This window comes from Colossoma macropomum, unplaced genomic scaffold, assembly GCF_904425465.1.
Source record: "Colossoma macropomum unplaced genomic scaffold, Colossoma_macropomum, whole genome shotgun sequence".
Classification (NCBI taxonomy): Eukaryota; Metazoa; Chordata; class Actinopteri; order Characiformes; family Serrasalmidae; genus Colossoma; species Colossoma macropomum.
In genome coordinates this window covers 450,923-511,870 of record NW_023494802.1, presented here as the reverse complement: position 1 = coordinate 511,870, position 60,948 = coordinate 450,923, and the positions used below count along the sequence as shown (strand labels likewise).

General features: G+C 37.4%; 4 protein-coding genes across 4 annotated transcripts in view; 2 read left to right on the top strand and 2 right to left on the bottom strand.

Annotated features, from left to right (window-relative positions):
* Positions 1 to 9,860: 9,860 nt before the first annotated feature.
* mtg2 (mitochondrial ribosome-associated GTPase 2) lies at positions 9,861 to 18,118 on the top strand. The gene is made up of 7 exons (XM_036592059.1): positions 9,861 to 9,924; positions 10,860 to 11,068; positions 11,445 to 11,592; positions 12,680 to 12,795; positions 13,611 to 13,829; positions 15,792 to 15,930; positions 16,986 to 18,118. Exons 2-7 carry the CDS (start codon positions 10,874 to 10,876, stop codon positions 17,378 to 17,380), a joined length of 1,212 nt encoding a protein of 403 aa, XP_036447952.1. The 5' UTR covers positions 9,861 to 9,924; positions 10,860 to 10,873; the 3' UTR covers positions 17,381 to 18,118.
* A 646-nt stretch (positions 18,119 to 18,764) lies between these two features.
* Positions 18,765 to 25,869, top strand: LOC118822783 (uncharacterized protein SCO4629-like). The gene is made up of 6 exons (XM_036592060.1): positions 18,765 to 18,781; positions 21,469 to 21,557; positions 22,731 to 22,854; positions 24,423 to 24,575; positions 25,358 to 25,540; positions 25,741 to 25,869. Exons 1-6 carry the CDS (start codon positions 18,775 to 18,777, stop codon positions 25,857 to 25,859), a joined length of 675 nt encoding a protein of 224 aa, XP_036447953.1. The 5' UTR covers positions 18,765 to 18,774; the 3' UTR covers positions 25,860 to 25,869.
* A 7,014-nt stretch (positions 25,870 to 32,883) lies between these two features.
* Positions 32,884 to 41,500, bottom strand: LOC118822288 (cadherin-like protein 26). Its single transcript, XM_036591244.1, has 12 exons — positions 41,272 to 41,500; positions 40,499 to 40,633; positions 39,201 to 39,350; positions 38,567 to 38,705; positions 38,218 to 38,390; positions 37,761 to 37,892; positions 37,401 to 37,583; positions 36,448 to 36,755; positions 34,486 to 34,628; positions 33,554 to 33,772; positions 33,057 to 33,272; positions 32,884 to 32,951 (listed from the first exon to the last, which is right to left on the bottom strand). Exons 1-12 carry the CDS (start codon positions 41,377 to 41,379, stop codon positions 32,884 to 32,886), a joined length of 1,974 nt encoding a protein of 657 aa, XP_036447137.1. The 5' UTR covers positions 41,380 to 41,500.
* Positions 41,501 to 59,017: 17,517 nt separating this feature from the next.
* The window catches only part of LOC118822436 (cadherin-like protein 26), a 23,008-nt gene continuing 21,077 nt past the window's right edge, over positions 59,018 to 60,948 (bottom strand). The window contains exons 14-17 of the mRNA XM_036591489.1: positions 60,500 to 60,565; positions 60,364 to 60,405; positions 60,192 to 60,272; positions 59,018 to 59,283 (exon numbers count right to left, since the gene is read on the bottom strand). Coding sequence (XP_036447382.1) covers positions 59,080 to 59,283; positions 60,192 to 60,272; positions 60,364 to 60,405; positions 60,500 to 60,565 — 393 coding nt within the window. The 3' untranslated portion in view covers positions 59,018 to 59,079. The remainder of the gene's footprint in view (positions 59,284 to 60,191; positions 60,273 to 60,363; positions 60,406 to 60,499; positions 60,566 to 60,948) is intronic.

Below are 60,948 nucleotides of genomic sequence, written 5' to 3'. Positions count from 1 at the left end.
AAGTGGAGTTAATAGTCTGTATCAGCTCTGTAGAGTCATGATTAAAGTCTCCTCCAGCAGTGAATGTTTAATGAGTTTAGGATGTGCTGTTTTTAAAGGCTTGTGTTTTTGGTGATGTTTCTCAGGCTGCTCTAAAGATTTTCTTTGCTGGTCAATATGAGGCATCGGTTCTTCTCCCGCTTTTCCACTGTCTGTTTCCATTTCTCCATTTCTTATTCTGGTGTCTCTCTCCAGTCTCTCTTTCTTCAGGTTCTACAGAGCGGTCATCATGCTGCCACCAGGTCCGTGCATTTCTCTCAGTGCGTGCAGGAGTACACTGAGTGGGATATCCTTTCATTCCTCTTTCGCTCACACGTCCTCCGTTGTGTGAAGGAGTTTGTGGAGCGTCCCTCCTCTGGAATTTGGACTCTCTCTGCCAGCACTGGGCAGCTCCTCTCCAGCCATACTCATCCATTCTGCATCCAACTGAATGGGTTCCTCTGTCTCTCTGCTTGTCTGCTGGTCTAGGGTGGTTCTTCTGCCTGATTTCAGCCGTTCTTACTCTGAGACATTCTCCGTTCTTTCTGCAGTCTCTCTGTGGAGCACTCTTTTCCTCAGGAGGGGCCTGTAGAGTCTTCTGAAGATGTTCTACTGTCCAATGGCGTGTCTCTCTCCTATTCTCCTTTCTCTGTGCCATCCTCTGCTGATGAGGATCAGTTTCAGGTGCTCTTTCACAGATTTCTGAGTTTTCTGGCTGTGTTCTCTTTCCATAAGCTTGTTCTCCATTCTTTCTGCAGTCTTTCTGTGGAGCACTCTTTTCCTCAGGAGGGGCCTGTAGAGTCTTCTGAAGATGTTCTACTGTCCAATGGCGTGTCTCTCTCCTATTCTCCTTTCTCTGTGCCCTCCTCTGCTGATGAGGATTGGTTTCAGGTGCTCTTTCACAGGTTCCTAAGTTCTCTGACTGTGTTCTTGTCTTTACATATGCTTGTTGGTGTCTCCACTGACCTACAGCTCCCACTCGGATGCCTCTGACTGCTGATTTTCTGGTGCTGTTCTCCTCTTCATCTATTTTACTCTTCCTCTCTTCTTGGTGTCTTTTGTAAGTTATTCCTCGACTCTTCCCGCATGTTCCTCTCCTGATGTTTCTCTTTTGTTGATCTGGTTTGGCTTCATTCACAGGAAAGTCATTCTTCAATGCTTCTGTTTCAGCTAGTTAAAAAAAAAAGAGAAATCAGCAACAAAACCCATCTCCAATAATCTTACTTGAAACAAAGACGTTGTAAATAATATTGAAATGATTAAAGTTGTTAAAATGTTTGTTTAATTACAAATACAGATACTCAGTATCGGATCAGTGCCATCTCTTCATTTTACTCACCAGCCTGGTTGATGGTTTCCTCAGTCTCCTCCATGAAATCTGCCCAACTTTTAATGGGTTGATAATCAAACATCCAGTCTGGTTCAGCATCAGACTTCTTTTCCACATCTTGTCATGCAGTAGACAGAATCATTCATTAAAATCCTGATGTAAGTTAGATATGTGGTATTATGTATGCAATATTATGTTATATTAGCTGGTGAAGGCTGAAGATGGTGGTTAGAGGAGCAGTGCTGATATTGTTATATTAAATCAACTGTTATTTTCTTCATGATTTCTAGTATTCATTTACACTACTCACCCAGAGGTTGGTCATTAGGTGCGTCCGATTCATCCATTTGAATCTGCATGCTGTGTATAGAGGCTTCAGCCTCAGTATCTGCAGCGCTCCTCATTTCACATCCTGATTCAAAGATACAGGAACACAATTTTCTATAGAATCTTGATTAAACATCACCAGCAGCTAGTATTACATCTCAGTACCAAAATAGTAATTTCCAACAGTATAATCATCATTTTTCATTAAAATGTGCATTAGTTATTTAGATTTTTAATGTTCATTTTGTAACAACAAACAAATGAGGAGACATTTGGCATTACGTATGCACGTTTGTTGATGAAACTTGAAGACGATATTCTGGGGTGCAGTGCTGATACTTGAATGTTATTCATTTTTTGACCTGTTCAGCTCTTCTTTCTTCATGATATCTAGTGATCTTTTCCACTACTCACCCAGAGGTTGCTCAGTGGGAGTGTCTGTCTCGTCTACATGAATCTGCATTTGTTGTTTGATGGCTTCAGCCTCTGTATCTGCAGCGTTCATCACTTTAAAGTCACAGTAAAAGTTCCTTAAACATTTGATTTAACATGATTTATTAGTTTTGTAGTCATGAATATTAATGAAGTAAGTAATGAAGGAATGAATGAATCTACAGGTTGTGAAAAGAGAACAGGCCTCACTTCGCTACTGTGGTTTAAGTGATACTTGAAGTTACTTCTTATTTATAATGTTTTTGATCGGGCTAAACATGTGAGCAGCCTTATTTAAGAAAATTAATTAAGAGAATTAATTATTTTAAAGTGATATCTCTGTGATTGTTAGCTTGTAATGGTAAACATTTCTTACCCAGATTTTCGGTCTCTGTGTCCTGAAGGTCAGTGTGCACTAGATCTTTAATGACCTCTGCTTCACCTTCTGTGGCCACCACCTCAAGCATCTCGTCTCCTGCTTTAACATGATTAAATATCAACAATCATAGAAATCAACAACATTTTTCCCAGTAGTGATTTGTATTTCATTGATTTTTACTCTCCCAGAGCTCAGAATTAGTGGTTCTAAAGTTTGTTACTTGTGTTGGATGTTTAATACAGAGGCTCAACATCCACCTTTATGTCATGTATTTTGTTTTAACTTTACATAGTTTCAGCATTTGCACTTACAAAAACGAACATTGTCGTTTTGACATTTGGTATTTGGTATTATTTATGCAATATTTTGTAGTATTAGTTGGTGAAGGCTGAAGATGGTGGTCAGAGGAGCAGTGCTGATATTGTTATATTAAATCCTGTTTTGATATTTTTAACAGTTTAACTGTTATTTTCTTCATGATACTAGATATCAGATATAATAGATGTTCATTTACACTACTCACCCAGAGGTTGGTCAGTAGGTGTGTCTGTTTCATACAAATGAGTATGCATGTTGAGTCTAGAGGCTTCAGCCTCAGTGTCTGCAGCACTCATCACTTCACATCCTAATTCAAAGATACAGGAACAGAATTTTCTATAAAATCTTGATTACACTTAAACAAAAGTAGTAATGATAAAGTGATGGAATCACTGAATGAGCTGATGCCTTTCTTTGGTACTAGATTACTGTAATATTACCGGTTTCTTGAACATCATGTGCAAAGTTTTATTAAGCATTTATTATTCAGTATACTTGCATGAATCAATATTTTTTTTTAAATCTGTGTTATTTTGGGTTTATTATGTATTATTAATTTCTACTTCTCACCCAGCAATTTAGCCTCCATGTTGTTGATGAAAAGGAGGATTAGCTCTTTAACAGCTTCAACCTCAGCTTTAGCAACACCTCAGCAACCACCTGGAATTCCTCAACAACTACCTATCAACACCCTAGCAACCATATAAAATACCGTAGCAACCGACTGGCAACTCTTTAGCAACTATTCACAAATTGCTTAAGCGGCACAAGCACTCTGCATTTTCTTCAGGAAATGCACTATTCTAGTTAAGTCCTGATTTTACATGATCTGGGTATCAGCAGTTCTTCAGCTGTGTTATCATCATTCCATCTGTTCCGTTCCTGTACTTACCAAGATGTTTCTCCACCGTTTCCTCTGTTTCATCCAGGTAAATGTTCATTAGCTCCTGGATGACCTCGGCCTCGGCTTCAGCAGCCGCCTTATTCAGCTCCTCATTCTCTGTTTTCACATGAATAGATACTGTCAGTTCTCCATGTGTCATTTCCATGATATCAGTTATTCATTTTCTATACTCACTCAGCCCTGCGATGGACTGGCGACCTGTCCAGGGTGTATCCTGCCTTCCGCCCAATGACAGCTGGGATAGGCTCCAGCACCCCACCGCGACCCAGAAGGATAAGCGGTCTAGATGATGTATGTATTTATGTATGTATACTCACTCAGAGCTGCGCTGTGTGCAACAACATCCTGTGGTAAAGCTTCCATCAGTTCTTCAATTACTTCTGCCTCAGTGCTCATCATCTGATTTTCCATTTTTTCTGCAATAAGAATAAAGTTTTCAGTAACACTTGATTAATATTTTACATTTTCAAGAGTTGCTTGATGAAATGTTTTGGTAGAAGTTGTGAAACTTCTTTTATTGATATTGATGATTGAATGTTCATATGGATGTTTGGTGGTCAGTGCTGGACTAATTCATCTTAGCATTATTATCAATAGTAATTTTGGCAGATATTAACTTCCACTGCTTACCTAGAGGTTGGTTGTTATCTACCTTCTCCTTATCCAGGTGAGTGCACTTTAGTGGTTTAATGGCTTCGGCCTCGGCTTCAGCCTCAATCTGATCCAGCAAATTTTCTGTTAGATCTCTGCTGGTTTCAGGAATATCTTCAGAGGATTGAAAGTCCTCATGTATAGGAGTTCCCATCTCCTCTGGTGTCCCAGCAGAAATATTCTCCAAGCTGCCAGACACAAGACCTGCAGGGAGGTGTGGAACATCGTTCTCCTTCTCTCCCGCTGCTGGCTGTTGGACTGCTTGGCTTTCATCTTCTCTTTCTATGTCCACTGTCTTTTCTTTTTTCTGTTGTCCCTTCCTTTTTCTTGCTCTCCACTTTTTCTTCCTCTCGATTTTGCCTCCATCTCTCCTCAGTTGTTCTTCGTTTGCCTTACTTTCTGTGTCAGAGTCGGACTGTCGGCCTCTGCAACACCAAAACAAGAGGCAGCTCATTGTGCCGCTGGTCTTCTCTGGTGCCTCAACACAGAATGATTTGAAATTTCAGTGCGTGTGGAATTTATCTGTATCATAGCCATTATGACATCACATCGTTTTAATATTGGTTCATCAGGTGAGAATCTCTCCTATTATGATGTCACTGACCCCGAAAGACAACATTCTACACTATGGTTGCTGCAGTTAAATGGATGTGAAATCAATGTAAAAATGGCATTTTTGTCACAGAAAAATTGCTTTAAACTGTTTATTTTGGCAGTTAATGTGTTTTGCCTGCACAACACTTTATTACCCTGGAATAAATACAAATAAACATAAAAACAGTAAAAATTAGCAAGAATTGTTTTTAAAACAGTTCCTTAGTCGCTGCATTTCAGCCATCACATGAGCTTGTTCAGTTCCATCAGCATCTGATTTGACATGATAACGCACCACATAATCATGTCACACAACATCATTTCAAATGATTGATTTCACCGTATGTAATGTAGAGGAAAGAACCCTAGATCCCTAAACAAAGATGGATATATAGATATAAAACAGAATCTAACTAGTGGAATAAATGTGTTGCATGTAACTTACATCCTGTAACTGCAGACCCGCCAAGCTGTACACATTTTGCATAGCAGGTGCGCATTTTGACGTCAAAGTTCGCTGGTATGATTTGTCACTTTACACAAAAAGCTGGTGATGGTGTGAGTTCAGTTGTGCGGATAATATCGGTGCTTAAAGAACAGTGAGCAACTGCATTTTTCACTACAAAGAGCATAATTATTATAGCATAAAGACTTAGTTCAGTCTAGTATGTGAAATATTGAATAAAAATCACTGTTTTAATAGTTTTTATTATTTTTTGTGGTACTGATGACACTTTCCTATCCTGATGTTAAGTTTTTCCTATTGTGCCCAGCCCTGCTAGATACTGCAATTAGAAATTATATTTATTGTTGCAATAAACTCATTTGTCAGTCATAGAGCATCTAAAACCCAGGACGGATTAGGTAGACCATATTTATTTTTCTTCTTTTAAGTCCAATAGTAGGGGTACTTCTGTCCTAGGAAATAAAAATATCCCCTTTATTATTGAAAAAGAAGAGTATGACCCAGAAAGCAGATGTTTTTTGGTCTAAGGCTTTATCTTTGGTCAGCACCGTACAATCTTAAACATAAATGCTCCAAATGAAGATTGTCCCAAATGTATGTCTCGAATGGTTCTGCTGTTCAGTCAGTATTATAAAGGTCTCTGGCTTTTGGCAGGTGATTTTAACTGCATACTGAATGCTTGTCTGGATAAATCTTCTTCAGAACCTATGGCCAATCCAAAATCCTCCCACACTCTCAAGTTCTTGTGTCAAGAGTTGGGTTTAGTGGATGGATGTTGGGAATTTCACTCCACAGATAGGAACTACACATTTTACTCTAATCCACATAATTCATATTCCAGATTAGACTGTTTCTTTATACCTTTCAAGCTTATGCATGTGGTGAGAAGTTGTAGGATTGGCTCTTTTGTATTGTCAGTCCATAGCCCAGTCTATCTGGAGATTGACACTGACATGATAACTCCAAGATCAATTTACTGGAGGTTAAACTCCTCATTATTAAATATGGAATCATTCTGTTCATATACCAGAGAGAAAATATCCCAGTACTGGCAGGACAAACAGCATTCCCTACATCATCAGCAACCATATGGGATGCTTTTAAGGCTACTTTACGAGGTCACTTCATTGCTTACACATCCTTGCAGGTGAAATTACAGGCACAAAAAAGGAAAGACCTTGTTTAAGTTATTTGTTTAGAAAAACACCATAAATGTACACCATCGCAAACCAACTGGAACCTACTAACAAGCGCAAAACTAAGGCTTAATATGGAAAATACAGATCAGGCAAAAAAATGTACATTTCTTACTAAACAAAAATATTATGCATTTGGAAACAAACCAAGTCGTCTTCTAGCATATCAGTTGAAAACAATGCAAAATAAAAGATCTATAAAGGTGATAAAAATGTCATCCAGATCTATGACCTATGACCCCCACTTGATCAATAATACGCTTAAGAGACTTTTCTAAATTGCTTTATACATCCGATTGCTCAAGTTCAATTGAGGAGACTATATCTTACCTAGATGGGATCCCTCTGCCCACTATTTCGGAAGCAGGCCGAGCTATTTTGAATGCTGGATGACCTTTAGAGTTCTATAAGGTGCTCTGGCCTGAGATAAGTCCTATATGAATGCTTGTTATTAATGAGATGTTGGAATATAACACAATCCTGGAGTCATGGAAATTGGCATCAGTTCAAAGAGATTAGGACATTCATCCTACCGTCCAATTAGGTTACTTAATGTTGATTTTGGAATCTGTGCTTCTTCATAGAATTAAGCCACACTGGACTGGATTTGTGAAAAGAAGATGTGGATCTGACAATTTAGGGCATATTTTAAATTATAATATAAATATACATGCACTCAATAATTGGATTTCTGCAGTTATCCGATTATTCAAATGGACATGTAAACACCATACTCTGATCTAGAAATCTGATTAAGAAATTCGATGAAGAGAGCTGGATTTTAGCTCATTCATCAGATTTCTCAGTGCATGTGAACTCTTACTCTGATTTCTATCGGATTTCTCAGTCTGCGCATGCGCAAGAACAGACGGTGGATGTCGCCAGATGGCAGCAAAACACTGTGGGAGCGGTGCTGAAACCAAACATGAAATAAAGGATTTGAATATTCTTCTAGATGATGTAAGTTCATAACTTCCATGACGAAGTTTGAGTTTTACATTATGTTTATGTCACGTCTTCTTCTGTGAGTCTATTGGCTGGTTGCAAAGCAGAAATCCGATTATTATTTCTGCAGTTATCGGATTATTGAGTTCATGAAAAAACACGCTCATTGATCATTTAAATAGGATTAAAGTCCTGGCAGTGGACGTTTCATTTAATTTAGGCCCCAGTTTTATCTAATTAATTAAGCTTTTATATTCTAACCATGGCCTCTATTATTACAAATGGTCTTTCGTCTGTTTTTCAGTTCTCTGGTCAATCTCTGGTTTTCAGTGGGCAGAGATTGTTGTCTAGGCTGCCCACTTTCACCCTTATTGTATACGTTAGTAATGGAACCTTTGGCTGAATCTATTAGAACAAATACTGATATATCAGGTGTGACTGTTGGGATGCAAGATTGTCGCATATCTTTATTTGCTGATGATGTGTTGCTGTACTTGACAGATCCATAGACCTCAATGTCTGCTGTCTTAAATGTGATTTTTCAGTGTAGTAAATTTTCAGGTTACAAAATTAATCTAAATAAATCTGTGGCAATGCGCTTAAAAATTCCTTCCAATATTATATTGAATTATCCTTTTTATCCAGCTGACTCAACCAGTTGTTTACTGAAAACTATCCACCAATAATAAATAAAATAAAACAAGATCTGGCTTAATGTGGCTAAAACGAGTGATCTCCCACACCTGAATTATTTATTTATGTTCCCTGCCATTAATCCAGGGAATATATATTTTTCAAAAGGCTCAATACCCATATTTCTAGACACTTATGGAACCATAAAAACACATGTATCACATTACTCAAACTTTTCAAGCCCAAAAATATTGGTTCAGCATTGCTACCTGACATGTAGCTCTATTATTGTTCTACCCAAATGAAACATATGACAAGTTGGTTTCAGAATAGACGTGACCTAACAGACCTAATTAAAAATTACTGATTTTCTGGTGGAATTGCTTGCTATTGAATAGACATAGTCAAAATCACAGAATGTCTGCATCCAAACGTACATTTGCTTTACGCCTTTGGAGACACAAATACAACAACAGCATATCATAACAACATCATGGGCCACTATAACTATTTGACCAACTTAAGTCATCTAACTCTTGCCATTGTCTGTCCAAACCAGCCTTGTTTTGCTGTATTATAATTCTGTGACTTGTATCATAGATATGGTCTCTTTTTGCTTCTTTTATAGAGATGTTTCATTTTTTTGGGAATTGCTATCACCTACTAAAGAAAACCCACACAATGGTTTAGGATGTTCCCCCTAAAAATGGTGATGTCTGGTTACACACTGGTACCCAGATGTACCACACTGCATATGTGCTAACATTCACTGAATCATTGTGTAGCAGAGTGCATGTATCTTGAGAAAGTGCTTGTCCTCGCCATGCTCTTTCAGCAGACACGAATTGGATGAGGGATCCAAACACTTTGTTTTGAAAACAAAAATCTACCACGTAGATCAAATAGTATCTAGAACATGACATTGTGGTTAACTTTGGGGACAGGAGAACTTAAACCATGAGTCCATCTCCACACATAGAATAAGTGACAATTCTATTTCGCCATCGTAACTGCTTTTTATAACATTTTTGTCCTTTATATCTTGGTGACTACAGGAAGGAATGCTCCAACGAAGGACATCCAGATGTTCCTCACTTCAACTGTGCTTCTTGATCACGCCATGCCTGGTTAAATGGATCTCTGACGAAATCAGCAGCATCCCTTGTTCAATCCATTTTAACAACATGAGTTCCTCACACACTGCCTTGGGTTTCCTGGAAGCACACAAACAAACGAATAGCAGCAGCAGTATCTGATGGCGATCATACACACACACACACACACACACACACCCACACACACGTTTGTCTTGCTATACATATGAGGACATCCAAAGGTTTCTATTGATTCTTGTGTTACTGTAGTTAAATAATACTTCACCTAAACCTAACCCTAACCTTAACCTCAATATCCAAAAGGCAAATTTTCTGCTCTTTTAGTTTTCAAATAAAAAAAGTAATTGCGGTGAAAACAACACGTTTTGCTGGTCCTCACTTGAGCAAAAATGTCATGTACTTCTATCATAGTGAGGACATATGCTTATAAAGAGCCACGTCCTCACAAGTATAGCAATACAAGAACAACACACCACAGAGAGAGAGAGAGAGAGAGAGAGAGAGAGAGAGAGAGAGAGTGTACAGTGGGCCTCATAGAGATACAAAGAATGACCCTCTGCGGCTGCCGTAGATGCTAAGTTCCTCCACACCTACTTTCTCTGCTGCTGTTTGGAAGGTGATTATTCTGATTTTATTTAATAGTAATTTATCAAAAATGTGTTTAATTGGGTCGAGGTGCTAAATAAGCACTTTTACTCTCTGCATCTGCTGTGATGTAAGGAAATCACGGATAAACTGGCTGTTATTTCGATAATTAGCAGTAGCATTAGCCTTCTGGTTGAGCTGCGAGTCTCACGAAGCTTGAACTTTCCGTTCCACCTTAAATGGTGCCGCAGTTACATTAGTCATAGCCTGCAGCCTCAATATAGCAAGAATGCAACCGTTTCAACATTTAAGGTGGAACGCACATTTGGAAAAAGAAGTTGGGGAACAAGAAGCCAACTTTAGCCTTGTGACTCTAATATAGAGGTGTGATCACGAAAATCGACAAATTTAGGTTTCTGCTGTGTAGTAAAACAAAGTAAAATATTTTCGTGAGTATTTTTAAGCTTCCACTGCTGAAAGGAAAGCAACAGAAGCCATTACAAGTTTCTGTTGGTTGCTGGTGGTGTCCAATAGTCACAAATGGTATTTTACGTTTTCCTGATGGGTTGATATCACAGTGTAAAGGATTCTAATGGTTTAACAGGTGTTCTGGGACTGATTCAAGATGCCTTTGATGGTTTCCAAATGGGATATCCTACAGGAAACTAGTGGTCTCTAATTGTAACCATTGTGGAGCACGGGACATTTTATTCTTATCGTTAATTGGGTAAAATGACATCATAAGTGGGTATAATGAAAAGATTAATTGCTGCCAACTTGTACTGTAGGTGTGTCAAGTGCTGTGTGTCTGCTTTCTCTCTTTCTGGAACACAGGAACCAAACCCGTGTCCTCCAGTAAAAGGAACTCATACAGTTCTCTGAAGGGAACTATGTAGGACCTATATTTTAGACAGAAATGAGGCACTACGTGCCACAGTGAAACTTAAGATGTCTGTCTACCCTCAGATCCCTTTCGGAGGATGACGGCTGCAGTGAAAGCGCTGACACTCACCCGGGCTCTCACTTTTTGGCCAGCTAGAGCACTTATAGATGTGAGACAGCTGGACAGGTATGGAAGAGGCAGAGACATCCTTAGAAACTTCTCTGTAAGCTGCCAGCTGTGTGGGAAACCGCGCGGAAGTCCAAAGAAGAAAGAGCTCTCAGAGAAGAAGCTGGTAAGTGGCCCACAGACTACCTGAGCCTTTAGTTGTGCAGACAAGAAGCCATAGCAGTTAAATTTTTGTTTACCACTCGGTGTGACGGGCAATTTTTGAAAAACACAATTAATTTTTGTCATATAAAAACCAGCTTAGATGTTAACTACGCAATGACAGACAACTATTCTAACAGATTTTAATACACTACAGGAAGTGTAGGATTTAATACAGCTTCTATTGTTTCATTTAAAAAGTGCTCTATAATGTTCATATGATCCACACAGTCATTCTGACAGACTGTAATACACTCCTGAAACAGCCATGTTTATCAATAAATAACATCTTTTGAAATGATTCCTCTTCTGTAACTTTTTCTTGTTTCTTCTCCCCTCAGACGCGCTACTTCGTCGACCATCGCAGGGTGAAGTTAGAGGCGGGTTCAGGCGGTGATGGAGCGTGCAGCTTCCACAGTGAGCCGCGGAAAGAGTGGGGTGGTCCGGATGGGGGGAACGGCGGAAATGGAGGTGACATCATCATTAAAGGTAACGCTCGTACCACTTTAATGTAAACACTGCGCATAGTACTCATTAGAACAGTGCAAAGCAGTTCTTATTTATGCATTACATTAGAAAAGATAAGGCAATATTAAAGGTACAGTTGTATGAAAATGTTTGCACAAACCCTCCTGTTGTGTGTTTTTTTTTATGTTCTGAGTGCCATAATGTTTACACAGCCTGCATTTTATGTTATTAAATGATTAAGTTCAGCAAATGAACAGTAATTGCGCATTAAATTGTGCAGAAGTATGTTATCTGTAGATCAGTAGACACCAACCTTTCTCTTGAAAAGCTTAGTTCCAGCCTGCGTCTAACATGACGTGTAAATTTCTCTAGAATTAACCATTTCATGTCAAACCACTCTGAATGACTCTGTTTGTATCTCACGGACTGAATTATTCAGAAATTTTGGAATATTGGTGGAATTCCCCTTTAGTGCATCTGATTTAGCCAGTCAACAACTTCTGAAGAAGTTAATTAGCTGGAGCAGGTGTGGCAGGTTGTGGTTGGAACCAGACTCTGCAGGACCAGGGTTGGTGACCACTGCTCTAGAGGATATGTTAACTTAACTTAACTTTCCGTTTTCACTTACAAAGTCAACAAAACATGGAAATTGACCAGGGGTGCCCAAACTTTTGCATGAAAGTGTATTATGTGCATTATATTTTGTAAAAACATGAATACATTTTGAATGAAATGATATTAGTAAACATGCAAAGTTGCATGCTTATCATGGTGCATAAAACTGGAAATCAGTATTGGCTATGAATATGCAAATCGACACATTTACAGTGTTACAGCATAGTTAGTGACATTGATAATCGCAGCAGCCCTAAGTTGAGTGTCTGACCAGCGTGCTACAGACTTGTCTTTCTGAAAACGTTGAGTAAAAAGGTATCATTGAGTTGCGGAGTTGCAGTGAGTCATGTGACCGTCGCTGAGCTGATAACATGCGGCTTACCAGTAAATCAAAAACAAGCTCCTTAATGCACCTTTAATAAAACAGCAGAAGAATTGTGCATGAATTGCACTGATTCAGAGTCGAGCTGTAAATGAACGTTTCCATCTGCAGTGGACCGGCAGGTGAAATCACTCTCGCACATCTCAGCCTCGTATCGTGGACAGAATGGCGAGTCGGGGAGGAGTAAGAACTGCTACGGACGCAACGCCAGCACCACATACGTATCAGTGAGTTGATTTTAGAATACAGACTTCATCATAGAGCTTTATCACATTAGAGAATACAGAGCTTTATCACAGTAAAGTATACAGAGTTTTATCACATTAGAGAATACAGAGCTTTATCACAGTAATGGATACAGAGTTTTATCACATTAGAGAATACAGAGCTTTATCACATTAGAGAATACAGAACTTTATCACAGTAAAGTGTACAGAGTTTTATCACATTAGAGAATACAGAGCTTTATCACAGTGGAGAATACAGAGCTTTATCACATTAGAGAATACAGAACTTTATCACAGTAATGGATACCGAGTTTTATTACATTAGAGAATACAGAGCTTTATCACATTCATATTGTTAGATAAGCAGTACAGCCTATACAGGACGTCTGCATCTAATAATTTCACTCATCTGTGTACCATTACACTCATGTAATCTATCTGTCTGTCTGTCTGTCTATCTGTTTATCTGTCTGTCTGTTTATCTGTCTATCTATTATGTGGAGATAATCTTAACGTCTATCTATTATCCATAATTGGTTAAACATATTTAATATACTTAACTAGATCACTGTCTAATATAAACTATTCAGTAACTGCTGTGAATTATTGATTATCCCTGTGAAGTATTCAGTATAAAACTAAGGCGTAAATGTGTAAGTTTTCTAGTTATGGAAGTGAGGAACTACAGACCCTCATAGTTTAAGAGGCTAAATGATTAGGACTGGAGGGTCATTTCAGCTCTAAAACTGTTTATTTTATTATATTTTTAAACATTTATGTCTCAGTGTGTTTAATGGGCCTGTATGTGTGTGTAGGTGCCTGTGGGCACTGTGGTGAAGGAGCAGGGCCGGACGCTGGCTGACCTGGCGCTGCATGGTCAGGAGTACGTGGCTGTGCACGGTGGCGGAGGAGGAAAAGGAAACCGATTTTTTCTGTCCAATGAAAACAGAGCCCCAATGACGGCCACTCCAGGAGAGAAAGGAGAGGAGAGAGTTCTGCAGCTGGAGCTGAGGACCATGGCACACGCTGGACTGGTGAGAGAGTGAAAGAGAGGACGGAGAGATGGACAGATTCATGTGTTTTAATTCAGAATTATCCATTAAAACAAGTGGAAATCAGAAATCACAATTCAGAATTTCAATTTCTGGGTTCTGTGACTTACAGAAAATATGCAAATACACAAATTGTCTGCTTTTTGTACTGGCCTTTGATTTGGTGGTACCTGCCTGTTGCAGTGGTTGCTGTTTGAGGCTAATACATTCTTAATGGAACAGTAATTTTCCCAGATCAATTTATCATTGATGTTTACCCTACATATCACTGATAAGCCAAAACATGTTTAGATTGGCTCATACATTTTGCACTGGAGCAATAAACCTGGACTGGGTTCCACCAAGTTTATACGTAAGTTTGGGCATAAAGTCTTTACTGAGTTCTCAGTTACACTAGTTAGTTTGAAACTATCTCAGATTTGGTTGCACCACAAATCAGTAAGTCATGTCTTAACTAGTAACAACTAATGCATATGTTGCTTTAACATGATGATAACATGTTCACAACCGATCAGTAAACTCACTGTCATGGAAACGCGACTTAATGAAAAAAAATAAAAAATCCAGCATAGAAGAGAACGATGTGTACAAATTAAACTGAATAAAACAAATGATCTACAGCCGCTGTCTGTTTATTCTTTAATATTTCCCTGAGAAACCAAATATGCAGCTTTGTAAACGCTGGTTTCTGGCTGACCGACACAACAGCAGCCTCAGTTTAGCTGTTTGTGCAGCTGCTGAGTTTCACTGAGCTGGAACTGTGGGTGTTTAGTTTCATGCTCGGAGAATAAACCAGGCTGATCATAAGAGCTGTGAGGAAAATCACAGCATACAGTGTTCAGAGTTTTTAGCTTAGTTGACCAAAAAGTCACTTTTTTGATCTTTTTTTGTGTTTTCTGTGTGGTTTCTGATGGTTTCCCCAACACTTACACCTGCTGAGGGGGGGTCTAGATATTTAGTAACTTCTAAGCGTAACGTTAAAACTAGATTTTGTTGCAGGTCATTCTGATTTGGTAATGCATAAACCTGACTTTAGTAAACACTTACATTACAACTAGCCTACGTTTGAACGTTTGCCTTCACTTTGGGGCATAAATGTCAAAACTTGAATGTGAGAAATCGAGGAAAAATGAATGCTAATTTCTTCTAGCTTTTTTATGGAATTTCTAGTAGTATGTTAATGCTACTGCACATAGACGTTTGTTTGCTGTTCTAGATTAAACAGGCGTTTAAAGACATTCCATATGTTTTATCTGATGCTTTAACAGACGTTACCGTATATCTGAGCTTGTATGTATCAGTTTTAAAGTCACTCTTTTAGTAAAGAATCCTGGCATAGAGCTTCTGCCACTGTTTTCCATTCCAAACAACTAACCCAAACCTGCTTAGGCTATGGATCATATGTACAGTCACTGATGTATCTAGAACCTCCAGAAGGCCTAGAGTGATGTTATTTCTCACCAGATTGGTCCCATTTTAAATCTAAAGCATGACTCATTGATTCCTCAGTCACTTCCTTTTTATATTAGTAGATTATGGCCTTCAGTCCAGCTCCTGAAGTCCTGACCAATGGGAGAAATCGCTTAGCTAAATCTCCCTAGAGACCACAGAGAAAAGAATCCTCATTGGATAATTATCTGGTGGGTGTTTGATGATTTTAACCATTTTGTTTCCAACCAAAGTACAGAAGTACAAAAACAAGCCCGATCATTCTATTAATTGAAAATTAATTGAAAGTTACGAACGTTTCTAGAAATCATTAGGCGTTCTCTGAAGATCTAGAAGATTCCCCACTGTAATCTACCTATTAGCATGGTGCTAACTAGACATACTGTTACCAGTAAACATGGACTAAAATGCAACGCATAGCTTAAAACAGCAGCAGCATTTGAAAGCTTGAATTTTGTCTCTATTTCAAATATATTTCTCACCGTATGTTTCCAGGTTGGTTTTCCCAATGCAGGGAAGTCGTCGTTGCTAAGGGCGATCTCTAACGCCAAGCCTGCTGTGGCAGCGTATCCTTTCACCACCTTGAACCCGCACATTGGCATCATCAAGTACAGAGACCATGAGCAGCTGGCAGGTATGGGTGACTCAGCTGAACTGGGTCAAAGTTAGAGCTGAAACACATTTGGGACTTTTAACTCACTTGGACTTTAGACTAAAATCCTTTTGCTTTGAGTGACCCTCTACTGTAATTATGTTTATCTTATTAAAACCAATGACTAAACATTCCATTATGTCAGTACCGCAGCAGTCATAACACTACTCAAACTTTACCAAATGTTTTAGTAGTGACTGTTTCGGTAGTGACAATTTTAGCCCATTTTGAGCAGAACTCAAAAACACAGCCAGTACATGAGCAGCAAACACAGCTTTGAACAGGTGTGTACACACACAAAATCATCATATTTTTCATGAATACACAAAAAAAGTTTAATTCATTGCAGACAATGTGTTTCAGGAGTGACAATTCTTAATGTTCCACACTGATTTTCAGACTTTCAGACACATTTACTTCAAAACAATGGGACTAACTGCTCGCCATGTGTGGGACGGGGATGGAGTTTCACTTCCTGCTCTAAAATGCAGAGACATTTTTTATTTAAGGATTAAACAAATGAGAAATCAAAATCTGTCAACTTCACTTTAAAATAAATCAAAAAGATCTTTAAAAAATAAAAAAAATACAAAAATGTAAGTATTATTTTCACAAGTGTAAATTTAGGGATTAGGGTTCGGGACAGACTCCTCCCATTAGAAAGAACCCTATAAATGATGATTAAGATTATGGTTTTGTTTATATTTAGTTTATTACTATCTCTATTAATTCTTTGATTTTAAACAGATCATAACATAATCTTTGTAAATATCTAAGCTCTGAATACTTCTTCATATTCAGAAATTAAAAAAAAAAAAAAATAGAATTCCCTGTTTAATAACACCCAAAAATGCAATAAAAAGCAACCGTCATCATTGCAGTCAATGTTATTTATTAATTTAATTTTATTTTTTTTATTGATTCATAGTCCTGCTAACTAACACACTTTTTTGGTTGATTTGATGGAGTTTTGAATCCTGTTGACCATTTTTTTTTTTTAAATTTTATTTATTTATTTTTTAAAATCTCTCCTGCAGTGGCCGATATTCCTGGGTTGATCCGGGGTGCTCACCTGAACCGCGGCCTCGGCATCTCTTTCCTCCGCCACATCGAACGCTGTCGTTTTCTGCTGTTCGTGTTGGACATGTCCTCTCCGTCGCCGTGGGAACAGCTCCAGCACTTGCAGTACGAGCTGGACCAGTACGAACCAGGACTGTCCCAGAGACCCAGAGTTATTGTGGCCAATAAGATGGACTTGGCTGGAACCCAAGAGAACCTGGAGGCCCTCAGAGGTCATGTGAGTCAGCGGGTCATTCCTGTATCTGCCCTTACGGGCGACAACACGGAGGAACTGATACTGCACCTTCGAGAGCTGTACGACGGCTACCTGGAGAGCAACGCCGAGTCTGGAGAGAAGCCTTTGAGGTGGTAGCTGCTTAAGGACATTTGGAGAATTGAATGATACTATTATAACAACACTTGCCTCAAAACATGTTAAGTGAAACGTGTCGAGTTGTTAAGAAGTCTCAAATAGACTTGATCTAAAAGGAGTCTTCAGTCTCTCAAGTGTCAGTCAATCAGAGAAGCCCCTCGCTTGTCCAAAAACGTCCTACTTGGAATAAAACAAACACCCTGTGATCACGTTCTGCTGGTTTATGGACAGAGGAACTGTTTCTCTAATGGACTAATGGCCTCCAAAATTTTGGAGGTGGAAATCTATTGAGCATGACTGTAAATTGTTGACTTGATATTTCTGCAACTATTAATTGTTGTTATTTATTCAGTATATTTATTAAATTTATTTCTGTATAAAAATAGAGCCAAATGACTTGTCTTTTTTATTAGAATATGCAGTGACAAATTGATATTTATGTGCATTCTCTGCAATATTTTTGCAAATATCAGTAACACAGTGGCTTGTCAATATCAGCCGATATTATCATTCAAACTGAAGTGTTCTTGCTCTGCTGGGGAATAATGTGTGAATATACAGTTGTATGCAAAGGTTTAGGCGCCCCTGGTCAAGTGACAAGTAAACACTTTCTTTACAGAGAACACACTTACGCACATTTTAATGCAGTGTTTATTTGCTTAATTTGACATAGTTTATCATTAAAATGGTGAAATATTTGCAAAATATTGAATTTTGGAAATCCATGATTGCCTCACAGAACCCCTTACGATGCCATATTTTGCCTTTATATTCATATCCGTATTGCCAGTGCTTAATTCTAATAAACATTCAATTCATTTGAATGCAGTGCAATTTAATTTGTTAGTTTCATTTTTCAGGCTGTGCATCAGAAAGTGCATCAATGCAACACATTTTTGAAAATATCTGGTAAACCAGTGGCCTCACAGTGCCTGTATGATGTCATAAAAGCATTTTATTTTGCTATTCTTGTTCCCGATTGCCAAATTGCTACTAGTTATCGATGCTTTTGAATGCAGTGCATTTTTGCAATGCTACCAAATAAGCTCATGCAGTCCATTCATGCAAAGTGTAAGCACATTTTTGGAATGATGCAGTAAAATAACTGCTTAACAGTCACCTTATGGTGTTTATTTTGTGTGTATGTTTCTCATTTCTCCCCCTAAATGGCTGCTGGTAATGTATTGAATGCATTTAGGTGCATTTTATTTCATCAGTCCAATGCAATGAAAATGCAAACACTTGCAGTGTCATGCTTGTTTATAATGGTCCAGCAGGGGGCGTTGTGTGGCTTTGCTGTGGCCCAGTCCCTGCTGTAATGCTGAATGAGTGTTTACTGTGTTGTTTGCTGACTGGATTTCCAGATTTGCGCAGGGGAGGGGTCAGCAGGTCAGATGAGCGGTGAGTGGCCATAAACTGATATTTCATATACATAAACACAGAGAGTGAAGCAGAAAAGAAGGGTGTAGAAACAGATTTAATGATCAAGCTGGTGTGTCACTTTAATTCCAGAGCTGAAATGCGACCTCTTTACTATGTGAGGTGCTTGTGGTCTGTAAGAGCTGTTGGCGACTGTTTTCTGAAGGCTGCATCCTGTGATTGTAACAGGATGATAAGAGAGAAAGAAACTGTACTGGGTTTCAGTCTTCGCTCCCCACAGGAAGTTGGGGTCGTTCATTTGTTGTGGTGATTTTCTACACTGAATCGTCCATCGGACTTGTAACTACACTCCTTGGCCAGTATATTGGAAACACTACTATGTACAATTACAGACTGTAGCTCACCTGCAGTTTATCAGACCCCCCACTGCCCAAAAATATCCAGCCAGGAGCAGCTCTGTGGTCAGAAACTGACCAGTGATGAAGGACTAGAGGATGGCTAAGACAAAGTGTGCATCTGCAGAGTATCTACACCAGTGTGGTGGAGCTGCAAGGAAGGGGTTTCTGATAAAGTGGCCAGGGAATGTACACAGTGTTTAGAAACTCCACCACCACAACAACCATGTCAGTTCACTGTGTGCAGAGAACGGTCAACCACACAAATAATAGCTGGACTTGTCTGGGTCTGGGATATGTTAGATGGTAAGCAAACAGTTGGTTCTCACACTTGATGTTTTGGAATAGGCAGGTGTGAAGATCTGAGCCAAATCAGCCACTTAGTCCATCGAGTCCTGTTTCCTTTTCCGTCACGTGGATGGCCGGGTACATGTTCGCCGTTTTCCTGGGGAAGTGATGGAACCAGGATGCACTGTAGGGAGAAGGCAAGCTGGTGGAGGGAGTGTGATGCTCTGGACGATGTTCTGCTGTGGATCCTGGCTCCGGCATTCATGTGGACATCAAATTGACATGTGCCCTCTGCCTAAATGGCATTGTAGACCAGATACACCCCTCCATGGCGATGGTATTCCATGGTGGCCACTTTCAGCAAGATCATGCGCCCTGCCACACTGCAAAATTGTTCAGGAATGGTTTGAGGAACATGATGAAGAGTTCAAGGTGCTCTCCTGGCCTTCAAATTCCCCAGAGCTCAATCTGATCCAGCATCTGTGGGATGTTCTAGTCCAATCCACAGCAGGTCTGTCTTACCATACCTTGGAATATGAGACAGGGGAATGAGTGATATGAATGTGATCCTACTTAGAATATTCCATTGACTAACATAAGTGGTGTGACGTCATAAGCTTTGGGATGTTTGCAAGGGGAACGTTGGTTCATTCTGACAAATCACTTACAGTGCAAACTGCATCCTTATGGAGGAGCTTGGTTTGTTAGAACACTAGCCTGGAGGGAAAGCTACTGTTTGCTGACCAATCTCATGTTTTCTTTGCTGGTAACGTGCACTCAGCCGGAAGCTATAAGTACTCAATGAGGCCATATCAGCACATATGGGAATCGGCCCAAGCTCCTGCCAACTGCCAAGTGTAACCCGCAACTGGCCCGAGCCTACGAATGCACACCTGGGTTGCATCAGTACATATGGGAATCGGCCCGAGGCCCGTTTGCAAGCTCTTTGGTTGCTGAGTGTCACCTATACTGCTATCTAGGTTTATATTAGATTAGAATAGATTAGATTAGATTCAACTTTGTCATTGTGCAGAGTACAGGTACAGAGCCAATGAAATACAGTTAACCAGAAGTGCAAAATACAGTATTATTTACATAAAAATTGCAAGAAAGTAACCGACAATTGACATTTACAATATGTACAAATCAAGACGATAGATTGGCATTCTTGTAATGGGAGTTGATTTTTTTCCAATTAATTGTGGATCATTTCTGTTGGTCAGTTCATCATTTTATTTTAAGAGAATTCAGACAGTAACTAGAGTTTTCAATTTGTGGAAAAAATGACAAAAAGGGAGGTGAGAGCGACATCATATGTGACTTCACTTCTTTTTAACTTTCCACCTTAATTGTTCTTTTCTTTCGCTGTCTGCTCACAGAGGTATGGCGCCATAAGTGAACCGCTGGCCTCTTAAGTCGTTAACTCATGCTAGGTTTGACGTATTTTATTTGTCAATGATTTTTTACTATCAACATTATTAATTATGTATTTTAAGCCTAATTAACCAGTGGTATGTAGTTAGCTAGCAAATAACAGTCCTATGCAAACGTTTTGGTGCCCCAATCTAATTCTACATTGTTGATTTTCTAAGTGTAAATAAGTTTACACATCCTTTACAGGGACACACTTCTGCCTAATCTAATGCACAATTAGTGTTTATTTGCTGAATTTAATGTATTTGAGAAAAATAAAAACAAAATGTAGCCTGTGCAAAGCTTAAAGTACTACATGGAAATATATTGTATTTTTTCCAATGTGTTAAATTTAGCTAATAAATATAATTTGTACACTAAAGAAAAATTACATATTTATGTGTAATCTGTGAAAGAAAGCTATTAGCAATCTACTGCCCTCTTCAGGGCAGTCGTCACTGGACAACACTGAAAATGTAAATAAAAAATTGACAATGGAAATATTTTATTATATTATAGAATACAACTTTTTTATTGTGGACATTATCGATAATGTTGAATAACTGTTTGGGTCTTACAGATCAGCCTTATTTTTTATCTTCTTGTGCACAGGCCATCATGTGAAAGCAATGGACGATGAGACTGAAAAGAGAGCCAGAGTTCTGTGGGATTACCTGTGTCTCCGGCAGTCATTAGAAAAGGTACAGCAGCGTTCTCATATCTCTCCCTACAGCTCCAGATCATCTGTTTTAGGCTGTGGGTTTCAGTTCCGCTTATGAGGAACCCTGTTTTGGACTTATCAGGCAGTTATTGAGCTCTTGAGATGATTCAGCAGGGTGTAGCATCCCCAGCACTGGAACCGAGAATGAATGTAATAAAGTGATATGATGCAAAAAATCTAATTTACCCCAGTTTTCCTTAATTTAACCCTAATTTGCATACCCAAATGCGGCAGATTAGCCAAGACATGTTTAGTGTTTTGGGGTCAGTTTCTTTAGTTTTACACTGGAGTTACAAGGCTAACAAGTGATGGGAGATAATACCCCACCAGAATCAAAAATTGAAATCGATTTTGGAAATCATGGACACTGTGTCCTCTGGGCTAAAGACCAGTCAGCTTGTCATCAGTGCACAGTTCAAAAGCCAGTATTCGTGATGGTATAGGGGTGCATTAGTGCACATGGCATGGGTGACATGCATGTCTGTGAAGGCACCATTAATGCTGAACGATATATACATGTTTTGACAACAAATGCCTGCCATCCAGATGACGTCTTTTTCAGGGAAGGCCTTGATTATTTCAGCAAGGCAATGCCAAACCACATTCTGCAAGTATTACAACAGCATTGCTTTGTATTAAAAGAGTCTGAGCGCTAAACTGGCCTGCCTGCACTCAAGAATGGAAAAAACTGCAAATAAGACCCTGAACTGTTAAACAGCCGAAATCTTATATCAAACAAGAACAGGAAAAGATTTCACCTTTAAAACTACAGCAACTGGACTCCTCAGTTCCCAAACGCTTACAGAGTGTTGTTTAAAGAAGAGGTGATGAAACAGAGTGGTAAACATGCCCCTGTCCCAACCTTTTTGGAATGTGTTGTTGGAATCAAATTTAAAATGGGCATATATTTTTCAAAAACAATAAAATATCTTAGTTTTAACATTTGATATGTTGTCTTTGTAGCATATTCCTGTAAAAATATGTTTTAAATGATTTGCATATCATTGCATCCTGTTTTTATTTACATTCTGCACAGTGTCCCAACTTTACATTAGCCTTGTTGGTAATGTTTTATAATTTTTTTTTTTGTGAAAATCTTTTTGACATGGCTAGATTGTGTTTAGTTTTCTGAGCAGACTCTGATTGTTTGCAGAGTGATGTGATCATCGGTTTGGGCTGCCATGACCTCCGGGTGGCGGAGAGGTCAGCTCAACTTTTCCTGGATGGATGGGCCCCTTACCTGCTCTTCACTGGTTACCTGGGAAAACAAACTACAGGTCAGTCCAAGTGAATGAAAGTAGCTTCAGTAGCTTCATAGTGCAGTAGTTATTAGGAAAGAACAGTAAACAGGCCAAGTTCTAACATTTACTGATTTTCTTTTTCTTTGGCTTTTAAAACAGTTCAAATTAAATAGAAGATCACTGGAGGGAGGAACTTGATCTCTCAAGTGCCATAGAAGCACTTATGAGTTCACTTTCCAAGACATTCATAAAGACAGAAATATGTGTAAAACTTTAAAGGGTCAAAGAACTTTACTTTAAAGGGCCGAGACAAAGTACAACCCAAATTCCCAAAAAGTTGGTACGCTGTGTAAAATGTCTGTGAACACAGTTTGCCGTGCAATCCACAAATGCAAGTTAAAGCTGTATCATGCAAAGAAGAAACCATATGTCAACATGATCCAGAAACGCTGCCTCTGGGCCTCTGCCTCTGGGCCAAAGCTCATTTAAAATGGACTGAGGCAAAATGAAAAACTGTTCTGTGGTCAGATTAATCAAAATTTGAAATTCTTTTTGGAAACCACGGACGCTGCGTCCAGCTTGTTATCAGCGCTCAGTTCAAAAGCCTGCATCTCTGATCGTATGGGGTTGCATTAATGCCTATGGCGTGGGCAGCTTACACATCTGGAAAGGCACTAACAATGCTGAACAGTACATAGAGGTTTTAGAACAACATATGATCCCATCCAGACAACGTCTCTTTAAGGGAAAGCCTTGCATATTTCAGCAAGACAATGCTAAACTACATACTGCATCCATCACAATAGCATGGTTTCGCAGAAGAAGAGTCCGGGTGCTGAACTGGCCGGCCTGCAGTCCAGACCTTTCACCAATAGAAAACATTTGACGCATCATGAAACGAAACATCTGGCAAAGAAGACCCAGGACTGCTGAGCAGATTGAATCCTACATCAAACAAGAATGGGACAACATTCCTCTCCCAAAACTCCAGCAATTGGTCTCCTCACTTCCCATACATTTACAGACTGTTGTTAAAAGAGGAGGGGATGCTACACAATGGTAGTCCAAACTTTTTTGAGATGCGTTGCTGCCATCAAGTTCTAAATGAGTTAATATTTTTCATGAAATGGTAAAATGTCTCACTTTTAACATCTGATGTGTTCTATGTTCTATTGTAAAAATATGGGTCTGTGCAATTTGCAAATCATTGAATTCTGTTTTTATTTACATTTATTTGCATTTTACATGGCGTCCCAACTTTTTTTGAATTGGGGTTGTAGATAACTGCAGCTTCCTTCATCTCAAACAATACCGTACACAATAAACACACAGGATTTATACACAGTAACAACACTTTTAGAAATGCTGTGGTGCTTGCTCACCTTCGAAGAGTAAAATCCAGAAATTATCTATTAAATCTACAATCTATAAAAAATCTACAAAACATTTTCCAGCAATGTTATTGTAGAAAAACATAATATGCACAGTTCAACTGAGAATCCTTCAGGTGGGAATCAAGGATGGGTTCTGTGTAAAACGCTTAAAGAAAACTAACTGAAACACTTAAAGTGTTACTTTAATACTGATTCTCATTTTTTTTTTAGGTGTGTGGACCCGTCCAGAGGCTGAGGTGTTTCGGGATGTAGCTCTGGCCATGGGGATCCCTGAGGACAGGATCCTGCTAGAGACAGCAGCCACGAACACGGGGGAGAACATATGCTTTTCCTATCAAACTCTTAGAGAAAACGGAATACCAGGTATGTCCACAGTGATGAAACCCACCAATACTGATCTCCATTCAGACCAACCCAACCTCCACCAATACTGATCTCCAGACCAACTCAACCCAATACTGATCTCCTTTCATACCAACCTAACCTTCACCAATACTGAACCATCTTACAATCAGACCAACCGTGTGTTCCAGCAGTACTGAATTCCAATAAGACCAAATCAACCTTCCACCAATACTGATCTCAAATCCAACCAACCAAGCTCCACCAAGACTGTCCTCCAATCAGGCCAACTTAATCTTCCACCAATAATGATCTCTAATAAGACCAAATCAATCCAATCTCCACCAATACTGATCTCCAATCAGACCAACCTAAACCTCCACCAATAGTGATTTCCATTCAGGCCAAATCAACCTCCACCAATACTGACCTCCAATCAGACCAACCTTTTCTTCTACCAATAATGATCTCCAATAGGACCAAGTCAACCTCCACCAATACTGATCTCCAATCAGATCAACCTAAAGCTCATACAGCTCTCTCCACAGTTTTAAGATGCTCGTGTATTATTCTTCCACTAGAGGGTGGTGGAGGATCAGAATGTATTTCTGTGCTTTTCAAAAATGTTCTTGGCAAAATGTTTTATGTCCAGAATTGAAAGGTATGCAGAGAACTTCTATTCTATTCTATTCTATTCTATTCTATTCTATTCTAGATGTGTCTATTCCATTCTAGTGTAGTTCATCTAGTTTATTCTATTGTAGTATTTTTATTGTTGATGTTGTTTGTATTATGATCTGCAGTGAGGAGGCTGATCCTGGTGCAGCAACCCTTTATGGAGAGGAGAGTCGAGGCCACTTTCCTCCAGCAGTGGCCCGGACCCTTGGAGGACACACACTGCATCATCACCTCACCACTTATAGACATGAGTTCATACCCCAACCCTGCTGTGGGCACCATGCAGCAGCTAATCAGCAACATGCTAGGTACTGCATGCATTTAATACAGAGATGCTAGATTGTAGGTTTGGTTTCAGAAATAGATGCTATGAAGCAGCCTAAGGATCCATATCCATATGCCAGTTGTGTAATTCTGTGATTAAGCTATTAAATGACACAGAACATTATAATTACGTATTCATAGTAAGTTAAATGGTGTGATTGCACTTTGCTGATGTGTTTTGTAGGCGCCGTTGAGCGGATCCGGGATTATCCTGACAAAGGTTTTCAGGTGAAGCAGGAGATTCCTCCAGAAGCTCTGAAGGCCTACTACTGGCTCCTGCACGCTGGATACAGCCCTCAGTGACTATACACAAACCACTCAAGCTAAAGTGCAGATTCATCAAAAGATGAAGGACATAAAGTTCATAATATAGTAACAGTGTGTGTCTGTTATTGATGTGGGTTTTGTCATCTGTGTTGTCTTTTGCTTATTCAGCTTTGCAGCTATGATTCAAACAAACTGTGCAGGAGCTGAATGAGTTCAGGTGTGTTAAAACAGGATAAAAACTCAAGAACTCTACAAATCTGCCATTTATACCTCTGAGATTTCATACTTTTAAATTGTCAACTACAACCCCAAATCAGAAAAAGTTGGGACGGTATGTTAAATTGAAATTAAAACTGAAAACAATGATGTGTAAATTATTTTTGACCAAAATTACATTGAAAGCAATACAACAGCACATTATTTGATGTTTTACCTCATGAATTTATTTATTTATTTTTTTTAAATAAACACATTTCAAGTTTGATTCTTGCAACATATTGTAAAAAAAACGTTGGGACGGTAAAGCATTTACAACTTTGTAAACCCTTTGATTGATGACAACAAGTGGTAAAGTGTTTTTGTCCCATTGTTTCTGCAAACAAGTGCTCAACAGTACGGGGTCTTCATTGTCGCATTTTGTGTTTTGCAATGCTCCAAACATTCTCTATTGGGGACAGGATCGTTACTACAATGAATTCCCCCTAGATTCCTTGAATCTTTTAACTATGTTATGCAGCATAGTGGCTGAAACATGCAAATCCCTTCCTATCTTTATTTGAGGAACACTTTTTTTTAACATATCAAAACTTGTATCATGCATTTGTTGGCAAACTGATGATCCTCAGTCTGTCTTTGCTCCTAAAGGACTAGGCCATTCCTGGATGCTGTTTTTGTACCAAATTATGATTACAATCAGCTGTTGACATCATCTGATTCAAACTACATCATTATTTAATCATTTTACTTCATTACTAGCCCTAAATTGCCCTAACGTTTTGAACGCATTGCAGGCCTGAATGGCAGGAATGAATGTATATAACAGAAATGAAGTTGACCAGACAAAACATGAAATATCTTGTGGTGTTCATACTGTCTGCAATGAAACACAAGTCAAAGTAAATTTTAGAAATCACTGCTTTCCTTTTTTTAAATTAAGTTTTCCATACTGTCCCAACTTTTTGTAATTTGTGGTTGTATTATGATCTTTAAAAAGATAAGGAATAAAATAACTACAGTATATTATTTTTGACTTACTAATATAGTCATCTTCATTACAGTTACAAAAGTATCAAAAAGCAGGTTCTGAAGGAAATAGTAAATTGATTAAATTGCATTGATATTGTTTTTTATGCAAATTTAAAACAACTGAAAGTTTAGTGCTCAAATTAGTATGTGTAATCTAGATTCAGTAACTACATATCAGCTCTAATTAATTTTTGCACTCACTTAGCTGTCAGCTCTCAAGTTTTGTAAAAAGTTTCTCAACATAAAATTTTGCAAAATTCTGGTGTGCTACACAGAGTCTCCACAGTAACAGCCCAAACTAACCATAACTTTTGAACTATTTAGGCTAGATACATGAAATTTCAGAGTTGATTTAAGGTGTGCTTAACTTCACTTAAACAGAAGATACAGATGTGCATGTTTGCCTTTTTATAGCTTGCTGAAAATCAGGGGGAAAAAATTGTGCTTTGAAAATTTGGCTCTCCAAATTGGATATCCCCAAAATAATCCACATCAGATCTTTCAAATTTTGATATTTATTTCAAACAGATTGTTTTTATGAACAAGATATTTGTCTTATAGTAATAAAGGTTTTTCATTCATGAAAAGTAAAAAAAATAAATAAATAAATAAAAAAAACACATATCTACATTTCACATGCATGTTGCTCTTGTCTGATTAGGGTTAACTTCCTGTTGAAAGTTGTGCATTAGGGTTTGGTTTAGATCAGAAGGCTAGAGTTAAGTTTAGACTAAAATTACTATCTGGTTTAAACTGTGAAAATGAAAAAGGCCTGACGCTGATTTTTAGTATATGTAAAAGTTGAATTGATACATTTTGATTTTGCTTGTCTGAACTATTATTCCTTTGCTTTATTTTAGTCAAAGAATTTATTTGACTTGAATAAAACCAGTTAAAGTACTTGTAACCACAGGCTGTACACCTTTTATGACAAAATATTTTTTATAGCATAGGTGTCAAAGTTTACTAATCAATGTTGAGGCAAGGACCAAGACTTCTGGCAGAATATGCTATGGACAGTCAAAGATAGAGTTGGCCATAGTACCTGGGGCCATGTTTGGTGAAAACCAGAGACTGTGTTTGATCAGAAGAGCCTCATGCCAACTATAAATGGTTATGGTGTGGAGCTGCTTTGCTGGCCAAGTTGCAATTAAAGCATTGATGGTGAATTCTCTTTCATATCAGAGAGTGATGGAGGGGAACGTGAGACCATCTGTAAAAAAAAAAAAGATAGCTGAAGAAGTGGACCTTCCAATAGGATCCCAAACACACAAGAAAATCCACCAAGGAATGGCTCAAAGAGAAGAAATGGAGTCAAAGCCCAGATCTGAATCCCACCCTAATGCTGTAGGGGGATTTGAAAACAGCTGTACATGCAAGAAGCCTCTCAAACAAAGAATTCTGTTAAATTGGGCAAAAACTTCTCTGAGTAGACGTCGGAAACTGGTGGACAGTTAGAGGAAACAGCTACATAAAGCTGTTTCTGCTAAAGAGGGCAGTACCAGTTACTGAAGCCAGGGGTGCAGTTACTTTGATGCAGTTACTTTGATATGATATTTCAAACAATTTATTTTTAAACAAATAATTGCAATGTCAAATTTCTATTACATAATGTTTATCGCTGTTGTCGGAGCAAAACCTCATATCTCCATTTTTATTGTTTTTCAGTTTTTTGACAATTTAAAAAATTTGGAGATACAAGGTTTTGTTCAGACAAAAGCGTGGTCTATACATACTGTTTAACTGCAGATCAAATACTGATATGTCCACATATGTCAAACAACGATACACATTTCATGGGATGTACTTACTTCTTCACATGACTGAATTTAAAGCAAGGAAATGTAATGCATTACTTTTTAAAGCATTGACAAAACAAAGAGTTTTGATCTTTAAAAACCAAAACTATTTTCCAAAGAAATCCAGCCCTCACATGCATACAGACCACAGTGAGGGGACAAAAAGCCTCATGTAGAGTCTTGGATAAGTCAGCATGCATTTTTAAGCAAAAGTAATGACACAGCAAAAGTGACAACACGACTGAACGTTAATTAAACAACAGCTGAACTGAATTTAATTTAGATGACAAATAATGGAAACCAAAATGACTTTGAATAAAGTTTACAGAAAACAAAGCTAAACAATGAGGAATCTTGTGCTTCTTCTATGAAAACAGCCAGAATCCTCTCTAATGCACTTTACCGTTTGAAACGAATTTGTATTCCAGTATCTTCATTTTAAATATCAGCAAATGAACCTGTAACATGACAAAAGCGAGTGTTGTTTGTATTGATACTCTGTTAAAATGCAGTTATGATTTGATATCTTGTTTATATGATATATATTGTGTGTGAGTGTCTTACTGCAGACGTACATGGTTAATGTAAAGTACAATGCAGATCACAGAAGTCAGCACTGTTTAGTTACATTTGTAACCTTTAATACAACAACATACAACTGAACACATTGGAAAAGAAATACAAATAAAAGCATTTTATTGTTCATATGTTGTGAAAATATATTTGATAAATATTGTTGGAATATTTTTTTTTTCCATTTGGGTTTGCTGATCTCTATTCAGGTACTGGTTTCATCATGGGAAGATGGAGAAAATTTAATGCTCACAGTTCAATGAAATGTGACAGTTTTGCTCATATTTGCGAGCGGGTAAGTATATTGTATTATTTTTTGCTGCTACAAAACGAGTGCTTAATTGTGAGCAGATTCCTAAGGATGTGACTGAGATGGCAGATGTCTTGTGGCTTTATTGCAAACTAGGCTAACCACTGTTGCTGAAGTCCAGCAGGATAGTGGAAATGACAGACTAACATGTTGGCATATGGTCCACTAAGGAGAAAACACTTTGTATAGAATATGATGAGTCCTCATCAGCAGCCAGCTCTAGCGTTAACTCCTTAGCTCATCTGAAGAGGCAGCCTCAATTGCGCATTCAATGCAAAAACCTTCCCTCAGCGGTTAATGAAAAATGAAAATTATTTTCAAATGTATTCCTCTCTGTGGTGCTACATTTTTGAGCTGATGTTTTTCTACCTTAAGACCAATGTCATCATCTAAAGCAACCTAGTTTAAGAGTCTTTGGTGTTCAAGTCAAAGTCGAGTTGCAAGTCTTTTTTGATTTTGTCAAGTCATTGAATTTGTGGCTCAAGTCCAATTCATGTGACTCCACAACTCTGGAAAAGTACACTCATTTCAAAAAGAAGCATGTTGAAGCTGCACTTTGCTGCATTTTGGAGACCTCTCTGGTGGAAGTGCATAATTACATGCAGTGTGCGGAAGAACATTTTGTAACGTGGGATGTGTGTTGGCCCTTTTCCTTGGGTGGATGAATCTGATTATTGAAGAGTATTTAAACTTAGTCTAAACTTGATGAGGGAGGCCTCTTCTGAGGTTGTGAGTGAGTCATCTATTGTTGTCATCATATCATCATCAGTAAAACGTTGATGAGATCATTTGAGGCCTATTACAGCTAAGACCCCCAAACATACGATAACCCCAATTCTAAAATATATTTCAGTTTAACTGTGTTTTTTGGTGATCAACTTTGCGGTTGACAATAAAATTGTCAGCCTCTTTTCACTCATCAGTATATTTTGATTCTTATATATTTTGATTCTTATGATATTTATATTCTTTGAGCATGTTTGGTTCAAACAACATAGAATTTGCTGATGCTGGAACAAAACCTTGTGTCTCCAAAATGATAACCTTACAGGAGAAGGAAAAAAAACATACTTTACATTTAATGTAAAATGGAACCAGAATTTTGTTCCATTTCTTTAGTTCCATTCATCATGAAATTCAAACGCATTGTAAAGGACAACAGGCATTTTCAAATTATGTCAAAAACAAGGTTTTGTTCTGACTGCAGTGAGTTCATAGGTGCTGGTCACAAAGTTTATTATTTATTATTATAAGCAAATATGTGTTAGTGGTTTGTATAAAAAATAATCATGCTCAAATAATTTTAAAATTATTTAGCAAAAAATTTAATATGTTAGGTTGTGCCTATAGTCATAAAAACAGACATACAGATATAGATCACTGTACTTTATTAAGCCGTGAGAGATTATTTGCGAAAAAACCACTAGATGTTATGTACATAATAAATATACAGGCAATTACATCCACTATACATATTTACATTACATAATGCAACACATAAGACTTCATTTGCTTCTATTATATATAATATATATATATATATATATATATATATATATATATATATATACATATGTAAACTAATTCACTACATATAAATTCCTCTTCAGTCGAGTGATGAGTGATCTCAGGTCTGCAGCCATGGCTGCTTCCTAATCAGATCATTTCATCACTGTTTTTGTCTTTCACAGTTGCTGTAAGTCTTTATAGTGTTTTGACCTTCACTTACTTTGCAGATTACTTCATTAGATCAGGTCTAGATACTGACTAGTTTTACAGGTGTAGTCCTGGAGATATTTTGGACTTTGAATCCAAATTCTGTATTTGTTTTGAGGATTGAGCACAGACATTGTAGATGTTTTGGAGTTAGAGTTCAGATGTTGGTGCTGTTTTAGGGCTTAAGTCCAGATGCCAGAGCTGTTTTGGAGTTTGAGTCCAGATGCTAGAGCTGTTTTAGAACTTGAGTCCAGATGCTGGAGCTGTTTTGGAGTTTGGGACCTGGTCCTGGAGATGTTTTGGAGTTTGAATCCAGATGCTGGAGCTGTTTTAGGGCTTGAGTCCAGATGCTGAAGCTGTTGTGGGACTTTGAATCCACAGCCTGTATTTGTTTTGATGATTTATTGCAGATGTTGTAGATGTTTTGAAGTTTGAGGCCAGATGCTGGAGCTGTTTTGGAGTTTGGCTTTAGGTTCTGGAGAAGTAGAGGAATTTGACTGGAGATTCTGGAGATGTTTGAGTGTGAATGCCGAGGCTGGAGAAGTTTCAAAGTTTGAGATTGGAGAATTGAAGATTTTTTGTAATTTCAATGCAGATCCTGGAGGTGTTGTGGATTTTGAGTGGAGTTATGGAGTTTGAATCTGGATCCTGGAGATATGTTGGACTTTGAATCCAAATTCTATATTTGTTTTGAAGTGTGAGACCTGATCCTGGAGTTGTTTAGGAGTTTGAATTCCAGATGCTGGAGCTGTTTTGGAGTTTATGTCCAGGTTCAGGAGATAGTTTGAAAATAATACACAGAATGATGTCATAATACAATTAATGTCCAGAATGAAATTCTAGTAAAATACTCACAGATAGGTTATAATGAAATTAATATCCAGAGTACATTACAGTATATTAATAATTAATTAATACATTTTTTGTTATTTCTGTAATTAAACATTTGAAAAGTGATGTTTATGACATCTACAAAAAACAAAATAATACATAACACACATACCCTGTAACACATTGTGTAAAATATTATTACTTTTGTTTTGCATATAAATTAACAAAAAATATGATTATGACTAATAACTAAAACATTTAAAATGTACTGAATACTGATCATAAATATAATGTAAAAACACTGCATCATACCCTTTTCAGCAGACAGTCACTACCGTCGGTTCCTGGAGCTTCAATATTATAATGAATCAGAGAACATTCTGAACCCTGTAGTTCCCTTATCATTGGTTTGTCTTTCTTATGTGTGCAGGAGAACAATGAGAACGTCACCAGCAGGATGCCTGTTGTTCAAACACACACATAGAGGAGGGGCACTTAGTCTTCAAACATCTCAACAGGAACTTATTGCACATGAATATGCATTAAAAATGTTAAAAAAGCAAAAGTTTGAATATTTAAGAACAGCTTATATCAGTATTCGCAAGATGACACTGTACTGATATGAGGAAAGACACAGTCGGGTAGATAAAGAAACTGCAAAGTTACCACAGCAACATAAAGAACTACACAAATTATATACAGCTGAATGCAAAAGTTGATAGACAGATCACATGAATGAATGACAGCGCATTCTCTTACCCAGCAGCACAGAGATCAGGATGACTGCAATGGCGGCGAAACCGAGCTGCACTGTAGGTCCTTTTCCACTTCGGCCACTGTATGCTATAGAGCAGTTATAAACGCTGACGGTCAGATGCTGGACTGAGAATTTCCCCTTAGAATCTGCAATCTTCACCCTGAGATCATAATGACCTGAATGCACACTGCTGTCTTTCACCAGAGACACAGTCGTTCCTGTACAGAGAAACAGACAGACTACAGTCAGCAACCGTACACCTGTACAGTGGAGCTATGAGCTAGGTATTTCTAATAAAGTGGCCACTAAGTGGAAGCACAAGGTGAGTGTTTTTAATAAAGTGGCCAGTGAATGTAAGTACAAAGTGGGTGTTTCTAATAAAGTGGCCAGTGAGGGAAACTAAAAGCAAATATTTGTAAAAAGTTTATGTAAAAAAAACAATATACACAGTCATTTTTACATCTGGAAGAAATAGAGCCTGTGTTTCTGCAGTATTTACCAATGCTGGGTTCAATCCTCCATTTCTCCTTCACATCCCCAAGGAGCTCGTAGTTGAAGGGGCCGCTGAATGGAGGCAGGTCCAGATCCACAGCGGTGATGTTCATGACCGTGTCAGATAAACACATACTAAGTGTGTTCACCTCCAGTACAGGCAGATTATCATTCTGGTCCAGCAGGTGGATGACCAGTGTTCCTGTGCCCGTCATTGGAGGTTCACCTGCAGATCAGTGAACAGGAGTGAAACGTGATTGGCTTGTTCGGTAATGGAAACTTCAGGATGTGTGATTGAATGAACTACACTATGTACTAGAGAGTACTAGAGTACTGTTTCTAAGTTTATAATCACTGTTTTTTTCGCAAATACAGTTTGATTCTAATGGGATGCTGGTACAACTTTACAGGTTTTAAAACATTAGTAGGAAGGTGTAAAAACTAAAATAAATTGAGATTAAGAACAATGATGAACAGAGCTGTAGAAGACTCTTCTGAAAAAACTGAAGATTGAAGTTTTAATAAACAATGTTCAGAATGAGGTTCTTATAAACCCAGAATTAAACAATTACAATTTATTGTTTAGTACTTAAAAACTTCTTAAAAATTTTGAATAAAACATAAGAATGCCTGGCAATGGTTTGTTTATACTACTGAAAACTGTGTTCTTTAAGTGATTATTGAATATAAAAACAAAAATTAGCATTCTAACTTTTGAACAGTAGCATAAGTTTGAGAGAGATTTATTTTTAACTGCTGTGAAAAATAAATAACAATAATATGCTTTATTTAAAAATGCTTTTTTGTGGCCATAAGGAGTGTGTAGAGAGTAATGCAGTCTAAAAACTCAAATCTACCGTGCAATTATTAAATAAAAACAAAAGAAATCCTGTATTGAAACATGAATACTGTAAACATTAGAGCTGTGGAACCTCTTACCTTTATCAGCCACGTACATGGTGATGGTGTAAACGCTATCTTTGACAAAAGGTGATTCTCGATCCAGAACTTTTACTGTGGACACTTGGCCTGTCTCTGAGTTCACAGTCACCCAGTTATCTACATCTTCTCCTTTAAAGAACCTAGAGACAGAAAGAGAGACAGAAAGAGAGAGAGAGAGAGAGAGAGAGAGAGAGAGAGAGAGAGATTAAACCACTTCCTTGAAAAAACTTGTTTTAGCAGGTGTGTAATGTGTAGTGTAGTGTGCATTGCTGATTTATTCTGAATAACTGAAAAGGCCAAGGAATCCAAGACGGAAGTCAACTCATGCTTCACTTACTGCAGCAAAGCCTTCAAAGACTTTTGAGGATAACTTAGAGGCAAAGAAAACAAAAAAATGGATTCTTGACCAAACAAAGCCTCATCTCTCGCTCAAAGCTCAGATAACCACACCGAAGCTCTTATTTTAGACATACAATATATGGACAAAGGTATTGGGACACACCTTTTAATCACTGAATTCCGGTGTTTCATTCAGTCTCATTGCCACAGGTGTACAAAATCAAGCACCTAGCCATGCAGTCTGCCTTTACACACATTTGTGAAAGAATGGGTCGTTCTAAAGAGCTCACTGAATTTGAACATGGGACTATAATAGGATGCCAAGTGAAATTTCTTCCCTCCTAGATATTCCACGATCAGCTGTGAGTGGCATTATTGAAAAGTGGAAGTGTTTTGGAACCACAGCAACTCAGCCACGACGTGTCAGACCATGTAAAGTTACAGAGCAGGTTGCCGAGTGCTGAGGAGCATAGAGCATAAAAGTCACCAACGCTCTGCTGAGTTCAAACCTCCTCTGGCATCAACATCAGCACAGAAACTGTACAGGAGCTTCATGGCATGGGTTTCCATGGCCATGCAGCTGCATGCGAACCTTACATCACCAAGCACAATGCCAAGCGTCGGATGGAGTGCTGTACAACTGCCGCCACTAGAGTCTGTGGCAGTGGAAACGTATTCTGTGGAGTGACGAATCACACTTCTCTATCTGGCAGTCTGATAGACAAGTCTGGGTTTGGCCTGACTGCATTTTTCAGGGGTTTTTCTACGCTTTTTAGTTCCAGTGAAGGGAAATCTTAATGCTTCAGCAGACCAAGACATGTTGGACAATTGTATGCCTCCAACTTTGTGGGAACAGTTTGGGGAAGACCCTGTTCTGTTCCAACAGGACTGAGCCCCAGTGCACAAAGCAAGCTTCATAAAGGCATGACTGGGTGAGTTTGGTGTGGAAGAACTCACAGAGCCCTGACCTCAACCCCATCAAACACCTTTGGGATGAACCAGAATGGAGATTGTGAGTCAAGCCCTCTTGTCCAACATCAGTGTCTGACTTCACAAATGCTCTTCTGGTTAATGGGCAAAAATTCCCACAGACACACTCCAAAATCTTGTAGAAAGCTTCCCAGAAGAGTGGAAGCTATTATAGCTGCAAATGGGGACCAACTCTATATGACAGTAATAATATAACGGCAATAATAATAATAATATGTAGTAATCTGTGTGCCTAGAACAACACATTTTGGTTAATCATTAGATTGAAGCCAAAAAAATTCATCATTAACATGGACAAAATTCTGGCTTCAGTATGAATTGATATTGTTTTTAGCTTTATGCTAACATACTTTAGTCCATGTTTATAGATAATAGTGAGTCACAGTGTCAGAAACCATGTAATCAAGTCTATTAAAGATACTGAACATCTCCACATGATTTTAGGCAGGTTTGTGAAGATTTAGGTCTGCAGGTAGCACCATGCTAATTTGTGGTTAGCTACATTAGCTAATAAGCTTGTAGCTCTAGGGCTGAAACTAAACAGGCAAACTCCAGACGTCAAACATGTTCTGGCTGTTCAAGTGCTGTTTAAACTTGATGTTTGGCTGAACTATCACAGTTATCTTTTACCTGAAGCCTGCAGGTGAGCTGCTATCCTGGTCTGTTGCGGTAAACGTCCACAGGATCTGTCCAGCTGTGGCGTTCTCCATGACGGTCACGTGTTCTACAGCGTGTGTCAGCTCTGGAGGGTCATTAACGTCCTCCACGGTGATGGTGATGGGAAAGCTCAGCAGAGTAGAACTGGAGACGTCTCTGAAATAATCCACATCCCACAGGCTGCCGCTCCGCCGCTGCTTTACTTTACAGGAGAAGAGCGGCTCCTCGTTCTCCACACTGACCGACAGGGTCAGCTCAGGGCTCTCCTCAAAGTCCAGTGGCTACAGAAGAAAGAGTTGCTGTTACATTCTCCATAACATCGCTGTTAAATCCAAATCTCATAACTTCCTTTTTTAAACTTCTTTACATCATTTGGAAACAACAGTTCTGTACACTGCGGGGGAACATGTTTTATATATATATATATATATATATATATATATATATATATATATATATATATATATATATATATATATATAATGGTCACTTTACAGGAAAAGGAAAAAACCTACTTTACTTTTAATGTAAATCAATGGAACCAGATTTTTTTCCAAGTCATTTTGACCCATTTCTTTTGGTCTATTTATCATGTAAATTCCAACATAATATAAAGGGCAACAGGCATTTTCAAATTATGTCAAAAACTGAAAAATGGAGATACAAGGTTTTCTTCCAACAGCAGAGATGTAGATGAAATAAAGATTCTAAGTGAAATAAATGTGGTTCCCAGCTTAGTCATATGGTTCTAGGAAAAACATTCAATTGGTATAGAACCTTCACACTTATTTTTGTGAAACTTATTTTTACTTAGATAATTAACAAAACGTGGAATTTGGCCAGCATTTTCAAACTTCTACACATGACTGTATAATCCACACCTTTAACAAAGCTTTAAAAAGCTAAATAAATAAAAGTGCTCTTACCGAAACTACAGATATGATCCCATCATTAGTTGTCAGATCGGTCTCGATCTTAAAGTTCTTTTCTTTTTCTCCATGAAGAGTGTATTTAGCTCTCCAGCCTGCGGACCCTCGGTGGTCTTCATCTTTTATCTCCAGTCTGTAAACAACCACTCCGTTCTCCCTTTCCTTCACTCTTCCACTGCCCTGTCATCCATCACCACAAAACAATTCAGTAAATCAAAATACCTTCCATACATGAAAATGCAGCTCAAGTGCATCACAGTAATAAAACAGTAGTAGTAAAACATAAAGACAACTAAAATAAATGTTGGTCAACAGAAGCAAAAAGGTAATATTAGGTTTATAGTCAGTTTTGCTCACCGTTTTGACAGAGAGTTCCGGTTTGTGGTCGTTGCTGTCGATTATGTTCACTGTAACTGTAGCCGTGCTGGACTGCTGCACATGTTCTCCATGATCCTTTGCTTCCACTACTATTGTATACTTCTGGGCCTCCTTCATTGAAATAATACAAGAAGTGAAATTAATTCTCCATAAAATCAAAATCTGAAATCTAAAAATTTACAATCAAACCTACCACTAAACTAACAGACAAACAAAATCAGCACAACTTTAAGTTAGACAAACATGTCCAACTTACATGCTTGTCTGATTTTGCCAATATTCTTAATTTTCTAACATTTTCACTCTGACCTGAAAATTATTCTCAACACTGTAATAAAGCAAATATGCAGACACAACTACGGTAGTCAGCGTCTGTGATAAAAGAATGTAAAGAGCTGCTGCTGTAGAAAAACAATGAAAAAATGAAATCAGCTACCTCGTAGTCCAGACATCCTCTGAATGAGATCCGTCCGGTTTGGCTCTGCTGGTTAATGAAGAACTCAAGGTTTGAGGTTTGTGGAGAAACAGAAAGGATTGTGAAAGTGAAGAGTCCGTTGCCTGTGCTGCTGTCGTCCTGATCCAGCGCTCGCACCGTCACCAAATCTGTACCTGCACACATGCAAATATACAGCTAATATTATATATACATACACTATATATACATTTTTTACTTCTGCTATCAAGTTTGCAATTCAAGGTCTTATTATCACAGTGACCTCTCAGATCTAAGATATAAACATATAGGAAACAGTTTTTTAAGCTAAAGCTAAAGCTGCATGTCTTACCTTGTGGTGTTGATTCTCCTACGCTGGTCTCGTAGCTTGCTTTATCAAAAACAGGAGCGTTATCATTAACATCCAGAACCTGGATTTCCACTTCTAATCTCATGTGCACATTTTCAGAGCTAGTGCATTTCAGTGTGAGCTACAAACAGACACAGCAGATTAAAATGAGCATTTTATTTGTCAGAATAGCAGAGATTTGCTTGACAAAAATGATATTTTTTTTTAATTTATGCATCTGATTGTTCTGAACATTAGGCAATTTTACATGTAAAAAACCTATGTAGTAACTATATATAATATATATATATATATATATATATATATATATATATATGTATATATATAGTTACTATATATATATATATACTATATATATATATATATATATATATATATATATGTTATAAATTTAGAAATTACGAAAAAAATCTTTTCAAAATTAACTTGCACTTATTATAGTTTAATTTGAGATTTTAAAAAATCTTTTGGATCATGATTTAAAAATACAAATGATCTGACAATTTGTTTTTCCTAATGAAACTTCATAGGAAATTATTTCATCAAATACTTCAACAAAGTAAGGTCTTCCAAAGCTATGAATTATATTTTTAAAAATTTTACGTAAAAAAATTACCGTGAAATTCTTGTTTTTCTCATAGTCCACTTTTTCATTGACCTCAATAACTGCACGGTTCTTGTTGAGCTGAAAAATGTCCATTGGCTCCTCATCAACGCCGGGTCCAGAGAGGAAGCATTCAGGAAGTGAATCTTTCTCCACATTTAGCTGTTGAAGACAAGAGCATGGAAGAAAAGTGAAGCTAGTTGTAGTAAATTTATTGACTGCACAGGAAGGTGATTCTTCCCTGAATCAAACTGACTTAAAATAATGATGACAATAACTACACAACACTGTAACGCTGCAGAACACACAGGCCTCACACTAAATAATCACAGGTCTAATTTCATGAAATACTTTAAACCCGCAAGTGATTCAGCTAAAAGTCCTAAGCCAACAGCTCTAAATATCTGAAATGTGTCACATTTTTGTGTTTTGCTCTGCTGATCTAGATCAGAAGTGAACGGTGGCTACTTACATTTACTCCACATACTTAAGTAAACATTTTGATGAATTTATATTTTTTGTGTATTGTCAAATGACAGTACTTCTTCTTGTACTTAAGTACAGTGAGGTCCAAAAGACTAAGACCACACTGATAATCTGGGATATTTTTCATTTGAACCAACAAAGTTTTAGAATTGTGTTAAATTTAAAACAAATAACAACTATGACAAGTATTTAGTATATATTTAAGTATATATTTAGGTTTCTGCACTATTTCTTAAGGTTAACTTCAGCACATTTAGGACACTCACCTTGTGAAGGCCGATTTGTTTTAGTTTAATCTCTTTGATTCTCATGTTCAGATGACTTTCAGGTGGATTTGCTCTACTTGTTATGATTGTTACGATGTCAAGCTTATCATAATAGAAGAACCTTTCTGGAGCTATATAGAACACTTTTCAAAAAGGTTCTATATAGAACCTTATACAACACATACTCCATCAATGTGAAGAACCATTTCATGCAAAAAAAACCTTTTATCATGCAAAAGGTTCTTTGAGTATTCTTGGCTCTATATAGAGCCAGGTGCTTTACTAAAGAACCATCTTTTTAAAGTTTGTAGGTCCCTTAGATCCAAGGCCTCTTTTTGCGTGCCTATGAATGAGCTCCTTGCACTTATTCTAATTACATGTTTTATTACACACTTCTATAATCCAAGAACAGCTCAGTCAGTTTGCACTGAAGTCCCTGTAATTACTGAATAATAAGCCTAAGTATGTAATAAGCCTGAGATTTAAAGGGGTTAAATTAAAAATCACTTATTATTAGACTGAAAAAATCTCAAGTGTGATTAGATAAAGGTCCCCTACCTGTCCCAGTGTGTACGGGAAGACCCCATCATGCTCCTCCTCCAGGTTAAAGCTCAAGGGTAAAGAGTCCACTATCCAGGCCCGTTTTTTACGGGGTCTCTTCACTGAGGATGCCGCCTCTGCTGTCCACACCTCCTGCACAAAAAACATCAGTACATCACACAGATTCGGTACATGACTAAATATCCGGCATATGTGAACTAATGTACTGAATGAAGCGTTTTGTACTGTGTTATTATATTATAAATACTACTATATTATTATATGCATTACTGTCTAATAAAACATCCATTATAGACGTTTTATAGATTATCCACTTCTATGCAATAGAAGGACCCTTTTTGGTCAAAGAGGTTCTATATAGAACTATATACAGCTCTTTATCCACTAGTCCAAAGAACCATTTCACCATGCACAGAACCATTTAATCATGCAAATGCTTCTTTGAATGTTCATGGTTCTATGTAGAGCCATTATCTTTATAAAGAATCCTTGAAAAGCCATAAGAGTGTAGATTTGATGATTTCACTCTTTTTTGCAGTATATCTTCATTAAACCCATAACAAGGCAACAATTAGAGATTAATGCCATATTGATTGTTATTATTAAATGGATAACACTTTGTTTGTAGTCTTAATTAGCTCAGAAAACAAAACGAGCTGCGTTACTTTCCTGTTATCAAACTGATTTGAAAAGAACAGTCATTTAGCAGATCAAAATGAAATACTACTTTATGTATGGACAACTATGACTTCAACACATTGTTTACTCACAGTTATTATGAAGAGGATGATGGTAGTAGTGATGAAGGTCCTCATGTTGGAGTGCAGAGTCAGAGTGTGTCCGCTGATCTGAGTGTGAGGGCAGAGGCACAGGGGCATTTAAGAATTGAGGGGGAGGAACGGTCTGATTTTCCTTTGAATTCCAGCAGAACAAATGCTTTCAGCAGGCTTAATCGCTTGAGCGTGCTAAAGTGGGAGGTACAAACAAGTTTCAGTTTCTGTATTTTTCATGTCACGCATCCTAGAGTTATTTAACGTATCCCTCAGAGTTTAAGCTTAAAAGCAAGGTATCAGTGGTTTTTGGTTTTACTCACACTGGAAAATATATGTATAACATGCATTAAAATGAATAAATGCTGAGACTGTTTTTGCACATTGAAAACACACAAATCATTCATACTTCTCAGAAAAGGGTAGGTTTACTGTTTTGTTGTCTAGTATGACTGAAAATGGTCACACTGTAAAAAATTTGTAAAAAAATTAAACTAGTTTATTCAACTTAAAAACTACATTGATTAAAAGAATTATTCATTTAAAATCTTTATTTAGGTCCAATAAAAGTAGTTAATTTACATGTTACCACATGAAATAATTTTTTGATTCATCTGATGAGCCATTTTTTATGGCGTAGCTGTACAGTTGTACACAAATGTTTGAACACCTCCGGTTAAATGGCATGTTTTGCTGTTTTTTTTTTTTGTTTTTTTTTGGCTAAACATAAAATGAGGATGTGCTACATTTGATTTTTTTTCTTTTTTTTTTTACAGTGTTAAATTCAGCAAATAAACAGTAAAATGTGCAGAAGTGTGTGGGGTGCCCAAACTTTTGCAAATTGATGTACATACATTTCTCGGTAACACTTTACTGTAGGGTGGTGTTCATAAGGCTACATAAATATCCAAGTTTCACACACACACACACACACACACACACACAACTTCTAAGCCACTTATCCTTCTGGGTCACGGGGGGAGCTGGAGCCTATCCCAACAGTCATTGGGTGGAAGGCAGGATACATCCTTTACAGGTCACCACTCCATCGTAGGGCAGACAGGCAGACAGACATATACATTCACACACACAGTCACACCTAGGGGCAATTTAGCATGTCCAGTTGGCCTGACTGCATGTCTTCATTCAGCAGCTTGATTTTCTCCTCTTTCTCAAAGATGAAAGCTTTAAGTGCTGTTTATCTAATAGGGGCAGTTTTGGTGTCCACCAGGTCTTCCGAAGGTTGTTAGGAGTCCCATTTTCTCTGTAGCTTTTTGAACTCCAGTTTTGGAAACTCCTGTTTTGTCACTTTGACTTTCTCCTTCCTTACGCAAGCAGGTTATCTTATATCTGATCTCTTCAGAATTATCTCCTGAAAAATTAACAATATGTACTGAATGGCTGTTTTTATAGAAAGCTAAACAAAACAAGGGTCTCAAAAGCAGCATTTGCACAGTACTGTGTTTATACATTAAATGCTTCTAGAGTTTTTAAAGTGTGTATAGTCACACCTAGGGGCAATTTAGCATGTCCAATTAGCCTGTCTGCATGTCTTTGGACTGTGGGAGGAAACTGGAGCACCCGGAGGAAACCCACGCAGACACGGGGAGAACAAACTCCACACAGAAAGGGCCCTGGACGCCCGGCTGGGAATCGAACCCAGGCCTTTCTTGCTGTGAGGTGACAGCGCTACACACTGAGCCTATCCAGGTTTCAGTTCAACTGAATAACAGTTAGGAAGTTAGAAAAAAAACAACAGTCTGTTTTAATGTTAAACTTGTTGTCGGATGTTAAATGAGCTTTCAATTCTATTTTGTAGTTCTGCAAAAAAAACATCGCTGATGGAGAATTTCATGATTACACTGGATCTAATTCTCTGAATTCCTGTGCAGTGACATTAGCAGACTTAAACTTGATCTTCAACCTGGAGTTAAAATGAATTCAGGCACATAAAAAGTAGCAGCTAAACATCCTGAATACAAAGCTTTCCTCATTCCACAGCATCAGGTGGACACAAACACTTTTCCAACAGCTACAGCTTCCACATAGAGTATATTCGGCGATAAATCACAGCAGTGTGCAAAAGTCAGAAACCACAAATGTATTTCATTTCATGTCAAAACACCATGCGCAACCATCTGGCTGGTTTCTCTTTTTTTCTCATAACACTCCTTTTACAGTGTGTCTCTGAAAAACCTCCATTTGGAGGGCCTTGTAGCCCAAACACTTCGCTCTACCCCTCTATCTCAGAATCAGAACACCCTACCCCTAGACGGGAACACACAAAACGGAGAGCTAAGGGCTAAGTGCGAGGGGTGAAATGAGATTGGGCCTAAATGTCATGGGCCATTGTTTTTACTAAATAACCTCTGTAGAATCATCTTTTTTAAGAATGTAGAAGCCTCAACAAAAGATTACACTGGCATAGGAGAAGACACTGAGTTTAGAGGCAATGCTCTTTTATTGAACAGGCAGCATGAGAAAACTGCAAGCTTAGTACTGCTGTCAGTTCTAGCCTTAAATCTTCTCTCCATGGTAAACTCACACAAACAAACCCCAACATGACACGGTAGAACACAACATTCACAGCAACAGCAACAAACCTCCTTCTTAACGGAGGGGGAAATGTGTTTATGTATAGCTTTGCCATTAAAACCTCTTCTAATTCTCTGAGTGTGTGGCTCATGTTGGTTGATCATTTTCTAAAATAATCACATTCAGTGATGTTGAGGTCTGGACTCTGGGGTGGTCAGTCCATTGTTCAGCTTCTTTGTTTGATGTGTCTGTCTCCTTTTCTCAGTGAGGCTTCTTGACAGCTACACATCCTTTCAGACCCGTAGCGCTGAGTTGTCTTCACAGTGGAAGGATGGACAGAAACACGTGTGGATGTTTTCAGATCTAAAGCAGCTTGATTTTCTCCTCTCTCTCAAAGAGGAAAGCTTTAAGTACTGATCTGATGGGGGCAGTTTTGGTGTCTACCTGATCTTGTTGTAAGGAGTCCCATGTTCTCTGTAGCTTTTTGAACTCCAGTTTTGGAAACTCAGGTTTTTTCACTTTGACTTTCTCCTTCATTACGCAACAGGTTATCTTAAATCTGATCTCTCCTGAAAAATGAATAATATGTACCGAATGGCTGTTTTTATCTAAGCTAAACAAAACCAGGGTCTCAAAAGCGGCATTTGCATAGTACTGCATTTATACATTTTTAAAGTGTGTATAGTCAATAATAATAATAATAATAATAATAATAATAATAATAATAATAACAATAATAATAATAATAATAATAATAATAATAATAATAATTATTATTATTATTATTGATATTCAGTAATAACTCATACAGTATAAATTGAAATGCTATAAACTAAACACTAAAACTCAAACCAACACTTTATTTACAGTGTACAGCATTTTAGGAACATCATGAAGTTAGAATATGGTAAAAAAAAAACATATGGAAGCTTAAATGATAAACTTTAAATGTCTATTTATTGTTATTATTACTGTTTAATTAGCAAGATTTGGTTTTCAAATGTGAGTCATTGTGGGTGTCACTTTCTTCATCAGTTCATTCTTAATGCTGTACAGATTCCTCACTTATCATGAAATCACTTACAGCTCCACTTGTCTTCCAGAACACCTTCATTTTTACAGCTTCATACAACCTGTTTAAAACTTCTAAGACTTTAGTTTCATTGTAGAATCATTTCATGCATGTATCTTTAAGGAAATTGGTTTTATGTGAATGAAATCAGTGGCCCAAACTTTTGAGCTGTAGTGTATGGTTTCTTCATTTCTTCATAATTTTATTGGTACAGTAGTAAAGCCGATATGAAGAGTTCAAGCAAATCTACTATTCTTTAAGGTCTCTAAGCAAAACATTTCCTTGTTCATTCCACAGAGAGTGGAGGGGAGAATGAAGGGGCAGTAAAACAGGTTTGGTTGGTTCCTTGGAAAACTGGATTATTCTGACCTTCATTTCGCTGGAAGAGGTTTAGAAAACAACAGGAGAGATAATCTTATCTTCCGAGTAATCACCCACTGACCTGCTGAGCTCAACCAGCTTCTTTAGGTCTGCTGTCACTGTTGACGTCCAGAGTGTAAATATGCCAAATGGCAGTAAAACTAAAAAAGATTATGATTCAAATGCGCTGAGTGGTTGCACATAAATGAAATAAGTTGCACCAGCACCATTGTTTTCTTTTTGTTTACTTGTTACAGCAAGAATTGTGTTGGTGTAACATATTTAACTTATTTCTAAACACCTTTAAATTAAGTAAATTCAAAACACTGTTCACTGTTTTGTTAGTTCAGTGAAATAATGACTGCAATACAAGTAAAAGTTTCCAAAATAGAGCCTGGATACATTTTCCACACACTTAAAAAAGATTATTCTTCAACGCTTCTTTAGTAAAGAAAATGGTTCTATATAGAACGATGAACACTCAAAGAACACTTTGTATATAGAACCCTTTTCAGAAAGGTTCTATTTATCTTCCATAGAACATTCTCCAATAACCTGAAGAACCCTTTCAAAATGCATTTACACATCCAAAGTGTTCTTTCAGTGTTCATTTTGTTACTCAAAAAACCCTTCAATGTTTTTAAGATTGATTCAACTTTCAGCATATAAACCAAACACAGAGTCTTCAGGCACTGTGACCACCAACCATTAAAGTTAATAAGTTAAGAGGTATTTTAAAGCCACAAATTTTGATTTAAATTTTACAACAATCAAAATTGTAAGTGCTGAAACTTTATTAGCAGTTATGATTTTTTAGTTTTACTTTAGCTCACTTAAGGTAAAGACAAAAAATAATGTAAGCTGTTTTATGCAAGTGATTGCAGGTCTTTTAGTCATACCCAGATTCAGAAAACATGTGAACCACTCTGTCTTCATTTAAACCTTTTCTTTGCTGTATATAAACTTTTTGAGCAGGTATCACTGGTGCTTCATATTAATATGGACTTTTGTTTGTGGAATATACAGAAAATTCATTCTCCACAAGGGGGAGCCTCTTATCACTGGAAGAGAAGCTACTGGGAAGCAAAACAGTTCATTACCTCAATGTAAACAAATTACTGTTATTGATTTTATGTGTATGTTTCTACATGTTTTTTGCATTCAGTTATTACAATAAGAGGATACAAGCTAAAGATACAGGCTAAGCAAAGAGAGTAAGCATATATATAAGAATATATATAAGAATATACTGTTGCTCTCAGAAGAAATTTTGTTGTTTTATTTTTTTTTGGTATTTTGCAGATTTAAAAAAAAAAATCTTTAAACCGTGTCACAAATCCATGATAAATGGAATAATAGAAATGCCCCAAAAGTACAAAGAACAACAAAATCTTGATCCAGTAGCTTCCATTCAAAGTTGAGAGCATTTTGTGGAGGTTTTTTTTAGACAGATTTAGACTAACGTACTTTTGTTAGCGGCCAGTGTTTCAACCCTGAGGGTCATCATGTTTTATGTTTGCTCTGTGTAATGTGTGCGTGTGCTTGTGTGTTTGTGTGTATACCAGGTTTATGCCATGTTGTGTATATACCAAGTTTATGCCACATTGTGAGGACCTAAATCTTTTTTTACACCCATTTGGTGGGGACATTTCTTCCTTGTGGGGACCAGCTTGTGGAAAATGTAAATCATTAAATATTAAGATATCTTTAAATATAAAGATATGTTTTACGGTTGGGGTAAAGTTAAGGTTAGAGTTAGGGCTTGGTTAGTAGTAGTCTAGTTAAGTCTCCAGGAAATTAATGAAAAGCTATATAATGTCCCCACAATTCACAAAAACAAATTTCTGTCCTGCTAGATCTGTCCTGTCAACTGTAAGTGCTATTATTGTGAAATGGAGTGTCTAGGAGCAACAACAGCTCAGCCACGAAGTGGTAGACCACACAAACTCACAGAGTGGAGCCACCGAGTGTTCCAAACTGCCTGTAGAAGCAACATCCACACAAGAACTGTGCATCAGAAGCTTCAAGAAATGTGTTTCCATGGACGAGCAGCTGCAGACAAACCTAAAATCATTATATGCAATCCCAAGTGTCGGCCAGAGTGGTGTAAAGCACGCTGCCACTGGACCCAGTGAAGCAGTGAACACATGTTCTCTGGAGTGACAAATCACACTTCACTATCTGGCAGTCTCATGAACAAATCTGTGTTTGCGTTTGGATTGTGAGCCAAGCCTTCTCGTGTGACATTAGTGCCTGACCTCACGAATGTTCTTTTGACTGAATGGACACAACTTCTTGTGGAAAGCTTCCCAGACGAGTGTAAGCTGTTATAGCCGTAAAAGGGGGGCAACTCCATATAAATGACTAAGGTTTTAGAATGGGATGTCCAACAAGCTCATATAAGTGTGATGGTCAGATGTCCACATATTGTTTTTTGGCCATATAGTGCATACATAGTGTATATATATCAGATGACATTAGCAAATTTCTGAAAATTTAACATGAATTTCAGACTTTTAAGCATTTGGTGACGTGTTGCCCTTTTGCTGTGAATACAGTGTCCACTTTGGCTGCATGGACTCCTCTGATTAGCAGATCAAATTCACCTGAGAGTCATCTGAACCCATGCTTTATATGGATAAGACTAAAACCTCAGCATGGTCAGTGTCACAGATCTGCTTCGGTTAGAAAGAGTGCAGCATCTTCAGCATTTCTTCTTTGCTTACTTGTCAAAACTTTTCTCTGTTTAACCCTCTGGGGTCTGAGGCCAAGTCTCGATTTGTTCATATCTTCTTAAATCCTCCTTTAAAGTCTCTTCATATAACATGATACTCATATGTCTCATATCAAAATGCTCCGTTATCTTCATCACTACTTTCCAAAACCGCTGCAGCAGCTTCAGCAGCTGTAAACTCTCTGCACACCATTTCACATGAGTCTCTGATGTGGACTGAATGAAGAATGAAGGGTTTCTGGCATGATGGGTCAGCCCTGATTTCCTGAGTGTCCATTGGTCAGTTTCACACAGAATGTAGATGGACGCACAAATCCACCAGTTCCACATAGTGAGAGGCAGATGACATGTATCTCAGTCCCCTCTTCATAGCCTCATAACTCCAGATGTGAGTCCTAAAGGGTTAAAGGGCCATACTCGGCCACAGCCACACTGTACATTAAGAGGGTTTTTCTGTAAATTCGCTCTAAGCCTCTACGTCTTGCTTCCTTTGCTGTCAGCATTAGATTAACTTAGTACTTCCTAATCTAACAAAACACTGCCAGTGAGCTAGCCCCGCCTTCACAATAAAAGTCCTTATAGAATAACCCAGCAAAAAATGCGGCAGAACTAATACTTTAAAATTAACATGCAGAACATTTTGAACATGATACATTTTGTTTTTTAACAGAAAACTACGCAGACACCTTAAAACCTACAACCCCATTTCCAAAAAAGTTGGGATGCTGTGCTAATGTAAATAAAAACAAAATGCAATGATGTGCAAAACATTTAAACCTTATATTTATTTAAAAAGTACAAAGTACAAAGACAACATATCAAAGATTGAAATAAAAAAAAAAAACATTGTTTTTTTAAAATATATGCCCATTTTCAATTTAATGCCAACAACTAGTTGGGATGGAGGCAACAAAAGGCTGGTAAAGTTGTGAAATGCTAAAAACAACACCTGGTGCTTGATTGACAGCAGGTCAGTAACATGATTGGGTATAAAAAGAGCATAAAAAAAGTATAAAAAGAGAGTCTTTTGAGAAGTAAAGATGAGGAGGGGTCCACCACTCTGTGAAAGTCTGCATGATCAAATAGTGCAATAATTCAAAAGTTTCTCAACGAAAAATAGCAAAGAGCTTTTGCTTTTCATCATCTACAGTACATCATATCGTTAAAAGCGTCAGAGAATTCAGAGAAATTTTATTACACAAAATTTATTACACCAAGAAACACAAGGTACAACTTGCCTTGAACCTTATTTCTTCGCTGTATTATCGCAAAGACAGAGAAACAGGAGAGTTCATGGACCCCAGAGGGTTAAAATGTTCAAATCAGACTGACAGTAGCGCCTGACATTTATAATGGAGAAACCACAGAAAAACTACAGAAGCATGTTTTACAAAAGTACTGCAGAAAAGAGTGGGTGTTGTTCAGTGCTGTTGATGGTTGGGTTATGTTGGTGAACTGTAGGTGTGGTGAGTTATATGGAAACAGAAATAGAACAAGTGAGATAATGTTGTTGGCTCTGTGCTTTCTGCAGCAGGCTTACATGAAGTTTCCTGGGTATGCAAAGCAGGAATGTGGGTGTGTTTTAGAAGTCTTTTTAGGTTTGGTCACAATGAAACATCTTTTCCGTGGCACTGCAAAGGTGTGGTCAACATTTTTGCCCAAAACTCTGATCTGATCTGATCAGTCTGTAAATGTCTGAATTCCAAAAATTCCATCCTACAACAGTATAGTCAAAAGCATGTGCAGCACAGTCACGCATGAGAAAATCTCAGGCTTATTACATACAAAGGCTAATTATTCAGTAACTACACAGACTTCAATATAAACTGGCTGAGCTATTAATAAAAAAACTTTGGGCCTGTTATTAGGCCCTGGCCATTTAAGGGGTTAAATAAAATTACTGATACATGGCAACAAATGGGATTTTTCAGTTGAAATACCAATAATCAACATGAAAAAATGAGGATTTTTTTTACAGGTTTTTTTCTCTTGGCATGTTTTCATTTTAAAAGGCCTGTGTCTTAGAAAACAGATTTTTTTAAAAAAATAAAACAGCTTATTTTTTAAAAAGTGAAAGTATGAAAGTGAAAAAAAAATGTATTACATGAAGTATGTAAATATGTTGTATGTAAACACTTAAAGTGTACCATTCATTCACTATACAGTCCATACAGTCTATACATGTAAATGAAGCTGCAACCCATTTTAAATTCAGTGTTTTTGTAATGTCCTAAAAAAGACAACTAATATGCATTCACTCATTGCACTTTTAGCAGTTTAGCTCTGTCCACTCATGCTGAAGTTATAAGGAGCATTTCAGCACAGACAGCAGTATGAATGAGGCACAGCCAATCAGAACAGAGCTCATTTCCACATATCTTGAGGATTATGTCCTAAAGGTGCAGTAACAAAATTTAATCCTGTTTAATTCTAAGGGATAAAGAGAGGCTGGAAAATGTAAAAAAATAAGTATAGTTATTTTTGGTACATAAAAATATACAAATGTTATAAGTGGATGGAAAAAAATAAAACATAAAATAAATATGGAGAATTCTACCAAATCAGCTCACACTGCAGTGCCACAGTAAAAAACAAAACAAAACAAAATAAAAAATTTAAAATGCAATGGCATATTAACTATTAGATATCTATGTTATGATCTATTTGAACCAAAGACATTAATAGAGATAGTAATAAACTAAATGTATACACATTCATCACTTATAAGATGCTTTCTATTGGGAGGTGTCTGTCTCAAACCCTAACCTCTAAATGGTGTCTCACAGTTTCATGTTACTACTGAAACACAGTTTCAGTCTGTAGGTAGAGCCTTATTTTAGCCACGCCTCTGCATTTTAGAGCAGGAAATGAGGCTGCATCTCTGTCCCTCATGGCCACATGCTGAGCAGTTAAATTTTAAGTAAATGTGTCCCAAAGTCTGAAAATCAGTGTGGAGCATGAAATATTGTCTCTACCGAAAAACACATAATTTCTGCAGTTAAGTAAACTTTTCAGTGTTTTAATGAAAATTTAAAAAATGTAGATTGTTTTTTTGTGTGTACAGCTGTTTACAACTGCATTTGCTGGTCATGTAATGACTAGAGTTTTTAAGTTCTGCTCAAAAGTCAATATTGAAACACTTTGTTGTAGAGACAAACTGGAATGTCCAAGATCAGTTAAAATACCCAAATGTGCTTTGAACCAGTTTCGTAGAATCATCTGAACAGGATCATCTTAATCATCTTTAACTCGTCCTAAGCCTTCCAGGAGTAAATCAAGCCAAGGACATTTTGTCCTTCGTAAAACAATTACAGAGCTGTATGTCTCTGATATGTGTAGATCTGTCAGATGTGTCCGTGTTAAAAAGGCAGCAGTGTTAAAAAGCTCAGTTCTAAAGTTCTGCCCTGAGGACAAACACCAAAGTAGGTCAGGTTCCTTTTTCTTTGAGACAGGATTAAGACTTTCTCCATACCAAGAGGTACACACCTGTCAAAGAGTCAAAACTCTCACTCTGCACTGAATAAAGCTTCTCTTGATTAAAAGAAACTACTTAATTAAAAATTGACATTTTATTTTTCGTCCCTGAGGCAATATATTCTGAAATACATTTTAGTGTTTGGAATGTATTACAGCATGGATTGCAATGTATTTGAAATGTGTTTCAAACAAAAAAAAATATTTTTATATTTTTTTCCATGTGGGTTAATGTTACACTGAATGCAGCTCACCCTTTAAAGTTGGTGCTGCAGCCACTTTCAGTGGAACAGTTTTTAAAAGCTGACAGTATCTGAGAGAGTGATTGTTCAGCAGGGAGCAGATGTTCGTTTACTGGAGTCAGTGGTTGTGGGAAATGTCTACAGTGGCTCTATGGATCATGACAACTCAGCATGCCCCCTGGATTTTCACCCATTTATCAATTTATTGTAGATTTCACACTGTTTTTTGCATCCAAGCCTCTGGACATTACCCACTCCGGATCACGTGACCTCTGATTTCCCTCACATGACTCACATGACTCTAAACAGGTCTGCCTCACCTCACTACTGATTACCCATACCTGTTCCTTGTTCCATCTGCTTGTTAGTTTTGTACATAAGCCTGGGCTTTAGTTCAGCATGTTTGCGAAATATTGTCTTTGTTCTCATATCCTTACAGAGCCTTCCAGGGCTGTTTGCCTTATTGTGTAGGACCATTGCCTTGCTTGTTTTTTGACCTTGCCTTTTGCCTTGCCCTTGCAGTATTGTTATGCTTTCTGGTTTGACCTTGTTTCTGATTTTGGACATTGCTTTTTGGACTTCCCACATGGTTACTGTTTTCGTGATCTGGCTTTTGACCGTGGATTGGCTGACCTTGATTTTGCATCCTCCCTTAGTTAATAAACCCATTGTACCTAAGTGTGGTCTGCAAGCGTCTGAATTCTGTCTGAGCCTGACAGCAGACATTCCACATTGTTGTGTGTTTGTGTCCTCTAACAGTTCTGGACATATTCTCAAATTCCTAACTCAGCAACTACACGCAAAAAATACTGAACTTAATTCAGTTATGCCACACATTTCCATTCAGTTAAAATGAGTACAATCACTATACGCAGACTTTGTTATATCAACATAAAGTTCAATTGTTAATGGAACAAAATTGAAGCATTTCAGTGCAATTTATTTCAGTTTCATTGGTATGAAATTTGCTTTGGATCAAAATAAACATTTTCATTCACTGAAATGTCTTTTTAAAAAGTACATTTTTGTCTCTTTTACGTAAATGAGTTACTTAAACACAACACCTTTGACACACCTTTCCTTGATGAGCTGAAGTGACATGAACGCTAGCATTTCTGAGGTGAGTAATCATCTGTAACACAACAGCAGAATTTTTTCCAGTGTTTACGTAATTCCATTTTGTGTGAAAAGGGCCTACAGGACTGATATATGTACCTGAGCTCTGATCTGATTGGCTGCCCGGCTTTGTTCGAAAAGCAGTCCACACTGAAACACTCTTTACAACAAATGCTGAGCAAGCAGGTTGATTTACACATAGGGACAAGATCAGAGGTGGGAAGTAATGAAGTACTTTTTTACTGTACTTAAGTAATTTTTTTAGGTTTCTGTACTTTACTTGAGGATTTCAGTCACTTAATACTTTTTACTCACAAAGATCTATTTATTTATTTATTTTATTTCTCTATCTACATATTTATGTATTTTTTAATCAGGCAGCCCAATGAAGCTCATCCTACTGGATTACTAGTACTTTTACCTAAGTAAGGGATTTCTACCACCTATGTACAAGATGAGCTGAAAAGTGAGCAGGTCATTTTGAAACTTTAACAATGTTAAACTCTATTTTTTATTTAAAAATAGAAATTGGCTTTCCATGATATGAACCCATTGAATGTTATTAAACACTTATGCATATGTAATTATTTTGTAGGCAGCTTCAATTAAGAACAGTTAAATGGTTAAGGTTATTAGAACAGGTGCTGTTGTGCTAAAAACTAAACAAACAAGCAAACAAAACAAAAACATCAGCAAGCTAACCAGTGATCAAGGCTATTTTTAAGTCTTCAACATTAACCCCACAGATACATTCAGTATACACAGAAGTCCATGCCTACAGAGGAGAGTCCAAGATAAATGGAACCACCAAAGCACAGCAGACGAGTCCAGTAATGTAGAACGGTTCCTCTCAGCAAAGCAGAATGAGAAGCTCTGTGGTTCTCCCAAATAAAGTGGAGTCCATTCTGAGTTCTTTTCCCCTGAGTTTCAATCTTCTCACATATTCACAATATAGGAAAACATTCAAATGCACAACCCCGCCGATACACCCACACTACACCATTGAAAATATCTGACTAATAAAAAATGGAAAATAATGCATTATTACTAAATTTCCTTGATTCAAATATATACATCATCACCACATTAATAAACTACATTACATATTAGGTCAACACAATTTAGTCTTTCAGTTTTCATATGTTTGGCAATAATTATGTTATTGTAATATATTTATTAATGTGGAAATGCATTATTTTTTGCAGTCTATTTATTTACAGCATCCACCCCCTTTTTTTAACTTTTTCAGAAAATCTAAACTGAGGTATACTTTCATAATTATTAATATGTCAAATCAATACCCACTGTATCCCTGTGTAACACAAGTGTACACACTTAAAAAGATTCAGGTTCTTCAAGGGTTCTTTAGTCAACACAATGGTTCTATATAGAATCATGAACACTTAAAAACCCATTGCGTGATTAAAGGGTTCTTTGCATGGTGAAAGCGTTCTTTAGAGTGATGGAGAATGTGTTTTACATGGTTCTATATAGAACCTTTTTGAAAAGGGTTCTATGTAGCACCTATTGTTATAGGCTTGACATTGTCACAATAGAAGAACGCTTTTTGGTGCTGTATAGAGCCCTTCTCAAAAATGTTCTAAACAGAACAAAGAACTTCATCTAATCATGCAAAAAGTTCTTTGAGTGCTCATGGTTCATATAAAACAATCCCCTTTAATACAGAACCCTTGAAGAACCATCTTTTTTGAGAATGTGCAACAAAAAAGGACAAAGAAGTAAATGACCTTTAGAAATACATTTGTATCTTTTAAAAACAAGATGTTTTGTCGACCTTTAGTCAGTCCAGTTTGATCTCAAAAGATGTGATATGTGGCACTAAACTGGGACGAACATATGCTTCAATTCCTGACACCATACAGAAACTTCATAACTCTGAAATCTGATTAGTGTTTAGTCTCAGTGACGACTTCAGTTAGGAGTGAATTTAGGACAGTAGCTTTTACAGAATAACAGTTCCTAACTTCATAATCTTATCATTAACTCCAGATAAGAAAACAGTATTACACAAACAACCTAACTAGACTAAACCTAAATACTGTCCTAACTTTAGGATAAACCCCAACAGTCGCCTGACTTATGTTTAAACATCTGTAGCAGCAGTGGTGTGTATAATGAGGAGACAGAGCTGAACGTGTGTCTGTTTATTAGAAGGAACAATGTTAATGCGCTTGGCTAAACCATTTGGGAAATGGAGACTGAAACTGCAGTGTGGTGATGCCCTGTTAAACAGCAGGGGGCGCTCTCATGGGATTCTTACCTTCCAATTTACTGTACTTTAGTTTTGTTTTAACCTTGAAAGATAGCTGTTTGTCTAACTAACTTTTAACATTATTTTTAACATTAACATTATGTGTTTACATTTCAGCTGTGCACATATGGTCGGTTGCTAGCTATTTTAAAGTCAATAATCAGTTGTTATGCAGACATAACAACTGATTATTGACTTTAAAATAGCTTCTGTAGGATTATATAAGATCTTAATACAGGACTAAAGATAGGAGGTTTTTGTAATACAGCCTCAGACGCATAAATACTGGGCTGGCAATCGCACTGGGGCCTGTAATATAATCTTTACTGAGGCCTTCATATAGACCAGATCAGGCCCATGACACAATCCTATTCGCTCCACAAAGGTATTTTAATTTTCTATTAATATTAGTAGTTCCACAATGCGCTGCACTACAGTACCCAGCATGCACTGCAATATAATGTGTGACTCTCCTTCTCCAACAATAGTCCATGTGACAGCAGTTACACCTCAATTCTACACAATTCCACACCAGTCATATCACCAAATGCACCAGCTTCATTCACACCTATTGTCAGCTCAGCAGATCAGAAACTGAGCCCAAGTCTTAATGAATTTGCAGCAAAGAAAGGATGCCAGGTGTCTAGTTCAAGCAAATAGGGGTCCTGAGGACATTTAAATTTGGAATATTTCAGGTATTCAGCTATTACATGTGTCTGTATTTTACTGGTAAAGGTTTTTGCATATTTTAAATAAACAGTGGCCAGTTCTGGTTACAGCACAACATTAATTAAAAATCAAATAAAAACATAGATGTTCTTTGGCCCATAAATTTGTTGAGATTTTTTAAAATAGCCCTTTTGGTAGTTGAGTTTGACACCCCTGATATGGACACTAACACAACTGTACAGCCATGACTCAAAAATAGATCCAGTTTCTTACAGACATACAGTTTGATTTTCTACATGAAAATTAGTGAACATACAGAGAACATAAATATGACATATGACATCATAGTGCTCAATTTTTATTTATTTGCTGAATTTAACTTTTTTTTTGGGGGGGGGGGGATCTCAAAGCAACTTTTGCACAGGCCTAATTTTATTTATTTGTCTTTCCAATATGTTAATTTCAGCAAGTAAACAGTAATTGTGCGTTAAAACGTGCTGAAGTGTGTCTCTGTAGAGGATGCGTTCACTAATTTTCACTTAGAAAATCAACAACAACGTGGAATTTCAGGTTTTTTGCTCTGAGGCCCATTGGATCCTGGTTACTATCATAACTGTCCAAAAGAAAACAAGTATCTTCAAAATGGCAACTTTACATGAGAAGACAAAAACATTCTTCACTTTTAATGGAAGTGAATGAAGAGATTTTATTCCAAGCAATTTTGGAGCATTTCTATTGGTCCATTCATCATGAATTTTTTACACAACATAAAGGGCAGCTGCTGAGCTCAAATGGAAACTTGTTTTTCTTTGGACAGCAATTATTTATTGGTTGATTTTACAGCAAAAATTATAGTGACCTAAAAATCATTCTGGAATTCCATTTTACGATTTGGACACTAAGAGAACATGGACTGACGTTCTCAACAAGGCCTTAAAACGCAACTAGGAATCCATTTGTTGGATTTTCTAAGAGGAAATTATCAACATCTTTCAGATCATTTCTAGACCTATACAAAAAGGACTGTGCTGTCTAGACTACACACCTGGGCAAAAATGGGTCCAGCCCAAAATGGAAAAACATTAAACTTTTAATGATCTTAACAACAAATCATTAAACAAACAGAAGCAGCATGTTAACATACAGTTTTTCACTTTGATTCAATTAAATGGTGAAGTTTTGTGTGTAAATTTGTCTTTTACAGAAAGAAGAGTCAATATTGATCCACTCAGCATTGATGGCTTCAAACAGCTGAAAAACATTGCTGAGCTAGTTTGTGTTTAATGTGAGACCAAATATTCTTAAGAGGGTTTAAATCTGACCAGTGACACCAAAACCATCAGTAGAAACCATCATATTTTGGCCCATTTTTTGCCCATGAGTGTAGAGTACTAGAGTACTAGAGTGCACAGAAAAAGTGTGCATGCATCATATGCAGCCATAATGTCAAACATTATGTAACAGTATTGTCATAACAATTACCGGGAACTGCAACTTCACACTGTTATATCACAAAACATAATCTCTCATTACAGTTTATGATAGCATATGAAATCTGCAGCACTTTACTTGAAGGGTGTCTACATAACACATTATTAACAACTTACATAAACACTGCGTATCATGTTCATGAATGTTTAAACCAACAATTATATAGTATATATTTTATACATTACATTGATATGGACTCCTATTGTCATTTTACTGAGATACATTTTTTTCAAAATAAAAGTCCTAATTTTGGTGTCAAGGCAGGGGTAAAAGGTTATTTTTATTTTGGCCGTCCACAAATGAGGTGTTTCACTGACATAATACATACATACATACATCATCTAAACCGCTTATCCTTATGGGTCGCGGTGGGGTGCTGGAGCCTATCCCAGCTGTCATTGGGCGGAAGGCAGGATACACCCTGGACGGGTCGCCAGTCCATCGCAGGGCAGACAGACAGACATACATATACAACCACACACACATTCACACCTAGGGGCAATTCAGCATGTCCAATCAGCCTGACTGCATGTTTTTGGACTGTGGGAGGAAACCGGAGTACCCGGAAGAAACCCACGCAGACACGGGGAGAACAGGCAAACTCCACACAGAAATGACCCAGGTCGCCCGGCTGGGAATCGAACCCAGGCCATTCTTGCTGTGAGGCGACAGCGCTACCCACTTATTATTATTATTATTATTATTATTATTATTATTAAGTCCAGAACAGACGAACCAATCAAATACCAACAAACTACAAACATTCTCTCTCATTCTCATTGTTCTAGATTGTTCTCTCTCGGGTTCTTTTTGACTGTCAGTTCTATTTCTGGGCATTTTAAACACAACTGATGAAAGTCGAACTACAGCGTTTATTGTAGAGCATTTGTTCGGATTGCTCTGGCCGCGAATACTAAACACTATTATTATTATTAACAACAACAACAACAACAATAATAATAATAATAATAATAATAATAATAATAATAATAATAGTAATAGTGAATCAGAGGAATCAGAGGAATGAAATCACAGCCTACCTTTAGCAGCTCATCTTCATTACTGACATAATATAGTTTTTAAAAAAAATTTAAAATGAGAACTTTTATTTTGAAAAAGGTCTGTCGGTAAAATGACACAGTAGTCCATACTAGTTTCATGTAAAACATGTATGCTGTATGGATGTTGATTTAAACATACATGAACATGTTATGAAGTGTTTATGAAAGATGTTATGAATGTGTCATGTAGACACCCTTCCTGTAAAGTGTTACCAAATCAGCCATGACGTGTTTATGGCAGGGTTGTGTCAGTGTTATATATCAGGATTCAAGCAGCAATCTCAACCTTTCTGAGAAACTGTATGAGAAAGAGACTGTGTAACGTGGCCTCTGTACTGAGCATAGACCACAATCAATAAACACCAAACTTTGCACTGTTATGCTAATTGAGAATGCTTTTACTTCTGAAGGGGCAGCGTATTTATATATAGTTCTTCTATCTTAAAGCTACTGTGATGAGCCTCATTTACTAAAGTTGTCCTTCCATTTCTTTGCATTACATTCAATTTTGAAAAAAAAACATCTTGGCCAACTCTGCATTGTTTATAACTCGGAGTTACTGGGTGTACAATATTCAGTCATTGGCTTCTCGATGGTGCCACAAACAAAAATTAATCCCTGTAACTAAACCTATGACACATAGACACTCCTCAAAACCTCTGTGTACTTCCCATCAGCTCGGAGATGAATACAAATCCACTCTTATTCCAGAAAAGATGTGACGTCTTCTTTATACAAGAACACACAGGTTTTCACTTTCTGAGCATCTTCTTTTGGTAAAGCTATGACGTTAAATCAGGCCTGCAGATGCTTGCCAGCTTGTTGAATCGCTGATCAAGGTTTGTGAGAACGTCTGGATTGAAGTCATTCTCAGGGAGGGAGATGGCATCCAGCTGAGGGTCAATCATGGGTTCTCCTTCATATGCATAGCAATAGGGCTCATAGTCACCAAGCTCTTCTCCTGGGACCTGGAGCTGGAAAAGGTTCTGCAGAGGAGAAATTCCAGAAGACAGAGTGACCTCAGGCTAATTCGTTCACATTACTGGCTTTTTTCATCTGGAATCTTTGGCATAACTGCAGCTAATTCTTCACTCTTCCAGGTGAAGATAAAGTCACCAAGCACAAGTGTATGCAGCGTGTTGCCCAAGTGCTGTCATTTGCATTCGCATCCTTGCGTGAAGTACATTTCGATCCTTACTTTGCAAAGTGTTTGCTAAGGTGACATAAGCTAGTTAGGGCGCTAATGCTAGCAGTATTAGTATTCATGCAGGTCTCCAAAGAATGAATGCGTTTGCTCTTGTTTTTACACTGTACAAAGAAACATATAAGCTTTGTTTGGTTTCCTACGGTTTCCTATAAGCCAGTAAGTTGGGCTTAATATAACTACCAAGCAAGCTAGCTAATTTATAACCCGATTAGATGCTTTAGAGTGGCATAAAATGACCAAAAAGACAAAAAAATTGTCAATTCTGGCTGTTCTGGAGATTCCAGCTGTATCTCAAGCAGGTGGCAACTAGAATTAGAATCATAAGTTCTACTTGGTTCCTGTTTGGGTCCATGTTTTTGAACATGCAGAGGAAAAATGCCTTTATTAGGTTGTAATGTTTGAAGTTTTTACAGGCAAAAATGCTCTTAATGCCTAGACAAATGGTTTCTTTGTTGGTCTAAAACTTTTTCACAGTACTGTGTCTGACAAACTGCAGTAAGATTTCATGATTGCAAATTTGAAAATGATGATTTGAATAATAAAACTTCAGTGCTGTAAAAGATGAGGCTTGGGTAGGTTTTTAATGGTTGCAGATTCTTTTCCGAGTTTCATTTATGACTTCAGAGAAATACATCAATCATGCTGTCAAATCAAAGCTGATGATAAATGAGAGTAGAACAGGAGTACCTGATTAATCTGAGTGAGCAGGTTCTGTCTGAGGTGAAAGTCATCTACACTGTAAATAGAATAGTTTCTCTTCACTTGGCTCTGCATTGGAAAGACGAAGACATTCAGCACAGATTTCAAAACAATTTTAAAATGTCTGATGAACCCAAAAAGAACAGCATTGTGACCATACCATCGATGAGTGGTAACTTCTATATGAGCGTCTTGTGGAGCTCTGAAATTCAGACAGAAAAGAAACAGTCAGTCTGTATAAAAAAGCGTTTAAGGTTATCAGATAGTTTGTCAGTTGTCAACTAAAAAGTATTTACCCGTCGCAGAGATCTCCTCAACAACTGTTCTTTTTGAAAAGCACTGTCATAGTAAGCCTGCTGGTGCTTAAGTGAAATTAATAAAATGATAATTAGTTCATATTTACAAGCATATCACTGCGGTCAGAACAAAATGAAACAATTTTTTTTTTGTTTTGTTTTTCAGTTTTTTGACATTATTTGAAAATGCCTGTTGTTCTTTACATTGTGTGTAAATTTCATGATGAATGGACTAAAATAAACTCTGTTCCATTGACTTATATTAAAAGTTTTTTCCTCCTTTCCTATATATGTCCATCATGAAATTTTGGCACATTTTAAAAGTCAGCTAGAATTTTCTAATTCTGTAAAAAAGTACAAAATGGCATAAATGTAGATACTAGATTTCACTCCAATAGCAGCGAGATGCATCTTCAAAACTTAACTTTAAAGAAGAAAGAGAATTTTTT

What these genes read in the sequence shown, in the direction of transcription:
- mtg2 (XM_036592059.1), top strand. Translation starts at nt 10,874, where the DNA reads ATGACGGCTGCAGTGAAAGCGCTGACACTCACCCGGGCTCTCACTTTT. An exon ending in AGCTCTCAGAGAAGAAGCTG is followed by an intron (nt 11,069 to 11,444) that starts GTAAGTGGCCCA and finishes TTCTCCCCTCAG; the next exon opens with ACGCGCTACTTCGTCGACCA. An exon ending in AGGTGACATCATCATTAAAG is followed by an intron (nt 11,593 to 12,679) that starts GTAACGCTCGTA and finishes TTCCATCTGCAG; the next exon opens with TGGACCGGCAGGTGAAATCA.
- LOC118822783 (XM_036592060.1), top strand. An exon ending in TCCGGCAGTCATTAGAAAAG is followed by an intron (nt 21,558 to 22,730) that starts GTACAGCAGCGT and finishes GATTGTTTGCAG; the next exon opens with AGTGATGTGATCATCGGTTT. An exon ending in GCTAATCAGCAACATGCTAG is followed by an intron (nt 25,541 to 25,740) that starts GTACTGCATGCA and finishes TGTGTTTTGTAG; the next exon opens with GCGCCGTTGAGCGGATCCGG.
- LOC118822288 (XM_036591244.1), bottom strand. Translation starts at nt 41,379, where the DNA reads ATGCCCCTGTGCCTCTGCCCTCACACTCAGATCAGCGGACACACTCTG. An exon ending in CGGAACTCTCTGTCAAAACG is followed by an intron (nt 37,584 to 37,760) that starts GTGAGCAAAACT and finishes GATGGATGACAG; the next exon opens with GGCAGTGGAAGAGTGAAGGA. An exon ending in AGCTCACCTGCAGGCTTCAG is followed by an intron (nt 34,629 to 36,447) that starts GTAAAAGATAAC and finishes TTCTGTCTCTAG; the next exon opens with GTTCTTTAAAGGAGAAGATG.